General features: G+C 36.9%; 1 pseudogene; it reads left to right on the forward strand.

Annotated features, from left to right (window-relative positions):
* The first annotated feature begins 10307 nt into the window (after window positions 1–10307).
* LOC144375746 (serine/threonine-protein kinase PAK 2-like) lies at window positions 10308–50599 on the forward strand (annotated as a pseudogene).
* The last annotated feature ends 21490 nt before the right edge of the window (window positions 50600–72089 follow it).

Here is a 72089-nt window from a genome sequence, read left to right on the forward strand (position 1 = left end):
GTACAGTGAATGACATGGGGAAATGGCTGCCATTTTCATCGTGCAATGGATCATTTATAACCCTAACAGAACGTATGATTGGTATCACATAATTTAGCTTTTAATGGACAATTATAACCACATAGTCAATTGTCATCTCAAGTGTAGGTGCTTTAGATCATGACTCAGTATGATGTCATCTACTGTCAATGTCATTGTTTTAATCTAGAACCCAAACTGATCTCCTTCTTCAGTTTAAGTTTGCACAGCATTTTTTTCCCTCCCTATCACAAAAACCCGCTATACCATAGGGTTTGTAGCAGCAGGGCTCCATCTATTGCATTCAAGTCCTGCTTCACAACACAAAGCTATATCAGCCATTAATGTTCCTTGTGTTTTAGCTGAAGCAGTATAACTACAAGCAGGGAACTAAAACCTCAAAGAAGTCTAACAGATATGTATTTTTCTAATGATGGAAGGTGCAAGTGACAGTAATTATTTCTTCACTTTGCCTTTTCCAAAGACTACTAGACTTCTAAAATTTACACTCCTCTCCTTCATTCAGTAGGTTATAAAACTGAAAACTGGCTTAGTATCAGAAACTGGGCAAAGAATTATGGATTTCCTGGGAGTGGTTACACTCCTCAAAACTTAAAGACCATATATCTTTGATTACTTTGATTTTGGGTATCAAATAATGACCGTGCTGATTGTCTGGATTTCATGACCATGTGGTAGAATTATTATTCATCTTCATAGCTTGCTTGGGACTGAGTTTTTATGGTCATGGGTCCATAAATTTGTGAAGGTTCTTGGGTTCTAGTGTTTTTGAATGCATCATACTGGATGAACCCAATTGCAAAATCCATTTTTTCCCTATGAGGATCAATACCTTAACAACAAAATTGCCAGGATAGGGCATTCAAGTTTCCTTGAAAATCTAATAAATAAGTCCTGGGTTTGATGCTCAACTTTCTCAAGCACATGGCTACAGGAAGTGAATTTCAATATGCTCCCAATGTGCTGCTCTGACTTTCATACTTTGCTTTCAGTTAATTTATCAACAATATATATTTTTCTTTTATTTCTTTTTATTTGTTCTAATTAGTTATACATGACAGTAGAATATGTTTTGACATATGTATATGGAGTATAACTTCTCATTGTTCTGGTTGTACATGATGTAGAATCACATCAATTATGTAGTCATATACGTACATAGAGTAATAATATACAATTAATTCTACTATCCTTCCTACCCCTATACCTCCTCTCACCTCTGCTTAATCCAAAGCAACTCTATTCTTACCTAGGCCCACCCATTGTGAATTAGCATCAGTATATCAGAGAAAACATTTTGGACTTTGGTCTTTTGGGATCCATTTATTTCCCTGAGCATGATATTCTTCAACTCCATTCATTTACCTGTAAATGCCATGCTTTTATTCTTCTATAAAGCTGAGTAATTCAACTGTGTAAATATACCACATTTCTTTATCCATTCATCTGTTGAAAGGCACCTAGGTTGGTTCCATAGTTTAGCATTGTGAATTGAGCTGCAATAAACATTGATGTGGCTGTGTCACTGTAGTATACTGATTTTAAGTCCTTTGGGTATAAGTGGGGGAGTGGAATAGCTGGGCCAAATACATGTTTCATTCCAAATTTTCTGAGGAAACTCCATACTACTTTCCAATTTGCAGTCGCACCAGCAATGTATGCATGCACCTTTTTTCCCCACATTCTCGCCAACATTTATTGTTGCTTGTATTTTTGATAATTCCTGTTTTGACTGGAGTAAGGTATAATCTTACAGTAGTTTTGATTGCCATTTCTCTATCACTGGAGATGTTGAACAAATATATAAAAAATATATATTTTTTTCATATATTTGTTGATCAATTATTTTTCTTTTCCCATGAGTTGTCTGTTGAGTTCCTCAGCCTATTTATTGATTGGGTTATTTATTTGGTGTTAATGTTTTTTGAGTTCTTTATATATTCTGGAGATTAATGCTATATCTGAGTTGCATGTGGAAAAGATGTTCTGCCATTCTGTAGGCTCTCTCTTCAACTCATTGATTGTTTCTTTTGGTGAGAAGAAGCTTTTGAGTTTGAATCCATCTCATTTATAGATTTTTGATTTTACTTCTTATGTTTTAGGAGTCTTGTTAAGGAAGTGAATTACTAAGCTGACATGATGAGGTTTTAGCCCTACTTTTTCTTCTATTAGATGCAGGTTCTCTCTTCTAGTGCATATGTCTTTGAGTAAGAGATAGGGCTTTAATTTTATTGTGCTACATATGTCTTTCTAGTTTTCCCAGAACAAGTTATTGAAGAGGCTATCTTTTCTCCAATTAATGTTTTTGGTGCCTATGTTTAGTCTGAGATAACTAAATATAGTTATCTTATGTGTTTATGTGGGTTTGCCTCTATGTCTTCTATTGTTTACCATTGGTCTTCATATCTGATTTGGTGCCAATACCAGGCCTTTTTTTGTTACCATGGCTCTGAAGTATAGTTTATGGTCTGGTATTTTGATGACTTCTGCTTCACTCTTCTTGATAAGGATTGCTTTTTCTAGTTTTATGAAGAATGTAATTGTAATTTTAATATGAATTGCATTAAATGTGTATCATGCTTTTCAAAGCATGGCCATTTTTTCATTATTAATTCTGCCTATCCAAGAACACAAAAGCATCAAACTTTAGTTCGAAGAACATCGGCTTAGTGGGATGCTCTTGTAAACCTTATATTTAAAAGATTTGTATACTTAAAAGATATGAATACATTTAGTATAGCAAAAAGCATGTAACAGCACCACAATTACACTGATGTTATTAAGCAAGTTTAGCTTTTAAAGAAAAATTCAGAATCTCTAATGTAATGTAATCCTCTAAAATCACAGTTGTTTTTTTAACCAGAGTTGTACAAACCCTAATTCGTTAAGACTAATTTCTCTAAATAATAAAATTTAACAAACATAAAAAATATCTTGATATATAAGAGCAGATTAATGTTTTAAGAAATCTTTATTACTTCAACAAATAGAAAATTAAACTTTGGTTTAGTCAGTACATTAATACCAGACCTTAGGACAAGACTTAAATAACTTTAACTGATTGTGCTAATTGTATATAACCAACATACATGCAAGCATTTTGAAATTTACCTCCACAAACTGTCTGCAACTGGCTTAAACATTCTACAGATTTCTATCAAACAAAGATTTTTTAACAAGAAACATTTCTTTATCCTTCTACCTTCCATGCTAAAATATATTTCTATGCCTAGAACTTTCTTATATCTCTTTACTAGTTGTTGATCCCTTTTTCAAATTCATATTATAAAAAATTACTTATGAAATTTTTAAACTTAGACAAATAACCTTATGGAATTTAAGAAGTTAAGAGTACTTAACATTATATTTAGCAGTTGATTTTTAACATTATAACTTTGTAAATTAATCAGATGTCTCAGCTAAGATTCATATTTATGATCGATACCATTGACGTTAAAACTAATTTATTCATTTTTAATTGTAACCACCAAGATATCAGACAAGTGTGGTTAACAATATTAGCTTTCTCTTTCCTGTTAAGGAAAAATCCTAGAAGCAAAGCATATTACATACTAGACATTCTATAAAAACTAACACTCTGACCAACTAGGAAAACTGTGAGTTAGTAATTTTAAAGACATCTTTCCTCTCATATGTTTACCTAATTTAAATTGAACTTTTTAAAGTCATGTAAACTAAAAGTATCATTGCCTATGCGAGCTGAAAACCTATGCTGGGTTCACAATGTCTGACTATTGCAATAATTTAAGAAAACATCAAAGAAAGCTCACACACACACTGAAATATATTTTTAAAATTTGGGGATGTCTCTGTGACCTTAGGGGTCTGTGAAAAGACAGAGAGCCACTGGGATTTTTCATTTTTATATAGGGGACACACAAGGGGAACTTCCCTGGAACATTCTATTCCAAAAAGGGGAAAGGGGCAAGAATTACAAAGGAACAGGTGGGTACAATTCAACCCCACATGGTGATGTGCATTCCTGGAGCCATACCTTCTTTATTTTAGTGGAGATAGAGCCCAATGTATTGTGGGGTGCAATAACTGTTCAGTACCCCTTTACTAGGGACTTAAAGGTGTGCACATATTTCCTGTCCAGAGTAGATTCCAACATAAAACCTATTTGGATCCATTTTTCTTTTAACTTTTGATTTATGAGCACTGATTTATCTATGTTTCAATTTTGATACCATATACATGATATTTGGACACACACACACATAGACACAACAATACAATACACAACTGTGAACACCTACATGAAACAGAGATCTTGTAGCATTTTGTAGGAGATCTCCCCAGGTAGCAGATAATACTATAGATGCTTATCAAAGCTTCTATTAGATTTAACCTGTTTGAAATTAAAAGCCCATCAGACTTTTACATTATGAGTTCAATTTAGGACAGACCTGTACAGTTGAAAATTCCATTATAAAGGCTGAAAGCCATGATGGTCACTGAAATCAAGGGTTTAGGTGGCCATTTGTCCTCAATGCCTATCCGATTTATTCCCAACACCACCATGTCTATTCCCTTTTTAGGATTTTGTAGAGGAGATTTTCCAGTGTATTTGAGAGCCAATCCTTGAAAAATTGACATTTGAACAAAAACAGTTGAAAAATTCCTATAGTTAGAAAAATAAATTGATCAGAAAAAAATATATTAATTTAAGCATGCAGGATCAAATGTGACATTACCATAAAATCATGAGCTCAAAAATACAGGAGGAAAAAAAAAACAAGAATCCTAAAAAAAAAAAGATTCAGCCATAAGTGTTACTCAAGTAATGGCTCATGCAGAACATCTTTATCAGATCAGAATGCACTTTTGGCTAAGATTAGAGTCAGCCCACATATCTAAAGAATGTCAGAGTCCTGAAATCCTCAGGTAAAAATTCTCAAGGTAAAGAGGACTTGTATATATGAGATCATTTCATTTTTCCTTTCTGTGCTGTAGTGTTTAGAGAGAAACTTTTTAAGAAAGCAGGATAGTAGACTTTAAAAACAGACAAGATAGTCAAACATTTAGGTCCCATAGTGGTGATGCTTTTTTAAAAGTGATGCTTTTTTTTTTTTTTTCTTTTTGGTCTCAAACCAGTCCTCTGCAAGCCATGTAAATCTTAACAAGTGTTTCATACTCTGTAAGCCTTTGGCAGACAGAGATCTGGCAGAATCCAAGAAGTAAAGGAAGCTACTGTTCTGAGCTTGAGAGGAAAAATCTTATATATAGGGCATTTTAACATTTTTTTTTCTTTCATAAAATCAGTCTTTTAAGGTATGGTCCTTTAGTTTATGTTTTCTCCAGAGACAAGTTTTCATTCCCCTAGTTGGTAATCAGGCCAAGTTGGATGCAGAAAATTATGAGACATCTCCTTTTTCCAATTGTGATTAGGTCATTTCCCAGGCTTAGCAGCAGAAGAAAATGAGCCATTTTTTGAGCATCTAGATCCCAGAGCCTCTAAAAGCCAGCAGTTCACACTCTTCTTTTTTGAGGACAAGACTACCTTCTGAACAACAAGAAAAATCCCATATTTTTCTCAATATGTAGGCTAGTGGTAAATGTGGCATAAATTGAGAATGAAGCTCCCATCTGAGAAAAGAAAACAAAATTCAGGGTCCTGCTCTAGAGAAAAGTCCATTTTTTTTCTTTGAGAAATCTTCCTGTGAGCTTCTGATGAATAGCAAACCCTTTTCTTACCACATGGTTTCTGCCAAATCTATTTTGGCAACATTGGCAGAATGAACAAGGTGCCCTGCATTTTTTTTCTTCTTCATGCCAAAGAACCTGGAGTGTTCAGACTTGGAGGCATGACTGACTTCTGCCACTATAAACTTCCAAATGTAGTAACACATGGGGGAAAAAAGACCTATGTGTGGTGTGCTTATCTATACTGTGGGCCAAAGGAATCTCCAGAATGTAATGAAGGCATCTAATGGTTGTTAGACACTTAATGCCCTTTTCCAGAGGAGTTTTCAGAAGAGGTGAATTGAAAATGCCTCCCCTTTTGCAGCAAAAGAAACCCCTGGAGCACAGAAACAACAGGGAAGAGAATCCCTTTAGGCTTGTAAAGGCTTAATATGTGAATGAAGGGAACCCAGACATTTCTATAGAAACCACTCCATATAAAATGTTCCTCTCTCAATGACTAGAGTCCGTTGAGCTCATTGGGAAGTGTGTGTCACTGGGGATTTCTTTCAGACAGCATCTTTTCATTGACCAATCACCTCAAGATACCCCATAAGAGTAAGGGGAATGGCCCCATGCTGAGAGCCACAGCTGAGTCGGAATGGCCTCTGGCATTTTGCCAATAGTATTGATTGACAGGCGAGGCATTACTATCTGCCTCGGCTGCTACTTTGCACTTCTCACGCTACTTTGGAATTCTCCTAGGGATTCCCGGGGATTCCCAGAGAGTTCCCATTGGTTGGGGAAGTGCAGGAGGAGGGATTTCCGGAGGATATTTCTGGCTGCTGGTTCCTGGAGGAGCTGTGTGGCATTCAGGAGGAGTTCCTGGGAGCATGTGTGGAGCGTGCTGGTGGAATTCAGAAATAAAGTTTGTTCCTGTTTCAGTGGCTCCTGATTTGTGCCCAGCCAGACTGCGGCATTTGGCGGCCAGTACGGGGAATGCCTAAAGCTCAGGGGTTAGTGAAATTGCTTGCCCCTAAGGAAAGGCGAGAGAATGGGTGACCATTTCAAAAACTAATGTGTTCTTGTTTTGATTTGTTTTGTTTTTGTTTCCAGCTGCCTATCCCTAGAACTTTCTCAGGCAAACTGGGAAAAATGGTTGGCTCAAGGTTTGAAGTTGTTCGCCCCCGAGGAAGAGATAGAAATAGACCACAAGTGGACATGTCAAGTAAATAGGAAAATTGATACAACGATTTTTTGTTTCATTCTGTTTTGGTTTGGTTTTGTGTTATCTTATTGGGTTGCGTTATCTTTATAGTAGATTAGAAATTAGTAAAAAACAAACAGAAAGAGTGTTAAGTAAATTGTTAGAGGTTCAGACCATGGAGAAAGATATTTTAGATCAAGTAAAAGAGAAGATCTCTCGAGCTAGTCAGATAGAGGAAGAAAATTTAAAAGAAGAAAGCTTAAAGGAGAAACAGCTATTAGGGAAAAAGTTACAACAGGAGGCTGCTACTAACACCATTCTATCACCAGAGGGTCATAATTCAACCAACAGCTTCACCTATAGAGACAGCCGAGTGGCCCTCAACCCCCATAGTTGATAGATGGGATCCCGAGATAGGACCTCAAAGATTAACATGCCCTGTACTTGAGCAGGCAGGAGGGCAGTGAATTCACTGTGCTTTAGATTTCAAAACAGTGAAGCAGTTAAAGGACGCTGTAATAACCTATGGTCCTTAAGCACCCTTCACTGTAAGCATGGTCGAATCCATTACCAACTTGGACATGACGCCAGAAGATTGGGCTAGTATGTGTAAATCTGTGCTAAATGAAGGACAATATTTGTTATGGAAGGTTGCCAATGAGGAATTTTGCACGGAGACAGCTAGGCGAAATGCAACAGTCGGTTACCCTCAAAGAAATCTAGATATGTTCTTAGGAAAAGGACCTTATGAGGGTCAATGGCAACAAATTGAATATGATCCTGCTATATATGCACAAATTGCTGCAGACCCAGTTAGGGCATGGATTAATTAATACTCAAAGAAATAAAGGCAGCAAAAGGAATGTTTGGAATCTCTCCCAATAAAATTATTACTCCATATACTATGGATCAAATTGATGAGTTAGCTAATGTTTTAAATACTTGGGCAATAATCATGTGTAAATCTAATGTTTCATTTGATAATCACTTACCATCTAATCCTTTGTTATCTTTTTGGTCTTTGCATCCTGTAGTTTTTCCAAAAATGACAAGAAAAACACCTATCATGAATGCTCCAAATGTATTCACTGATGGGTCAAATAGTGGTACAGCAGCAGTAATTACCCCTGATCAAACTTTTACATTTTTTAGTACCCAAACAATCAGCTCAAAAGGTAGAGCTTAATGCAGTTTTACAAGCTTTTGTGATGTTTAAAGATTCTGTATTTAATTTATTTTCTGATAGTCAGTATATAGTTAATGCTATAGTATCCCTTGAAGATGCTGGTAGGATTTCCCCTTCCTCTACTGTTTTCTCTTTGTTTTCCAATATACAAAGTTTAATCTGGGACAGAAAAGATTCATTCTTTTTATAGGACATATCAGAGCACATACAAGATTGCCTGGAGCCCTTAGTTTGGGCAATGATTTAGCAGATAAAACTACATATGACATACATATTTTCTCTACACTAGAAGAAGCTACAAATTTTCATAAAAGGTTCCATGTCAATGCTAATACTTTACAAAAGCATTTTAAAATAACTAAGGAACAAGCTAGACAAATAATAAAACAATGTCAAAATCGTGTGATCTTTTTACCACAAGTTAATCTTGGAGTCAATCCTAGAGGACTGATACCTAACCATATTTGGCAGATGGACGTCACACACTTGCCAGAATTTGGAGAATTGAAATATTTGCATGTTACAGTTCATACTTCTTCCAGATTTTTGATGGGCTCCCTTCATGCCAGAGAAAAAAACTAAAGATGTTATAGCTCATTGCTTACAAAATTTTGCCACTGTGGGCGTTCCAAAGCAGTTAAAAACAGATAATGGTCCTGGCTATACCTCTACCTCTTTTAAACAATTTTGCTCATCATTTGGCATTACTCATATAACAGGAATTCCATACAATCCACAGGGACAAGGCATAGTTGAAAGAGCTCATCAAACTATTAAAATGTACTTATTAAAGCAAAAAGAGAGAATTGCAAAGGGGTATATATCCCCTAAAGATAAACTTAAAATAACCCTTTTTACTCTAAACTTTTAAAATTTGAATTCATCAGGGCTTAGTGCTGCAGAAAGGCATATATGTCCAAAAAATGTACACAAGCCTAAGGTACTTTGGAAGGATATTCTAACAGGACAATGGAAAGGTCCTGACCCAGTGATTGTCTGGAGTCAGGGTTCTGTTTTTGTATTTCCACAGGGAGAATAACAGCCAATTTGGATTCCAGAGAGACTAACCAATGCGATTTCTAAAGACCAAATAGAAGATTATTTGACTCAAATCCATAACAGCTGATATCCTGAACTCCAGCTTGGCTATTCTTACATCTGCGACAGTGATTAACCAGGATGCTTTTGTCAATATCTATTTTATTATTGCCTTTTCCCATATCACAAAGTTCTATTTTATTTCTTGAGCTCATACAGACCTAGGTTAATGTTTTTCTGATCAGTTTTATTTTTTGACTGTGGAGTTTTTAAACATTTCAATGGAGATTTCACCTTTGAAAAACTATAAGACCTTTACTATTATGCTATGTGTTGTATATATTATGTGTGCACACTTCTGTTTTGTGTTGTATGTCTGTATGTGCGTATGTTCATATATTCATATATGAAGAGCGCTCATGAAAAAATGGATCATAATTTTTTTATTCACGTGATTTAAATGATTTAATTTAAATTGGGTAAACAGTTGTTGAGGATTGTTTTAATATGTGAACAAATAAGGAGGTTTACAGATCTGTTTGTTTACTTTCACCTTTCCTTTTCATTATATTTAATAATTCTGTTCAGCATAATGTAAATTTTTCAGAAAATTGTTTTCTTAGTGCCTGTCTAGCCATCATTGCCAGAATTCCTATCTTCATTCTAGTGCCGGTGAAGACAAAGATAAAACCAAACTATAGCTTTTTTGATAGCTATCACAGTAAACTGTATAAACTGATGCATCAATGAATAATAACTCAACAAATAATGCTTAATCAAGGATTTGATTTACTTTGAGAGTAAATGGACATATTGATAGATTCCTCTGCTTTGAACTGCTTGCAGAACTTGCCTGGACTATTTATCACTTGTATATATTGTGAACTATCTGTTGGTGCAGCAAATTGCGGTAATACTGGAGAATCTTTGCTGATGGTGTCACTGGTGGTACAATTTTTCAAAGGAGCCGTCAATTGGCTTAGTGTCGAGGCATTTCTGTGTCCTCCTCCCTTCTGCTAGTGATGGTCTAAAATTTGGGGGTCAACAGAGGTGAAGCACAGAACCTCACCCCCCCACTGGCACCAAGGCCAAATTTGGGGGCCAACAGAGGTAAGGCAAAGAACCTCACCCCCCCACACACTGGTGCAAAGGCCTGTCCACAAGTATGGCTGTATGATGGACTGGTAGACAATGACGGGTATGATCCAATTGCAGTGGTACCAACCTAAGACAGGAGGCTGACACCTAGAGGTCAGCTCATACAAGGATGGGTAAGAACCATATATTGTATTGGACAACCTAACAGGCAAGGTCCCTAAGCCACATTGCTTGTTGTTTAATTAAACAGAAGGGGGGAGATGCTGAGAGCCACAGCTGAGTCTGAATGGCATTTTGCCAAAAGTATTGATTGACAGGCGAGGCATTACTATCCACCTCGGGTGCTACTTTGCAGTTCTCACGCTACTTTGGAGTTCTTGTGGGGATTCCCGGGGATTCCCAGAGAGTTCCCATTGGTTGGGGAAGTGCAGGAGGAGGATTTCCAGAGAATATTTCTGGCTTCTGTTTCCTGGAAGAGCCATGTGGTGTTTGGGAGGAGTTCCTGGGAGCGTGTGTGGAGCGTGCTGGTGGAGTTCAGAAATAAAGTTTGTTCCTGTTTCAGTGGCTCATGATTTGTGCCCAGCCAGACTGCGGCAGCCCCAGCCAGAATCTCAAAGTTTTTCAACCCTTTATCTGACTCCAAGCATCCAAAGACATACAGGACTAGGGACACTGGGTACTCATCCTAGGCATAGCTCTGAGCCTGGATGGGATAGTGACAAACAGCTTTGGCAGAACCCAACTTGCCTGGCCTGCAGGACAGGTGATTAGGAGTCACCTATGCCATGAATCCTGTTACCCAAGTCTTGTAGAAAGACAGATTGCATTTACTGCATTTAATTAGCTGATAGGTGTCCATTATTGTTCTCAGGAAAGAAAGAAAGGTGCACAGAAAACTGTGAGTTGCTGCTGCAGTCCGGCTGCAGCAAAATAACCGGGGGGTGACGAATAACTTGTGTACGTTGATACAGCAGGAGTAGGAGCCGTTTATTGTAGGACAACAGAGCTATTTATACATTCCACACAGCTTATCTTAATTGGCATAAACTAGATACACCAGTCAACCAATAAGGAATCTCCACACTTAATGGCTCGCTTTTGTTACTTCTCAAACCACTCCCTCTGGCATTTTGCCAGGCACCATCCAGACTTGTTTAGGAACTCTAACATTCCCCTGGCAAAATACCAGGTGTTATTTTGACTTGTTTACAGACTCTAACAAGTTGCTGAGGAGCTAATCCTGATGATCATTCCTGAAGAGTTTCCATCTGAAATTGGTCTTAAAATTCAGAATTGGGTCCCGTTTGCCCCATGTTAAAGATTAAACACCCAATAAATCTGGAGGCAAAAGCAAAATTTTTATTTAAAGGATAAAACAGAAAGAGTGTGAGAGAATCCTCCAGAGAACAGGGATCCCAGAGCAGGTGCCCAAGGGAGTAGGGGTGCTCTGCACCTTTTATAGATTTCAGGTTTCTTTGTTCTCATGTCTCTCTCTTTCTGTTTTGCAGATATGACCACATAGAGGGAGTCATCCGGGCATACCTCTCTCTATTTTCCATTTCTGCCCAGAAAGTCAGGAAGGGAGCCACCCAGGAGATGTTCATTAATAACTTTTTGCTAGGAGGAACAATTCCCTGGAGGCAGGAAAACTTGGCAACAGGTTGAAAGAGGGAAAAGTTCTCTGGAGATATTAGCGTTTTATTTCCATTTGCCCCAATCTCAATCCCACCAACCCTGATACATTTTTAATCAGTTTAATGTCCTTGGCTAGGCATGGGAGCACATGCTTATAGTCCTAGAAAATTGAGAAACTGAGACAAGAATATTGTAAGTTCAAAACCAGCCTCATCAACTTAGAGAGACCTGTCTGAAAAAGTGCCAGGAATGTAGTTCAGTGGCCCTGAGTTCAATCCCCAGTCCAAAAGATGGGGGGAGAACTACATATGGACACTGGACATCTGTGCAATTGCTGCATCTCAGCACAGACTTCTCAGTCTATGGTGGCAGTTCTAGAGGGAAAATTATGTCACCTGGATCACAGGCCTCTGTAGTCACTGCAAGAGAAACCACGAGTATTTGGCCATTTTCAGCTCTTGTTGGGATGGGAAAATGATTTCTGCCCCTCACTAAGACTTAATGTGGGAATAATCCACCAAACAGAGGGTTTTAGGTGCTCAATTGCCAATACAAGGACACATGTCAGTATAATAAAAACCCAGTTATTTTCTCATAATATGCAGCTCAGGGGTAGGCAGTTGAGGGACAGGACAAGGCACAACCATCTCACAAGTTGTATCTGAGTAACATGACATGTTGCCTAAAGGGTCCTAGGTGGTACCCCAGCCAGCAGGTCTAGTTTCGAAACAGAAAGAAGGGGGACAGAGCTCTGCCAACTGCATCATCTGCCCTTTTGTTGAAAAGGCAAAATCTGTTCTAGAAGTCCGTAATCGACATTTGCACATGTCTCTGGAAATGAGGGAAACTGGGAAGTTATTTAGTTTGGTAGAGAGCCACCTCCTTCCCCAAATTGGAACTCTGTTACCACAAAAAGGAAGAAGTGAGGATAGGATAAACAATGAGCTCTGTCTGCTTCAATTGGCTGGGTCTGAAAGGGTGATAATGATCACCAAACTTATCCCCATGCCATCTCCCCAGAAACCATACTGTACGGTCTCTATATTAGACAGCTTTCTCTTGCTTTAACAAAAAACCAAGAGTGGATACTTTATAAAGAGATGAGGTTCACTTAGAATAGAGTCATTGATTTGGCAGCCCCTGTGACTGAACTTTGGTGAGGTTCACCACAACATGGTGAATGCCATCATGGTGGGAAGACATGCATGGGGTAGATATTGCATGGCCAGGAACCTGGGGAGAGACCAGTATTGCTCTTTTTGTAACAACCCACTCTCACAGGAACAAATGAGGGCCCATTACTCCCTCCCAAGAGCCTCATCTCCACCGACTGAAATACCTCACACTAGGCCCCACCTCTTCTAGGTTCTACCACCTCAACACTGCCACACTGAGGACCAAGCCTTCAGCTTATGAAGCTTTGGGGGACAAACCACATCCAACAAAGCCAACATCATAAGAGCAGTTTGCCCCAGTCTATAATAAGTATGTATGTGGAGACAGGGGAAGATTGCTCATAGAAGTCACTGGAGGCAGCCAGAGCCACCATTCCAGAACCTCTCTGATGCCACACTTGTCATCATGGCAATCTGGGTGCCAACCCTGAAGAGCCATCTGGTGGCTCTCATTTGTTTGAGAGAAGGCAAATGAGCCATGTCGGCCTCAAATGGGTTTTTTGTCCCCACCCCAACCACCAGCCAGAAACTTCTGGATTTTATCAAGCCTTTTGGCTTGCTTTAGTGTAGCTGCCCTGGTCATGTTGAGCGGCATATTTTTTGCTTTCACATAAGTCTCCCATGCAAGCTTTCAGGTTTCTTACAAAGAGCTAGAAGGGAAAATAGACAGTGATACTAAGGAGGCATGGAAGTGGAGAGAAAGGGTCAGGAGGGGAAGAAGGATATATAGTTAGAAGTACAGAAATCTAGAGTGTCTGACACATTTAGAAAATTGTGGGTGGCATATAATGCTGGTGACATTTGGTGGAGTTCCTGTGGTCTGTCTGTAGCCTGGATGTTTAGAGCAAGAGTCCTATCTCAGGTGAGCCAGGCCTCATGGGGCACTCTGGGTTGCCCCAGAATAAAACTGAGTTTGGCTCTGGTTTCAGCTGCCAAGCCCTGGCCCAGAATGGAGACTGGCTCTTTCCAGGGGCCACGGGGCTTCTCTGTCTCCTCATGTTCTACAGCCTTATTTCCATGAATATATCGGACCCAGGCATCTTGCATGGAAGTAAGGCCTCAGAACCTGGGAGAAAAATGTGGCACTCCAAGGGCTGATGACTACAGGGATTATTTCTAACGTGCTCACCCCACCTAGGGCCTCAGTATCCTTTCCCTCCATGTCATCATTAATTAGTCCTTGGCACTTCATTTCCCAAACCACTGAGGTACAAAAAAACAGAATCCTGGAGGTTTTCCAGTTGCTTTAGGAGAGAAGACCAGGCAGGCTGGCAAGAGGCCAGCAGGTTCTTCCAAACCACGCAATTGATCCTAACTCCTTCCCATTTCACACATGTCTCCAAGCACTGATCACTATTCCAAAGGGTGGAGCTCCATAGAGAGCTCTTCTGGCTGGAAACCCCTTCTCTCTGACTGCAAGCCCATGTGATTGGTCAGCTTGCTCAACTGGGACTGGGATTCCTCTTCCCACCTCCTCCCCACCCTCCTGTTGCCCAGTGATTTTATGGGGCTGCCCCAAGCAGCAGATGATGGAAGGGCCTCCTTGCACTGCACAAATCTCTTCCCATGCCAGGCTCTGTAGAGCAGGACCTGGAGGCACCCTATATGGCACAGGTGAACAACTAATCTTTCCCAATGCCATGGTATACCAAATGTAATTTCCACCACCTGCCCCGAACCTTCCACTGTGAGAGTTGCAAGATCTGTGTGGAGGTGAGTACTCCTCCTCTCTCTCCGCTAACTAACCCATCCCCAGTCACCTGGCCAGGACTAGGAACCTCCATCATAAATGTGCTAGGGGTGGGTATGAGACCATCATTATGCACTTCTAAAAGTGGCTCTTAGCCACTGTTGGCCACTTACATATGTTATCACACCAGTCCTGAGAGGCTGGTGTTGCTTGCACAGGTGTTGATATGCAATGAGTATCCCATTTGTGCTGACTGGGTGGAATCAGGGGGAGGAAAGGCAATGACTGACCCACCACCTGGCTTGGTGATACTATATACCCAGACCTTTAGGCCAGCTGCTTCCCTGTTGTGGGGATCTTTGCCTGTCCCCCTCTGGGTGTCCCAGTTGGAGGGTTTCCTGGGTTCTGAGTGCTCTTCTCTTTTGTGCACACCCTGCCCTGGTTTACAAGTGCACAAGGCTGGCTGGGAAAGGGTGTTTCCTTCATCCTTATCCAGTATCTGAGAAAATAGAGGCCCAGAGTTATTCTACATCCTGCTCCAAGTGACACCAGGCAGGTCTTGTCTCTAAAGACCTCAGTCATGACAGGTGACCTGATGAGCCACGAAGTCCTAACTGTTCTCTAGCAATGGAAATGCCGTTTTCTCCCTGGAGATGGGAGCTCAAGTGTAGGCCCACAAGCAGGTGGCCTAGGGGGCTGGGTTATGGGAGGCCTCAGGATTTGGGGTTGCTGGAGGCCAGGCCAGATAGATCCTCAGTGCTGCCTCCTCTCCCCTAGGAATTCGACCAGGTGGGTAAACAACTGCGTGGGGCACCGCAACATCAGGCTCTACCTGCTGCTCCTCCTCTCATTGTGCTTCTACCTGGGTGCGGTGCTGGCTAGCTGTGTGGTATTCCTGGTACAGAAGAGGCACATGCCCTTCATGGACAGTGCCATGACATATCCACACAGTCCTAAGGGCCAAATTGGGACCAGCTCTGGTGGAGGGGAGAGAGAGGCGGACAGCCAAGGGGCTGGGTAACTGAGGGTGGGGCTGACTGGGCGGGGCTATAGGGAGAAGTGAGTTGGGAGGACCATTGGTGGACCTGTTGAAGGCCTGTGGAGTTGAGAATGTGGGGGGGGCACGGAGTGGGGGAATGAAGGTTGAACAAGGACAGGAGGGACCACAGTGTGGTGGGGTGAGGTTCGGCTTGGGTGTATTGGACTAATGGTCCAGTCCAAGGAGGAAGAGCAGGTGGGTGGGGCTAGCTGGGGTGTGACCAGGGAAGGGAGGAGTCTGTGGAAAGGCGGGGTTAGGGAGGAACTGTCCACTGGCTTGGCTTCTTAGCCTATGCACAGCATCATAGTGGCTGTATCCACACGGGCCTCCTGCTGCCACTCATCCTGCAGCTGCTCAAGGTCAGAGCTGTGAGCACCGCAAGGCGCCCCTATGAGACCCAGGTAAGGGGGACCAAGTGTATGTGCCCTGATACACAGCTGGGAGGCGACACCTTCCACCTCTGCCACTAGGCACTATCTGTGCTTTCTCCACTGCCCTTGGCCCTGATGGTGCCCCTGAGTCCTTCCCAACCTACCTCTTAAAATGAAGCTCAGATCTCTCCTCCCCCTAGAGCTGGTTGGCCATGCTCCCTCCTGGGTGCATTGCATTGAAAGCCTTGAAAGCCGACTGGGTTATTTGAAGAATGGGTATAGACATGAGTACGTTCATCTGCATTTGTTTTGATAAGCAACCTATAATCAGAATAATACTGGGAGACACCCAGAAGCACTCTTGAGAAGGAGTAGGTCCTGAGTGGTGTAGCAGATTGGAAGAAACTGGGAGTTTGGTGAGGCTGGAGTTGAAGAGTACTCGGTGTGTCCTAGGTGTGATTTTGGAGAGGCAGAGGCCAGGATGCATTGCCTGTGAGAGACAGACCTTTGTAAAAAGGCATGGAAACATGGAAGTAGGGTGTTAACAGAATGATGAGGAAATGAATTTAATTCAAGCACAGGGTGGCATGAACAATGAGGATGACCCCATAGAGTACCATTAGAAAGGCCCAGAAAGTCAAGCATTGAATTTCGTTTTAATGTAGTGAAAAAACATGGGAACCATGATAAAATTTCTAAAAAATATCGTTTATTGAGGAATAATTTACAAATAGTAAAAGTCACCCTTTTTAGACTTTAGTTAGGGTTTTTTGTACTCTCCACAATGATCAAAGTTAAATCAGTTTTATTGCCCCAGAGAATCCTTCCATCTCTTGTTGTCAATTTCTCTTCCTACATCCTTGTGGTTTTTCTCTTCCCACAATCATGTATAAATGGAGTTGTTGCCATTTTAGTTTGACTTCATTCATTTAGCACAATGCATTCATCTATGTTGTTGCTCATATCACTAGTTTATTTCCTTTTACTTCTGTGTAGTAGTGTATGGATGCCCCATATATTATTTTTACATTCACCCATTGAAGGATCTTTACATTGTATCTTGTTTTGGAGCAGCATTTATGTTTGTTGTTTGTTTGTTTGTTTGTTTTTGTACCAGGGATTGATCCCATGGGTGCTTAATCACTGAGCAACATCCTCAGCTCCCTTTATTTTTTTCTTTTTGATTTTTTTTTTAAATTTTGAGACAAGTTTCTCACTAAATTGCTTAAGGCCTGACTAAGTTACAGAGGCTTGCTTTGAACTTGAATTCTCCTGCCTCAGCCTCCCAAGCTGCTGAGATTATAGGCATGAGCCATTGGGCTCAACTAGTTTGGGGCAGTTACAAATAAAGCTGTTATTTACAAGAATCCATCCTGTGGTTCTTCCAGCCCCAGGTTAGGCCATATCCATCTTCCTCTGCTCAGAATAAGGCAGGATCTTCCAAGTCCAGGATCCCCAGTCTCAAGGGACTTAAATGTGGTCTGACTGTGGAATTCAACAGACATGGATCCTTTCCGTTATTTGCAGCACCCATTTCAGGCACTGGTTCCATGTTCCAACTGTCATTGCCTCCCTCTCCATTCCCTGACTGCAGCTCCTCCTAGAGTCATTTGCTTGGTGGTTGGAAGAACACATAAGTCTAAATCACACATCTAGAACTGACCAGCAGGGAGATCTTGGCTATGCTACTTAGCCCCCTGGTCACTCAGTTTCCCTATCTGTAAAACAGGGAAATGTGGGTTAATTCATGTGAGACACATAGACCAGTGGCTGGTACTAGAAAGTGCCCTACCTGCTGCTGTTACTGTTACTACCATTCCTTCTTGGGGTCATCTACGCATGTTTGTGTCTCATCTTAAAAGCCAAGCAATTCCCATCCTTAACGTCCCAGGTCTCCACTCCACTTGTTGTACCCTCTGTGCCTTATTCCCTGAAAGAGTTGACAGTGCTCACTAGCTCCGCCCTTCACTTCCTGGCCCATATCAGCCCAGACCCTGCCCTTGCTGTCATGATGATGTTCTCATCAAGGGGCAGAGCCAGTAGACATTCTTCAGACTACTCTTTCTGGACTAGTCACAGCTTCTAAAGCCAGAGGGAGCTGAAATAGCCCTCTTGCATGTCTTATTGTTTAATGCTCTGGGCTTCTCTGCATGTACTGGGTACTGTGAGCTGGGTTGCCTACATGTGTCCCATGATACCCTCTCTCTGCATTACCCTGGCCATAACCCATGGTGCTCAGGACCTCATATTACAGATGCCCTTACCATCCTGCAAGTAGGCTGGCTGTGCTGTTTACAGTGTGTTTTCAACCCACAGTAAAGTTATTAGACTTTATTTTTTTTTGCTACTGGATATTGAACCCAGGGGCACTTTACCACTTAGCTATATCCCCAGTTCGTTCCATTTTTTATTTTCAAACCAGGTCTCACTAAGTTTTTGAGGCTGGTCTCAAACTTGTGATTCTCCTGCCTCAGTGTCTTGGGTTTCTGGGATTACATGCCTGGTTTGACTGAGACATTTTTGATGCCCTGAAATATTTCTGGCTGGGGGTGTATCTGAGTGGTAGAGCGTGTGCTTAGCATGTGCAAGGCCCTGGGTTCTTCAATCCCCAGCACACAAAGAAAATAAATATGAACAAATGAGTAAACTAACAAAGGAAAGAATCAACCTTTGAGATAGAAGAAAAGAGATAAAGGTACTGAGAGAATCTTGATGCCCTGATCCCTCCAAGTTAAGGGAAAGAAGGAGAGGTAACAGGAAGTTGGGCAGAAGATGAGGCAATAAGAAGATGCCACTTGATTTTGGTCCTGTGGGTGTGAAGGGTATTTGAGACAAAGAATGAGAGCAGGAGCCCCAGCAATGGAGCCAGTATCAGAGGCTGGTCTGGGTGCTTTCAGAGCTGTTGGATTCTATTCATGTCTGATAGGGTTCCATGTGGGGAGAGGAAGGTATTCAACTTTAGTGCTCAGTTCTTAAAATTTTATTAATTATCATTCCTTTCAGCATTTTTCTATACCTTATATACAATCCACATTTTTTATACTTATCTAATCAAACATTCTTTCTCTAAATTTAAAAATTCTGTAATTTTTTTTAATACTTTGCCATTATTATGTTTTTTTCTCGTAGTAGGGATTAAACCCAGAGGTACTTTCCACTGAAGCTACATCCCCAATCCTTGCTATATTTCATTTTGAGATAAGGTCTCACTAAGTTGCTGAGAGCCTTGCTAAGTTGTTGAGCTTGGCCTTGAACTTGTGATCCTCCTGCCTCAGCCTCCCAAATCACTGGGATTACAAGTGGGCGCCACTGCACCTGGCAGAATGCTAGTTTCTTCAGTGCTGCAAACAACTTAAGGGAGGCAGAACCTGATAGAGCACAATGGTTTATGTTGTTTTTTGGGCATATTCAAGAGCTGTTCTGATGTGGAATCCTCTTTCCTTCTAGTGAAAAATACTGTTGAGTATCAGAGTCTTCATGTGTGGGCAATGGGAGAGTTGGGGATAGACAAAGGTGCTACTGGGACACTTGCCATTCTTCCAGAATATTTGCTGGCTAAAGCTCTTGAAGCTGGAGTGAGACTCAACCTTGTCTGGGAGTAGGAGGGGGGCAAAGCTGATGGATGAAGTCAGCAGGAGGAGAGAGTAGGACAAGGGGGAGTAGAAGCCAGTCAGTGTCCAGGGTAAATAAATAAAGACATACAGCCTAGGTCTCCAGCTCAGGTCTCCCCAAGGAGTGGATTAGGTGGTGTGCATTGAAACAAGGCTGTCTGTGGGATGCACATGTATTGGGAGAAGGCCCTCAGGTTGGACTGGCTCTGACGCTGAAGCACTTGGAGCATAAGGAGGGGTATTATGGACCTGGAGAGTGAAGGGTCCAGGTCACAGGGCTTCACAGCACACTGAAGTGTCCCTGGATAGATAAAAAGAAAAGACTGAACCACTAACTTTGTGGTTGGCCTTGGACCAGTCTCTTTCCTCTCTGGGTTCCAGTTTCCTCAGCTTATTAAGAATTGAGACTAGTCCAGTAGTTTATGTTTTAAAGAACATTTTTTTTTAATGAAAAATTTTACTTGACATACCACATGAAACATTTGGAATGGAGCATAAGGAGTGCAATGGGGTTGGTAACTCACAATTCCCCCGCATTCATGGTGCCAGCCCTCTCCTTTGTCCTGACTCCAGTCACCCAGGGACTTGACTGTGAGTTTCAGGGTTGGGGTTAGGGAGGGTCCCCTGGTACTGACTCTATGTTTAGCTTCCCATTATCCCAGTGCTGTAGTGGGAGGTTCCCAAGGGAGGCTTTGCCTACCATTCACCTTTCACACCCAGAAATGCCAGGATCTGCCCCAGAAGTTCATCCCCTGAGCCCCATGTGAGGGCCTCTTGTGCCTGAACCCTCACTGACTCCCCTGTTGAGAGTTACAAGACTCCATGCCTGTTATATTTTTTGCTGTTTCCTAGGACTACTCTGCCTGTCTGTTTTAGGTTCAGAGAAGCATGTTTCCTTGCGGGGAAGGGAAGGCTCTGAGAGGCTGGAACCCCTCCCTCCTGGAAGGGAAGAGCATTGCTCTCTGGAGACCCAAGCTCGGGAGCCAATATAGTCTGGCTCTTTGACCTTGGGCAAGACATTTAGTATTTCTCTCATCCTTAAAATGTGGCAACAGTAAAAATTGCAGTGACTGACCTGATCGGCTTCATGGCAAGGGCTGGAGATGAGAGGAGAGAAAATCCACCAGCCTGGATAATACAAACTGCATCTGAAACTATTCCATAAAATAGAAAGGAAACTTATTTATTGTTAGTTCTATTAGGCTAGTATATTAGTCAGGAATTACAAAGTTTTCAGTTAAACATGAGTGAATTTTGAAGATATAACGATCAGCATGGTAGCTGCAGTTAATTTACTGCCTATTTGAAAACTGATAATAGAATTTGGTGCAGCTACTCAGGAGGCTGAGTCAGGAGGATCATAAATTGAGGATCAGTAACTTAAAGAGAATTGTTTTGTGTCTCAAAAAATAAAAACAACCCCATATATAGGTCAATGGTAAAGCACCCCTGGATTCAATCCTCAGCAGTGGAAAAGAAAAGGAAATTGACAGTTTTGTGTTTGTTTGAGATGGAGTCCCACTATGTTGGCCAGACCAGTCTTGAACTCCTGAGCTCAAGCAATCCTCCTATATCAATGCCCTGAGGGCTGGAAGGCAGGTGTGTGCTACTGTACTTATCTAGAAAATAGATTTTAAACCAGGTTGGCAGCATATGACTGATTCCGCAGCTCAGGAATCTGAGGCAGGAGGATCTCAAGTTTTAGGCTAGCCTCAGAAATTTAGCAAGACTTTATCTCAAAATAAAAAGGGCTGATAGCTCAGCAGTAAATGTCCTTGGGCTCAACCCCCAAGTACTGCAATATATGATATATGTGCGTATATGTGTGTGTGTGTGTGTGTGTGTGTGTGTGTGTGTGTGTATTCATTCCATTATATAGATGTATTTGGATGTTTTTAGATTTCTGCTTTGGGGCTAATATGAATAGGGATAAAAACTTATGGTTTTGAACATGCTAGGCAAGAGCTCTAGCATTGACCCACACCAGCAGCCCTACATTTAAATTTGGGTTATTTCTTACTATTAGTTATTGGAACACACCAATTTTATCTTTTTCTTTTCTTTTCTTTTCTCTGGGGGTGTGGTGGGTATTCCTCTGATATTCATACTGGTCTCATATTTGTGGGCTCAATTGGTTCTCCTGCTTCTCCCTTCTGAGCAGGTTGGAACTATAGGTTTATGCCATCGCACTTGGCTATATAATCTTATATTGATAAGACATTTTACAGATGATAGGAAACCTAGGATACAAATAAATAAATACAGCAATTTAAGATGACTGAGCATAAGGGCATATGGCTATAACTCCAACAGCTCAGGAAGATCATAAGTTTGAGACTAGCATGTGCAGTTTAGCAATACCTTATCTCAAAATAAAAAGGGCAGGCAATGTAGCTCAGTAGTATAATCTCCATGTTTTCAATCCCCAATACTTCCAAAAATAAAAAAAATTTAAAAATAAAAGCTGGGTTTCATGGCATATGCCTGTAGTTTCAACTACAAACTAAAGCACAAGGATCACTTGAGTCCATGAGTTTGAGACAAGCCTGGGTAAAATGGTGAGACCTTAAGTCTCAAAAAAATAAATAAATAAAACTAATAGTAATGATAATAATTGTTGAGAGCCACAGCCAAAGGGGCCCCAGCAAACTTCCAGCTGCCAGCAAACTTCCAGCTACCAGCTGATGATTGGCTCACAGCGGCCCCTGCAACATCTAGCTGATTGGCTCCTCTGTGGTGATGCTCATTGGGCTGTTTCCCTGCCCTTCAGACTGCCAGCTGATGATTGGCTTACAGCGGCCCCAGCAACATCCAGCTGATTGGCTCCTCCATGGAGCTGCTCATTGGGGGACTTCTTTGGCTCCGCCCATGCAACCCAGCCAATTGGCCTCAAGAGTAGGAGGATTGTGGGGGGTGGAGAGGTTGGTGTGAGTGAGAGGCTTGTGGGAAGCTGGTGGTGGCAGTTGGGCTCTGAGGGTTTTTTCCTGAGGAGCTGTTTTGTTTGGCATTTGTAGTTCTAAAAATAAAGTTAGTTTCTTTTGACAAGTGGCTCCTGAATTGTGCCCAGCCAGACTGCGGCATCTAAAGCCTGTTTTACTGCAGCTGCCATGACTTGCTCTTGTTCATTAATGTCTCTACATAATTTAATATATGTGTTTAAGTCTTCCTGTTTCCATGGTCTAATGATATCTCTGCACCAACGATTCGCTTGGTCATAAGCCAGTTGTTTTTATTAATGGCATTGATTGTTCTGTATTCCCAAAAATTCTGGTAGCTGTTTTAATAAGCCTATCTACAAATTCAGTGTAAGATTCATTAGCTCCTTGTATTACCTTAGATAATTGACCTTGTAAACCTCCATGTCCTTGTAAAGTCTTCCATGCTCTAATCGCCTCTGCAGCAATTTGTGAGTATACACCAGGATCATATGCAATTTGTTGCTGCTGATCCTCATAATGTCCCTTTCCTAACAACATATCTAGATTTCTCTGAGGATAACCAGCTGCTGCATTTCGCCTAGCCGTCTCCTTGCAAAATTCCTCATTGGCAACCTTCCATAACAGGTATTGACCTCCATTTAGCACAGCTTTACACATTTTAGCCCAATCTGCTGGCGTCATGTTCAAATTGTTAATGGATTCGACCAAGCTTACAGTGAAGGGTGCTTGAGGACCATAAGTTGTTACAGCCTCTTTTAGCTCCTTCACTGTTTTGAAAATTAAACTCTGGTAAATTTGCTTCCCTCCTACCTCAAATACAGGGCATGTTAATACTTGAGATCCTGTCTCAGGATCCCAACTATTAACTGCGGGTCTTGGGGGCCTCCTAGCATATGGAGGTGGCCTTGTTGGTTGGACCCTTACATCCTCTAGTGATAGAAAGGTGTTAGTAGCAGTCTCCTTTTGTAACTTTCCCCCTGATGGCTTTTTCTGCTCTAAACTTCCTTCCTCTGTCTGACTAGTTCGAGAAACCTTCTCTTTTACTTGAATCTTTTTCTCTGTCTGACTAGTTCGAGAGACCTTCTCTTTTACTTGAATCTTTTCCTCTGTCTGATTAGCTCGAGAGACCTTCTCTTTTACTTGAATCTTTTCCTCTGTCTGACTAGCTCGAGAGATCTTCTCTTTTACTTGAATCTTTTCCTCTGTCTGACTAGCTTGAGAGACCTTCTCTTTTACTTGAATCTTTTCCTCTGTCTGATTATCTTGAGAGACCTTCTCTTTTACTTGAGTCAATAAGTTTTCTCCTTCCTCTACCATTGTCTGAACTGAAGGCTTTGGACTAAGCAAAAAAGATACAAACGTCCACAATAGCAATGTGCCAACTGGCAGAGTCCCTGGGCTTTTTTTTTTTTTTATTCTTTTTAAATCTTCACCATGCGGCATCTGGTGGCCCGTACGGGGAATGAACCTACGACCTTGGTGTTATCAGCACCAACAGATAGTTCACAATGCATACAAGTGAGTTCACAATGCATACAAGTGATACATAGTCTAGGCTAGTTCTACAAGCAGTTCAGTGATGGCTATTGCAGAAGCTGTAGATTAGTTTTATCTTTGTCTTCACTGGCACTAGGATGAAGATAGGAATTCTGGCAATAATGGCTAAAGAAAAAATTGTGTAACATTCCAGAAGGCACTAAAAGAAAACAATTTTCTTAACATTTACATTGTCTTCACCAGATGCCGCAGTCTGGCTGGGCACAATTCAGGAGCCACTTGTCAAAAGAAACTAACTTTATTTTTGAACTACAAACGCCAAACAAAACAGCTCCTCAGGAAAAAACCCTCAGAGCCCAACTGCCACCACCAGCTTCCCACAAGCCTCTCACTCACACCAACCTCTCCACCCCCCACAATCCTCCTACTCTTGAGGCCAATTGGCTGGGTTGCATGGGCGGAGCCAAGGAAGTCCCCCAATGAGCAGCTCCATGGAGGAGCCAATCAGCTAGATGTTGCAGGGGCCTCTGTGAGCCAATCATCAGCTGGCAGCTGGAAGTTTGCTGGGGCCCTTTTGGCTGTGGCTCTCAACAAATAATAATTTCCAAAACCAGGCACTGTGGCTCACACTTATAATCCCAGAGACTTTGGAGGTTGAGGTAGGAGAATGACAGGTTTGATGCAGGCATTGGGATCTTAGCAAGGCGCCTGTCTCCAAATTTACCAAAGAGCGAGGGGGCTGTGGATGGAGTTCAGTGGTAAAGCATCCCTGGATTCAATCCGCATTACAGGGGATGGAAGAGGAACAAAACAATTTCACTACATAACATTAAAATCTTGGTATTGGAGGCATAACTTGTGGTGGTGCTTAGCATGTGCTTAGTATGCTTGAGACCCTGGGTCCAATCTCAAACACCAAAAATAGAATAAAAACCTATGTTTTTTTAAAAAAATCTTTATGTATGTATCCCAACTCACAAATTAAAATCTTAGTTTAGCTTATATAACTTTTGACCCAGAAATGTAATTTTTAGCAAGCATGTAGAACAGCATAGATTAAGGGTTTTGCCTCATTTACATAGCAAAAACTAGCAAAAAATCAACTTAAATGTCATTAGTAGTAAATTGGTTAAAATATGGCATTACCATGTTTTGGACTACTAGGTAATTGTGATAAGTTTTCTTTTGTGAATTGTTAACATTCTTTTTCTTTCATATTTAAAGACGGATGTCTTCTCTTCTGGAACACCATCAGCAAGTTAATAATTTATTTCTTATGATTCTTGTTATAATTTAGGTTACCGAAAACAAATCTGTTTTTATTTTGCTATCTAAAAGAAATTCAGCCACCAGAGGTAGATAATATTGAATATATTTCTAAAATAGTACTCAAGAATACTTTCCATATACATTTATTTCATATATTTACTTTTCCATGTTTCATAAAATCACCTTTACTTCTCAATCACATTGGAACAAGTGATGTTTAATCATTTAAAAATTAGCTATTGAAAAAATAAGTTCTTAAAGTATGTTTAAAAAAGAGCTGGTCACATTTTAAACTTTTAATTTTGCTGGCTTGTCTTCTTTTGCTTGTGTGATAAATGCAGCTGAATATGAAAGGGTCAGAAACATTAGCAATAATAACAGAGGAAGATGATGGGGAGGAAGAGGCCATACTTCCTGCCATTGCCCCAGGACCAGATCATACAAAATCAGTGAGTGATTGGCTAATGACAATCACTAGGTGTGTGCATCTGTGCACATGTGTTTCTGAAAACAGCTGTTTGCGTTTGACTTTCAGTGATAATTTCAAAAAGCCTTCAAGTTTAAAACATTTTAGTATGAGAAAATTAATTTAAGATTAGATTAAGATTTTTACCTATAGTACTCATCAAAAACAACTTTTTTGAAAAATAAAAATCTAATGGCTTCTTTAAAAGTTAGAGTACTTGACTCACTGGGTTTTTTTGCTTTCTATATTTTGCCCACTTTTCCAGAGAAGTCATCTATTTCTCTGTTTTTTTGGTTGTTTGTTTCATAATGTGGATAACTATTATATCTAAAACTTGGATCTTTCCTCTTTCCCAGATTACATATTTTATTTCTCATTTTAACATTTTTCTCAAAGCTTTGATGTCAATTCAAATGGACAGTCCAGAGTAAAGTTCCTCACCAACTAAGGGAGAGTTTCAATAGTAATGGCTTCAAATGGAGCCAATAAGAGAGAACTACTAAGGGGAATTGCAGGGGACTGTAACATGGTGGTACACAGTGGAGTATACAGGCAGAGCTCTGAGAACTGCCATTGGATCCTGATCTCATGATAGATGGCTATGTTGTCTTTATTCCTTACAATTGGCTCTTCGAAGTGAAAGGGAGGGTAGGCATTATATTTGTGCAAAATATTTTGTGGAAATTAGTAATAGTTATTTCAACACCAAAATTTCTAGTCTTTTGCATTTTATCTTTTTTTTTTAAAGAAAACCATCATTTTTCTTTTCTTTTTTTTATTGATTGTTCAAAACATTACAGAGCTCATGGTATATCATTTTTCATACATTTGACTCAATTGAGTTTTGAACTCCCATTTTTACCCCAAATACAGATTGCAGAATCACATCTGTTACATACTCACATTTTTACATAGTGGCATATTAGTGACTGTTGTATTCTGCTACCTTTCCTATCCCCTACTATACCCCCTCCCCTCCCCTCCCATCTTCCCTCTCTACCTCTCTGCTGTTGTTCAATTCTCTCCCCTTTCTTTTCCCTCCCCCTTGCCCCTCATAACCTCTTATAATTTTGTGTATCAGTGAAGGTCTCCTACCATTTCCATATGCTTTCCCTTCTCTCTCCTTTTCTCTCCCCCCATTCGTCTTTGTTTAGTGTTAATCTTTTCCTCATGCTCTTCCTCCCTGTTCTGTTCTTAGTTGCTCTCTTTATATCAAAGAAGACATTTGGCATTTGTTTTTTAGGGCTTGGCTAGTTAGCATAATCTGCTCTAATGCCATCCATTTCCCTGCAAATTCTATGATTTTGTCATTTCTTAGTGCTGCATAATACTCCATTGTGTATAGATGCCACATTTTTTTTTATCCATTCATCTATTGAAGGGCATCTAGGTTGGTTCCACAGTCTAGCTATTGTGAATTGTGCCGCTATAATCATTGATGTGGCCGTATCCCTATAGTGCGCTCTTTTAAGGTCCTCAGGGATACTTCTCAGAGGAGGACATACAATCAATCAACAAGTACATGAAAAAATGCTCACCATCTCTAGCAATCAGTGAAATGCAAATCAAAACCACCCTAAGATATCATCTCACTCCAGTAAGATTGGCAGCCATTATGAAATCAAACAACAATAAGTGTTGGCAAGGATGTGGGGAAAAGGGTACACTTGCACACTGCTGGTGGGACTGCAAAATGATGAGGCCAATTTGGAAAACAGTATGGAGATTCCTGGGAAATATGGGAATGGATCCACCATTTGATCCAGAAAACCATCATTTTCAAAGTGTGCTGCTTTTTTTGCCACATTGTTTACTACTTTATTTTCTTTAAAAAATATTTTTAGTTGTAGATGGACACAGTACCTTTTATTTATTTATTTTTTTTTCCAGTGGTACTGAGGATCAAGCCCAGTACCTCACACATGCTAGGCAAGCACTCTACCACGGAGCTGCACCCCAGCCCTTAGTATACTATTTTAGATCTGGGCATACATAAATTTTATTCATAAATCTGCTATTTTATTAGTTATGCTTTTGGGGGGTTTTGTTTTGGCATTTAACCACTGAGCCACATTCCTAGCCCATCTTTTTAGATTTTTTTTTTTTTTTAATTTTGAGACAGGGTCTCGCTAACTTGCTTGGGGTCTCACTAAGTTGCTGAGGCTGGCTTTACATTTGGAATCCTCCTGTCTCAGCCTCTCAAGCTACTGGAATTACAGGCATGTACCACTGCACCTGGTTTGTAGTTGCATTTTTAAATACATTCATGTTATGGCAAAGAAAAATGTTCCACATTTTTTCAATACTTTTTTTTTTTTTTTAGTCTGAAAGAATTGCATTCTTTAGAACAATAAGAGAGATAACTTAGTTTTGGTTAAAAATTAAGGAACTGAATAGTGAGCCAGTAAGAATATCTGAAAATATTTTTTCTTGAAATCTCAGTAATGAACTATATTTCTGCAGATTTCCACAAGTCTGTAACTGACCCGATTTCTGCACCTGTTGGTGATTCAAATGTCCACAATGGTGCCCAGTCATCAAACAAAGAAGACAAATTTGACAGATGAAGAAATTATGGACAAATTAAATATATTACATACACTTCACATTATTCATGAATTAACATTTCTTAAAGCATTTGACACAAGGGTGGGAGGTATACTTCAGTAGTAGAGCACTTGCCAAGTGTGTGCAAGACCCTAGGTTCTATCCCCAGCACTGCAAACAAAACAAAACAACAACAATACAAAACAGATGTAATATATGCCTTTTATTTTTACCTTAAAGCAGAAAGAAAAATTGTTCTCTTATAAAAGTAACAGCTTCCATTAAAATGTAGTGAGCTCTGGGTATGGTGGCACATGGTTATAATCCCAGCAATTTAGGAGATTGAGGCAGAGGATTTCAAGTTCAAGGTCAGTTTAGGTAACTTAGTAAGACTTTGTCTCAAAATTAAAAAGCAAAAGGGCTGGAAATGTATCTCAGGGGTAAAGTGCTCCTGAATTCAACCCCCAGTACCACCCAATAAAAGTGAAGGCAAAGTAATATTCATTTTGTTTGTTGCCACATTTGAGATGTATTAGGTATTGATAGTGAGGTCAGTCCCTTTGGGAGTAACACTTTTTTTCTATGAGCCAAATTTAAAGGATATTAACCTGGACTAGTTGGAAATCTTATCAAAGGAGGTTTATAGGTATTTTTCCAAATCTACAGCTTTTCAAAATAGAAACATGTAGTCATAAAATATATTTCAAGGAAAAACATGTTTTCCTTGTCTCTTTTAATTCATTTCCTACCAGTGGCCCAAATCAATCATTATAAATAATGTAAACAGTCCCAAGAAGGGGTAACAATAAGGTCTGATTACAAGGCTCCAATAACTATAGTTATAAAGAACAATGTGACCTACAAGGCTCAAGGAAAAGTACTTTATAGATGGGTTGTTATAAGCACTTACATGTTCAACATTTATTTGTTCTTCATTCCTCAGAAATTTCCAATATAATACCTCTTTGACTGTGGAATCCTATAGATATTTTATGTATTAGTCCTTATCTTAGGAGGGCTGCTGCTTTAAAAAAATAAACTAGAATAGTAGTTGTGACTATTCATTTGTGACTTTTAGTTATCACATCCCCTGTCTTTATGCCCTTATGTTCTTGGCTTAAACCTTAGTAGCTAACTTGAGTTTGAGTACTCACATAAGATTATATGAGAGTTTCCTTGATATATCCCTGTCTTCTTTTATCCTGAGTAAGTAAAAATTTCTTATAGTTTTATTTACTGGTCATAAGAATTTACATGATTTACATGATTTTATATCCAATCTCCTCCATTTCTTGGTCATGATGTTGAACATTCCTAAAATAGATATATGATTATTTCATATTAGAGTAATCTCTATAGTAGTAGGTGGTTTCTTAAATATATTGAAACAAGATATACTGGAATAGTTAGAAAAGACAGGGTTATTCAGTTGGCTAGCATTTATTTATTATTACTTATAGTAGTTTCATAACTTATCATTAGTGCATGATACACGCTCTGGGGAAGAAAAGTAGTATGAGGAATTTCCCATGAATTGCCAAGTTTATGTTTATTGTTTGTACTGGGGATTGAACCCTGGGGCTGCTTTACAACTGAGCTATACCCAGCCCTTTTTATTTTTTGTTTTGAGACAGGATCTCACTGAGTTTCCAAGACTGGTCTCTAGATTGTGATTCTTTTGCCTTAGCTCCTGAAGTGGAATTACAGGCATGTGCCACTACATCCTGTTGGAATTGCCATTTGGAATGTTGTACATCCTGAGAATTGCCTTAATTCTCAGGCAGACTAGAACAATTGGTTATTCGAAAATATCATAATTTTTTTAGAAAGTGATTATTTAGGAGTTCTAACCTAATGGAGACTATGTGTCTTCTTATTTCCCATACCTTTTTGCTCTTATTAAGTTTCTTCATTGTTTTGTTTGAAACAAATTATTGTTGAAACTTGATGTGTTTGAAAACCACTGTTTTAACATCAGTAGAGTTTATTAAATGGAATAATGATACCAAAATTAATTTGTGATTAAAATGCTTGACTGAGCTTTCATTGTTATTTTATTTAAAATAGGAACTATTGTGAGCATTGGTGACCCTATAACAAAATATACACAATTTGAAAAAATTGGACAAGGGTAAGTGCTTATAAATATATTGTTATAATGTTCACTACTTACTGGGTATTCAGCATGAGCTCTCTTTTCCCACTGACATTGAGCAATCACTGTATTTTTATGAGTTGTACTTTAGGGGATATGTGAAAATACATAATGCAATTGTCAAAAACCCTACATGTTAGCAATGACTTTACATCATTTTTTTCTTCTCGAATGTTACTTCTCACAGATGGCAAGGGATTATTAGATAGAAAAATTACCCATGAAATATTTAAAAGACAATTTTTTCGCAGGATTATAGGCCATAAATTGATTATGTAGGCCCATTGATTTGGGGCTGGGTATGTAGTTCAGTGTGGAGTACTTGCCTAGGATACATGAGGTCCTGGGTCCCATCCCTGGCATTGCAAAAACAAAAGCAAAACAAACAAAAACCCATGCATTTAGCTGGGTATGGGGGTACACACTGATAATCCCAGCAACTCAGGAGGCTGAGTTAGGAGGATTGCAAGTTTTCAGCCAGCCTCAGCAATTTAGTTAGATCCAAAGATAAAAAGGGCTAGGAGTTAGCTTACTGGTAAGGTGCCCCTGGGTTCAAGCCTCAGTACTAAATAAATAAATACATAAAATGTTTTTGAATCCTATTATTGAGTATTGATCTTTGAGTCTGCCACTCTGATTTTGCTCAGTAATTTGTTTTTAAACTATACTGAGCTCCTTCTTCTATTGCTTGAGAGCAAAAAATCTTTAAATTTTTAATATTACTAACCTCTAGAAAATGTTCTGTGAATTTAGAAAAAATTAGTAGAATGTAGAATGAGAATTTTTGGAAACTTCCTTATGAACTTCTTTTTAACAACTAAATTCAGTTCAGCACTGATTTTAATAAAACTAAGAAAATGAAAATCACTTTAATATTTTGAACATGATAATGTTATATATTGAATAATTAAAAATGAATGAATAAAATAATACCTATGTATATGGATGAGTATCAGAAATCCAGGTGAAAATATTTATTTATTTGTTTGTTTGTTTTTGGAACTAGGGATTGAACTCAGAGGCAATTTTAATGCTGAGCTACTTTCCCAGGCCTTTCACTGGCATGTGCCAACACACTCAGCCAGATGAATTTTAAAAAGCAAATTGCAGAGAAATACATAAATATCAACTTCATAGTTAAAATTATAGAAAAGTGCATGAAAATGATGCACATCATATACAGAATAAACAATAAATACAGGTTGTCCTTGGGTGAAGGGAGAATGCCATATAAAAGGGCATACCAGGAATCTTCAAGTTTTTTAGCAGTACTTTGTTTCTTAAGCAGGGAACTTTATTCATGAATGCATGTTATTTGTTCTTTTATCTTTTTTTCCTTGTATTTTTGTAGGTCTAAATATTTCAAATAAAAGTTTTTCTATAAGGATTACCTCCTCTTTTTCCTTTCCTGTTTTGTTTCTTAAGATTCTAAATCTTAAGTGTTCTTTGATACTTTTTCAATTGTGAGAAGGGCAAAGTCTTTGGATATTATGAATGGCAGTGATTTAGAAGTCTTACGTCTTATTGTGTTTTTTCCTCCTAGCCCTTGTATTACACTCTTTGCTGCTATTGATGTGGCTCTAGGACAAGAGGTAGCAACTTTTTCATATTTATAGATGTTATATCAGCTTTTTGTTTAGGAGAAAGAAAAAGATAAAACTAAGCATAATCAATAGGAACATACTTTTTAAGTTAGATATGTTTTAAGTATTAATCTAAATTTTATAGCCATTCTCACATTAGGGGGAACAAATAAGTAATTATGTCATGAATAATCAAATATTTTAAAAAATCTTTTCTCACGTTGGAGTGAAAAGAAGATTAATTCTTGGCACTGGACTGACCTTACATTGGTTAATTAACTTCAAGATAAATATGAACATATTTAGGGTCTGGGTAGTATAAAACTCTGTGCAAGTAAAAATACTACTTAAATGTCGGGTATAATCTTCACTATATAATATCATGTGTTACTATAAATTAGTAACTGTTTGGTGTGTGTTACTTTCTAAGAGAATTAGAAAAAACATCGATTTTTTTCCCAATTCTGTTTCCATTATAGGTTGCTATTAAAAAGATTAATTTACAGAAACACCCACTGAAGAAACTGATCATAACTGAGCTTTTGGTGATGAAAGAATTAAAGAATCCCAACATAATTCACTTCTTAGGTAAGTATGTTTGAGGTTCTTTAAAATATTTGGACAAAATATGGAAATTTGTAATCTAGTGGTTCAATGGAGGCTAGCCACTTTGAAGTGTCAATACTGAGCAGGAAACATAAAAGAGAAAGAGGAGAGGTGAAAATAGCATATTCCAAGTTAGAAAGTCCTTTTGCTACGAAGATATTACTTCCCTAGTGAGAGAAGACAGCTAAATGAATGACATTGCTTATCCCGTGTATATTCATCCAAATGATCAGAAGTAGAAACATGAGGAATGGACACCTAGAATTCATGAGGTAACCGACAGAGGTGACTAGCACAGAATTCTTAAATGTTTAGATCAGTTTTTATTTAAAATGCTGTCCTTCATGGGCAAATTATATGTTTATCAAAAGCTCTAGTGCAGTGGCGCACACTTGTACTCTCCCAGAGACTGAGGGGAATCATTAGTTCAAAGCCAACCTCCGCAATTTAGCAAGAGCCTAAGCAAATAAGTGAAACTGTGTCTTTAAATAAAATACAAAAAGGACTCCGGATGTGGCTTAGTGGTTGAGTGCTCCTGAATACAATCCTGGTTCTCCCTGCCCCACCATCCCTGCAAAAATAAAAAATAGCTCCTGAAGCTTAGAAATTGACATTTAAAAAGAAACAAACAGAGACAAAATGGAAAATTAAGTATACTATTTATTTTTTTGAAGTGATAACATATATGAATTATAGACGACTAGTAAAAAATGATACTAGTGGTTGTACTACAGGGTTACACGTGATTTTCTTCCATATATATAAATTTTATAATATATATATATATGGGAAATGGTAATAAATTTTGAAACTTTAGCCCTAATTATGGGGTCTGCATTCATGGAAATAAATTTTCAGGTACATGTCTCTGCTTTTCAAAATAATATTTCTAGTCAGCATGGAAGATAAGCCATAGGTTTTAGATTCATGAGAACTTGACTTCAGATGCTGATTCTGTCACTTACTATGTGATCTTAGATGAGTTACTTAACCTCTCCAAGCCTCTTATTTGCCAAACAAGACAAATAATTCCTGTGTTATAGAGTTATTTTGGTTGGAAAACTCCAAAATACAGACATAGACTACTATTATGGGCAAACTATGACTTAAAAATCATAATGAATATCATAATGATCTTCTGATTTTTTGTGCTGTTACATAGTAACTTTCCAATTTTCTGTTTATCTCTCAAACTATAAGCTCAGTAGTTTTATTAATATGGGGCTTAACATTGGAACTCTTGAACATAGAGTGTCATATGCTTAAAATAAAATAAATGTTTTGTATGTTCTATCTTTAGTTACCTGGTAGGAGACGACCTGTTTGTAGTAATGGAGTACCTTGCTGGTGGGCCACTGACTGATGTTGTTACAGCAACCTGCATGGATGAGGCGCAGATTGCTGCTTTGTGCAAAGAGGTGAGTTTGCTTTTTTTTGGGATAAAGCAGGGTGATGTGTGGTTAGCAAGAGATGTATAAAAGGAAAGTTTTTCTGCACAGAAATTTTTTATTATACTCATTCTCTAAGTTATCCCATATTGTTTCATCTTGGATGAGAGTTTCAGCTCTTCAAATGTAAGATACCTTGGGAATGAGTGTAGGCCGTTTTTTAAATTTTTGTTTGTTTGTGGTATTTGTGTTTGAATTCAGGGGCTACAATTTATATATGGAAGAAAAGCACCTATAATCCTGTCATACAGCCACTAGTATCATTTTTTACTAATTGTCTATCATTCATATATGTGATTACTTTTTTTTAAAAAAAGTTGAATAATATACTTAATTTTTCATTCTTTCTTTGTTGTTTGTTTGTTATCATCAATTTTACAATTGTAACACTGACTTATATCCCAAGTCTTTTTTATTTTATTTTGTTTATTTTGAGACAATCTTAAAAGTTGCCTAGGCTGGCCTGGAACTTGTTATCTTCCCACTTCTGCCTCTGGTATAACTGAGGTTACATGCGTGCCCAGTTAAGGCCTTTGAAGAAGTAAATTCATCAGCAAATCTACTTATGGTCCTCACACTAGTTTGTCATCCAGATAGGGCACTTCTGAGAAGAATGGGGGTGTTATTAAAAATATGCCATTCAGCAAGGTGTTGTGGTACAGGACTGTAATCCCCATGACTCAGGAGGCTGAGGGCAGAGGATTGCAAGTTCAAGGCTGGCCTCAGCAAGGCTCTAAGCAACTTAGTGAGAACTTGTTTCAAAATTAAAAATAAAAAGGGCTGGAGACGTACATCACTGGAAAGTTTCTCTGTGCAAAATCCCCAGTATCCCTCCTCTTGCACCCTCCCCACCCCCTGCAAAACTGGGAACTAGAACTATCACAGACAAAGCAAGACACGTGTTTACCTTTTTTTTTTTTAAGAGAGTTTTTAAAATATTTATTTTTCAGTTTCGGTGGACACAATCTCTTTATTTTATTGTTATGTGGTGCTGAGGATGGGACCCAGCGCCCTGCATATACAGGCCACATCCCCAACCCCATGTTTACCTTTAATATCAGTAAGTATCCTTCTGGCTTCATTTAGCTCACTGAAGGTAAAGGAATTTGTCATTTCCTTATATTTGTAATGATTTTCCAGATGTTCTGTTTGCTTAAGCAAGTAGAATTTTCCAAATTGCTTAAGTCTAAGCCAAAAACAAGCGTTTTATCTGTCCATCTGTAACTTTTTCTATAGAGGACACTAAGGCTAATGGTTTGCTTATTTTCATTGAAACTGATACTACTTGTCACAGGGATCTTTATCATAAAATACAATGTCATAAAAGTTTATGAGAGACTATTGTATAATACATAGTGAATTATTTTTATAAAGGTAACATTGTTGAAAATGTAATTTTGAGTTGTATTCCACCTAAAAAGGAAGGAAATAAGACCTGTTTCATAGTTCTGAATATTATATCCCTTAACAAAGTATGTTTGGACACTTAAAGTATAATACTTTATATCTATTTATGTTTCATTTGTTTTTCTCAATTTTTTTCATAGTTCATATAAAATCAGTTTCAGGATTCACTGGGTTATCTTTTATGTGCTTAAATATTTAAATTGTAACAATTTCTACTTATTTGTGCAAATATTTTTTCTGTGGTTTTATTCTTTTCAAGAGTCTGATTAAATGCCTGGTAAATATGATAAAACCATTTATATTTGTTTTTTCTTTGTAAAATAGTAGAGAATTTGTAATTTTAATAGTTACAAATTATGTGCAGACTTTGTTGCTCTACTTTGATGAGAATAAGAATAAAAATACAACTTTTCCCAAGTGCATAAAATTATATAATATATACTTTCAATTTATATTCAAAAATCATTAGGCAAAGAAATTATTTAAATCTCATCTTATTCTTGTATTTAAGGAAAAGAGGAATTTATCCTTATATTTTAAATATTTTTATATTTTTAATATTTTTAATACTTTTAGTTGTAAATAGACACAATAACTTTATTTTATTTATTTATTTTAATTGTGGTTGTTTTATTGTTTGCTTGTTTTGTTTGTTTTACTTCTGGGGATCAGACCTAGGGCCTCACACATGCTAGGCAAGTGCTCTACCACTGAACTCCCATAGCCAATATTCTTTCATAGTTGATGTCAGGTTGTTGATAGAGCTTGACATAAAATCTACCAGAGAAGAAATGAAGAAGATGTAGTACATTTGTTGATAAACCTCTGATTGCAACCAGACCACCCTCAATAATCAGACTTCTGAGTACCTGAGGTTTCAAGTGCAAATAACCACAAGTTTATTCTCTATTTTTGAAATAATTTCTAAAGAACTTATATTTATTTACCATTACTTGTGTCATTAGGCATTTAAACCTGAAAAGGCCTAGAAGTTATATGGACTCATCCATCATTTTATAAGAGAGACCATTGAAGACTTAAATTTTAAAAATCTGTGGCAGAAACTGGGGATGTAACTCAGTGGTCTGTTTGCTTATCCTACACAGTGTCCAGGGTTTGATACCCAGGACTGCAAAACCAATAAATAAATTGATGGTGGATGAGCTAGGAATGTGGCAGATGTCTGCAGGCTTAGCAGCCCAGGAAGCTGAGGCAGTCGGATAATTTGAGGCCAGTGTGGGCAACATAGAAAGGCCTTGTCTAAAAAAAAAAAAAAAAAAAAAAGATCATTGGGAAAGAAAGGACTTAATAAGATATTATTTAATGATGTCTATAGATGAATCAGACTGTGGCAGGGGATCTTCTTACTAATTAAGGTATTACATTTTCTGAATTTTGCATATGATAGAATTTTTTTTTAAATAAATGTTACGTATTGCAGGGTCTTTGGCTGAATACTACAGGCAGTGCTCAGGCCACAACTACTACTATAATGATTCTGCGTGAACTACTGCATGGGACTTTCTGGGACCATTTAATTGATACCTATTTTCTTGTGTTTAGTGTTTATAGGCATTGGAGTTTTTATATGACAATCATGTGATTCACTGGGACATAAAAAGTGACAGTGTGCTCTTGGGAATGGAAGAAGTTAAACTTAGTGAGTAACAAGTAAAGAAAAAACATTCATTATTTATTTTTTATTATACTTCCCTCCCTTTTTAATTAAAAAAAAATCCCTCACTGTTAATATTTTTGAAAATAATATATGGAAGGGGAAAGAATCTCGTGGTAAAAAACTATGAACTGAGAACTGGACTGTGCCTAGGACTGTCATAGTGTTGATGCTATATTAAAGATTTCAAGTTGAATTTGTTTCTTCCATCTGTTACACTGTTTTTTCTCTTCAGCATTCTCTGTTTTGTACAGTACAGCCTAATCTGGAGATGGCTGAAATCCTGCCATGTCCTCTGGAGGATGTAAGCAGAGCTATTAAACTATATCCTCTAAAGTTTACTCAATCAGGTCATCAAAATATAAAATTCTATTTTTAAATTATCTTAGTGATCAAATTAGAAATAGATAATCATATACATTTTGGTGGAGACATATGAACATGGAATTAGACTTTTTTGGATAAAATTTTATGATTGCCACTTACTAGATGCATGATCTTAGGTGAATTAACTAAATATATATATGCCTTGGTTACCCTATTTGTAAATGAGAATAATTTCAATAGTAAGCATAGATGGGGCTGGGCTTAGTGGGGCATGCCTGTAATACAAGTGGTTTGGAAGACTGAAGCAGGAGAATCACAAGTTCAAAGCCAGCCTTAGCAACTTAGTGAGGCCATGCGCAATTTATTGAGACCTTATCTGAAAATCAAAAATTAAAAGGGATGCCGATGTGGCTCAGTGGTTAGACAATCCTAAATTCAATCCTTGTTTATCCCCCCACAAAAAAATTAAAAACATACTTGGGACAGGGGTTATAGGTCATGGTACAGCACTCACCTAGTATGCAGATGATCCTCAGTTTAATTTCCCAGCACCACAAAAACTAAATAAATAAATTTTAAAATAAATTAACCAAGCCAGGCTCAGTGGTGCACATCTGTATCTCAGTAGTTCTGGAGGCTAAGGCAGGAGGATTGAAAGTTCAAAGGCAGCCTCAGCAACTGAGCAAGGTCCTAAATCAACTTAGTAAGATCCTGTCTCTATATAAAATATTTAAAAAGCCTGGGGATGTGACTTGGTGGTTAAGCATCAGTATCAAAAAAAAAAAAAAAAGATAAATTACCCAGTTTTTAAAAATTACCTCTCATGGGGTTATCATGAGGATTGGATAGTTTCACAACGTACTTGGGATAGTACCTGGCTTTTATAAACACTCATTTTCATTATAAATATTATTTTACCTAACAGTTTTCAGTATTCGCTCCTATAGAATTACTATAAAGATATGCACCTCAATTAGTAAAAAGATATTCTCTGCAATATAGTAAAGACATTTAAAACTAATCTTAAATGTCAAACAGTAAAGGAATGGTAATTTGATGTTTATACTCTACAATATATGATAGTTTTTAAAATGAGGCATATAAATCTTCTAATATCGAAGGATCTCTTAAATAAACAGTTTACAAAATATCCTAGTTAGGTAAAACAAACGAAGCAGTTCATAAGTTTTATTCATTCTTATGTAAATACAAAACAGTCTAAAGCTTACAGACCTGATACTAGTAGTTACATAAGTAGTTGAATGGCTTTAACAATAGAAGGGAAGAAAAGATTGTAAATTCTGATCCTGACTTTTCTACAAAATTAACATCAAGTGCTAAAGTAGGTTTTTATTTCTCAGTTATACTACAGATAGTTGGGGTAGATTCATGCTAATGAGTATTTTATCAGTACTACTGCACTCAACTGTGTTCTTTTTCTAAGCTCTCTGCTATATTGTATGCTTAGGGATTCTAGCTTCTTTTTGTTTTATTCTAAGCACTCTTCACTTTTGTCTGAGTCACTGCATTTAGGTTTGGTGTCTAACTTTGATCATTTCCCTCACTTTTTGGATTTCTTTAACTTAAATTTTTTAGAGTAAAATGTGTTAAGAATAAAAACCCTCCCACTAATTTGTACTCCATTAGAGGAAGAAAAAGCAAAAAGTGGCAGTATATAACATTATAAAAATATTTTAATCCCTGTCTTGATTACTTTATTATTAATTTCTTTTTTTAAAAAAAGGAGCCTGAATAGTGCAAATGTAATTATTGCATCTGAGATGAACTCTTTTGTAAAACCATCTCCAGAAGCTATTAATTCTAGATGTTTTGTTTTTGTTCCTTAGCCAACTTCACATTTGTGCTCAGATCACCCCTGAACAGAATAAACATACTACCATGGTTGGAACACCTTATTGGATGGCACCAGAAATGGTTACACAGAAAGCTTATGGCCCTAAAGTTGACATTTGGTCCCTAGGTATCATGGCTATTGAGATGCTTGAAGGAGAACCTCCATACATGAGGGAAGATCCTTCATGGGTAAGAACAGTTTAACACCAGCTTTACTGTAAAAAAAAATAAAATACTTTTCCTTAAAGCATAGTTAGAACTTCCTTGTGTTGTTCATTGGCCAAGACTTTAGAATCAAAACTGGATAAAACCTAACCTCTGTCCTTACTTTGTATCTACAATTACACTGCTTCTGAGTTATTGAGCTGATAGTGTTAACTGATGAGTGTAGATTTTTATTAGTCAGCTGTATGGTCTCTTGTTTGGGGTATAAGTAAGAATATACTCAGCTTTCTACACCTGTAATTCCAGGGACTTGGGAGGTTGAGGTAGGATGATTGCAAGTTCGAGGTCAGTCTGGGCAACTTCACAAAACTCCATCTCAAATTTAAAAGGCTGTGGAGGAAGCTTAGAGGTAGAACACCCCTGAGTTCAATTCTTAGTATTACAAAAATTAAAATGAAAAAAAGATTGGAATCCTCATACATTGCACGTTGCACTGCTTTAGAAACAATTTTGACGGTTCCTCAGAAAGTTAATATTGCGTTACCATGTGATCTAGCAATTCCACTACTAGGTATATGTCAAGAAAATTAAAAGCATGTGTCTATGGAGTGGGAGACGGAGCTCAATGGTCGAGTTCCTGGCATGCACAAGGCCCTGGCTTCAGTCCCCAGAACTGCCAAAAGGAAACAGGCATAAAAGGAACATGCCCAAACAAAACACGCACAGAGTGTTGATAGCATTATTATTTACAGTAGCAAAAAATGGAAACAACCCAATTATCTGTTCACCTGATGAACAGTGGAATATTGTTTGGCCATAAAAGGGAAGGAAGTAATGATACATGTACAACATTGACTCTTGAAAATCTTATACTAAGGAAAAAATCTAGACTACAGAGGGATAATTCTTTGGATATTCTTTGCTGAATGTTTTGTATTATGTTGCCAAAGATTCCAGTTCAAGTAAGCAGTTAAAATAATTTAAATAAGTAATTAAATTAGAAATCTTTTCAGAACAATTTTCAAAACCCTCTACTTTAATATATCTATTTAGCCAGTATTGAGTTTAGCACCTGCCTCGTGCTAGGCAGTGTTTAAGTCGCTGCCTAGAGAACCAACAAAAATTCCTGCTCTTGTAGAACCTACATTCTTGTGGAACGAGAGAAAGAATAAGGTGAATCAGAATAATACATTAAGCAATGGATCCTTGAAATGCTGGACTGGCAAGGAAAGAGGGAGGCAGGGGAGTCAGGGGTTTGTTTTTAAAAGGGTGCTTTTGGAAGGCTTCACTGCAGTGACATTTGGACACAGGATGTAAGATCCTGATGCTTGTTTATTTAGGGAAAGGGCATGCCAAGCACAAGAAACAGCGATTACAAAAGCCCTTAAGCAAGAATGTTCCTGGTGCATTCAAAGATCTTGAAGGAATTTAGCAGAGTCAGAGTGCATTGAGCAAACAATAGGCAATAAGGTGGTCAGTGAAATGAGGCCCTGTGTAGTGCTGTGTGGGGATTCTGACTTTTTATCTAAGATGGGGATTCTGGCTTGTGTTCTAAAATGGGGAAACCATTGGAAAGTTTTGAACAGAGGCATAAAATAGTCTTACTTAAATTTTAATAGGCTCACTCTGGTCACTTTGTGAAGAGGAGATTTTCAAGGAAGGCAAAGGCAAAAGCAGAAAGGCCAATTAGGAAGCTGTTGCAATAATTCAGGCAAGAAATGACAGCATTGTAGACCAGGATGTTATCAGTGGAGGTGATAAAACAAATAGCTAGATCCTGGATTTATTTTGAAAGGAGAGTCTATGTAAAAGAAGAGTTGAGGATAGTTCCAAGAGTTTAGCCTAAGCAAAGGGAAAGATGAAATTGAAGTTTACCTTAGTTGAGAGAGGAAAGACTGCAGAAAGAGGAGAGGAGTTGGGATTGTAGGTGGGAGTTCAGTTGACAACAGTTTAACATGTTTGAGGCATGTTAAGGTTAAGATACCTAGTAAGATATTCAAGTGGATATGTTGATGAGGCTGCTGGGTATGCCAGTCTGGAACCCAGGTGAAAGATATAAAACTGAGGCTCCTTGGCTACAGATATTTTCTAAAGCTACAAGGCAGGATGAGGTCAAGTAGGTATAGACAGACAAAATTTTAGCTGGCACACTGACACAGTCCATAACTAAGTGTTGATGAGGCAGACCAGCAAGGAGACTAATAAGAAATGACTGGAAATGTAGATAAAACTAGATAAAGATATGCCCTGAAATCTGTATGCAAAAACTAAGGGAGAGATCAGCTTGGCAGAAACTATAATTATGTCAATATAGATAAAGACTGAGACTTGGTCAATTTAGATGTAATGTTGGTGAAAACTTGATGAATGGGGACATCTGCTTTCTGTCAAAATAAAATAACAGATTAACCCTTTTTGGCTGAAACAACTCCCCAAAACTAGATTATATAAAACAGTGGTTTTCAAGACACTGCATCACACAAGGAAGGAAGGACAGACAATGATGTATGAAAGTGAGTAACAACTGAAGTGAACCCCATGACTGGCCCAATTTCCAGTCCATGTGCAGAGAGGGATGACCCTGATGGGACATTGTTGGAAAAGTTGTGAAAGGAGGAAAGATGGACTCTCAAGATCTGTGCAGGGCCCCTCCCCCCTTAAGCATTCAACAGAGATTGGTGTGAAGAGCCAATGTAAGGACTAAGATACAATTATTTGACAAGATTGGAAAGAACCAGGTAGACGTATAGTTCAGTGGTGTAGTGCTTGTCTAACACATGCGCAAGGCCCGCGATTCAATCTCCATCACTAGAACAAACACTGGGGCTGGGTGTGATGGTGCACACCTATAGTCCCAGCTATTTGGAAGGCTGAGGACCACTTGAGCTCAAGTCTGGGCAACATATTGAGATCCCCAGCTCAGAAATATAAGATTGAATAGAGTAATGCCTACCCCATGTGTAAGCTTGGGAATAGTGCCTGTTTCTCTCAGCCACCATGGAAAAATCCTTAATCATTCACAAGATATTGAGTAGAAGACTCATCATAAGTGTCTTGTCTCAATGATGGAAAATAATTACCATTAAATTAAATGTTACTAAAGATAGCAGATTACAACAGTCACTAATATGCCATTAGGTAAAAATGTTAGTATATAACAGATGTGATTCTGCTATCTGTATTTGGGATAGAAATGGGAGTTCAAAACCCAATGGAGTCAAATGTATGAAAGATGATTTATCAAGAGCTCTGTAATATTTGGAACAATCAATAAAAAAAAATTAAATGTTACTTCAGTTCCACGTAACACATCTTACAAATAAGACCCAAATAGCTTAAAACTTCATCCAAGAACAAAGCTCAAGAATATTTATAGGGCCACAACATAACCATGGTTATACTCAGGCCTCAGAAGAGGCTTGTCTTCAGCATCCTCTGCTGTGGATCTGATTGGACCCAGTGAAACCAGTTAAATACCATATGTCGTCAACCATCAGTAGATCCAGAAGCTAATCAAAGATGGTATGTTCATCCACTAGTTTGTGACTTTCCATTCCCAGGATCAATCTGGAAAAACACCTTGGCCTTCAGGAAGGGGAGTTATATAGGTTAGAAAAGGTAATCTGAAAGAGAGGGTGTGAATTGTGCACCAGCTGCTCACAAGATACCATGAATCTAAGGAGCTTGCCACTTGTACCAGATCCTGTACCTGAAGATAAATCAACATGGCCAAAACCAAAGCAGATTCTCATGGAACATATCCACAAACTGAAGGCAGACAAAACCTGTGAGAATCTTGACTGACGTGGCTGAGGCCCACAGGTCGGAAACCAGGGAAGCCAACAAGCTCTGTGAAGAGCACCTCCAGGTCAAGAAAGGAGGGGAAAATCATCAAGACTGTTCAAAGATGAAGAGACCCAGAAATAAAGCTTTAGCTCCTGTGTGATCTCCATAGTTACACACATTGGCCATTCAAATAAAAGAAGCCTTGATCCACCTGGAAAAAAGTAAGAGAATATTTATAGGAATCCAGAAGTGGCCAGGACCCAACAGGCACTGAGACATACATTCAAAGTTTTAACAGAAAGACAAGGGGTAGAAAAACATAGTCCATCATGAAGTATAGAACTGGCACAGATAAAAGAATTAGCACACAAGGTCATTAAAATATTTTTTTATAATTATGTTCCAGGTATTAAAAAGTCAGACATTTGGAAGGCATATTTTTAAAAGACCCAAATTAACCTCAATCATGTGTTGTGGTTTGGATATGAAGTGTCCCTGAAAAGCTCCAGTGTTAATGCAGGAATATTTGTAAGTGAAATGACAGGATTGTGACAGTCCTAACCCTATCAGGCTATCCTAGTTGGAATGGATGAGTGGAAACTGTAGGAGTGTGGCTGGAGGAGATGGGTCACTGGAGGCTGCCCTCAAAGCATTTGTTTTCCCTGTGCCCTTTTTCCCTTTCTCCCTCTCTGGGCTTTCTGGCCACCTTGAGCAGAGCAGCACTCCTCTATCATGCCCTTCCGCCATGATGTTCTGCTTCACCTTGAGCCCAGAGCAATGCCATCAGTGTACCATGGACTAAACCGCTGACACAGTGAGTCCAAATACCTGTCCCTCTAAGGTTTTCTTATCAGGTATTTTGGTCACAGTAACACAAAACTGATTAACACATTATGGAAACTATAATATCTGATGTTGGATTAATGGTAAATTATTATAGAAATAAATTCTAGTCACAGTGAAACGTAAAAATAGAAGTGAAAAAAGTTTAAGTGAAGTAGAATCAGTGAGCTGTGAGACAGTCTCCAGTCTTTTAGTAATGTGTAATAAAGTTCTGAAAGAAAAGGTCAACCCAAAAATCTATCTTTCAAAAGCTAACTAACAGTTTTCTCAAACACATTACAGTTGGAAGTACTTAACTATATGATTAAATATATAATTTTTGTTACATAAGTAGCTTTAAAAGATAAAACTGTTTAAATAAAAATAATAACAGTGGAGGTAGGAGATAATGCATATGTAAAATGACAACAGAAGAATCAGGGCCAAGGAGAAAGAACACTAAGATTCTTGTCCTGTGTAACATGGTGCATCACTTGATGGTAGAGTGTGTTCATTGAAAGATGAAAACATTGAATAATAAAAGACAAAGTTGTACTTAATAAGCAAGGAAGATGTAGCAGTGGTAGAGCTAGTGTGTTAGTGTGTGTAAGGCTCTGAGTTCAATCCCTAGGGTCACAAAAATAAATAATTAAATGAAAAAGCCATCCAACAATGTGTATAAATACCAAAACATCACGTGGTACCCTGTAAATACATAAAATTACTAATAGTCAACTAAAAGTATACATTTAATTTTTTGACAAGAAGGCCACATTGAGCGAGATATATCATAGGGGACAACTAAAAGAGCTCCTCCTAATAACCAAAGCTGGAACAATTGGAACAGCAAAACAAAGCAGTAAGGAATTGTAACTTGAAAGTTAAAATAAGTATCTATGAGTCCATGCTGATATAAAATATTGAATAAATAACTGGGAGAAGAGACAGGTCAATCACCTATACAGAAGAATTCTAAAAGTTTATATGGATGCTCCATCCTGCAGGAAGTAGAGCGTAACTCAAGTATGGAATTCACATAGTGAGTTCCAGAGAATAGAGTATGGGGAAGGAAAAGGAACTGCACAGTGGGAAAATTTAACAAGCCTTTGGCCAGGTGATTAGGTCAACATCGGCAGTCATAAATCATGTTGCTAATAGGTACCTTTAATATGATGTAATGAAAACAGTACTGATGCCAGGCATGGTGGACCAGCTATTTGGGGGGCTGAGGCAAGAGGAGGGTCACAAGTTGTAGGCCAGCCTCAGCAACTTAGTAAGGTCCTATCTCAAAATTAAAAATAAAAAGGGCTTGGGCTATAACTCAGTGGTAGAGAACTTCTGGGTTCACTCCCCAATACTGCAAAAGAAGAAAAAGAAAGAAAAGTCTGTGATCTTCCTCATAAAAACCCATTTGATATAACCTTGAAAAAAACATGTCAGACACAGAGGGCAATCCTACAAAGTATGATATAGTACCTGACCAGAACTCCTCAGAACTGTCTAGAGTCATCAGAAACAGGGAAAGTCTGAGAAATTGTCAGCCAAGAGACATCTAAGGAGACATGACAACTAGATACATATCTTAGAACAGGAAGGATAGTGGGAGAGTAAATGGAATAGGGAAATCCAGTATGCTGCTGAAAGCACTAAGAGCCCATATGAGGTTAATGGATATCAATCTCGAGTGGTGCCAGTCATTGTAGATGAGTGGGGTGTATCCCTCTACATTCAGCTGCATGGATACATGAAGGAATGCAGTTTTAACTACATTTAGCTGAATAAATGCTGTAAAGCGAGTGGGAGAAGGACATGGAAGTGATACGTGAAAGGAATGATGGACACTAAAAGACCCATGGGATTTTAGGTCTCAGTGGAGTCATGGGATTGCTGACTCTGTAGTGCTAGGAGTACAAAAGCCAGGAGGTAGAGCACAACAAAAATTTAAGAGTTGCAGTTGCTGGTGTCTGTCCTGGCAGAGGGTAGGACACAGTGTATATGGTGAGAAAGGCTAGTGCATAAGCGTATCAGAGAAGAAGACAAGGAAATCTAACACGCATCTCTGTAGCTATTGAAATAATGTGAATTATTTCAGGAGTAATAGTAGGGATAACAGTGCAAAGAGATATGATCTTGAAGGAGTTGGTCTGGTCAGGGGGTGGCCTGGGGTTTAGTAGATATTTAAAACAAGGAAAGGTAGATTTGTAGTCAAAAGTCTGCATTATAGAGGAAAAGACTTCAAAGAGCAATGGAAAAACCAAAAGACACTTGCTTCATCTCTAGACCGAAGTTGTGGGAGAAAAAAAGCCACCGCTAGAAAGCACCACTGGTGAAAGTAAGGAGAATGTTCAGAGCCACTTGGGCATTAGTTGGAGAAACTGGGGGGATGACTAGGAGTCTTGGCTACTTATGATCGTTAAAATAAATGAAGGTAAAGAGAGTATAAGTGAGATGAATCTCAAGTGGAGAGAAGACTGTGAGCAGGGGTAGGGGGATTGTTGATGGTGGGGGTGGTTAATACTTAGCTTCATTATTTTCTGAACTTCCATCTTTACCCTTTTGATGGAGATATAGATGCTTCCAATCATCTTGTGATTTTAACCTGAAATTAATTGCTTTCTCAGGCATGATGTCTTAGAGTAAAATTAATTCAGGAGAAAATTTTGGTGACCTTGGGTTTGGCAGTGTTTTTAGGTACAATAGTAAAAGCACCATCCATGAAATAATAAATTGGACTTCCTTAAAATTCTAATCTTCTTAGGGCTGGGGTTGTATAGAATGCTTTCCTGGCATAGGTAAGGCACTGGGTTTGATCCTCAGCACCACATTAAAAATAAATAAGATCTTCTGGGCTGGTGATGTAGCTTAGTGGTGGAGCTTCTGCCTAGCATATATGAGGGTCTGGATTCCTAAGCCCTGAAAAAAAGGAGGGAGGGGCAAAAATATCTAAATAAACTACTCACTAAAGAAGATACATAGGTGGCAAATTAGCCCATGGACGGAACTAAACATGCATGAGTGAGGGGATTGCTAAATTAACATAACAATGAGATACCACTGCATACCTGTTAGAATGCTCAAGTTCAAAAAATCTGAGGGAGGATGTGAAGCAACAGGAACACTCATTTATTGCTACTGAGATGCTCCACTCCAGAAACAACTTTTCTGTTTCTTACAAAACTAAACATGTCCTTACCACATAACCCAGCAATGTTTTCCTAGGTATTTACCCAAATGCATTAAAACATGCACAAAAACCTATGCACAAATGCTTATAGCATCTTTATTCACAATTGCCAAATCTGGAACCAAAATATCATTCAAAAAGTGAATGTAAGGGCTGTGTGTATCAGTGGTAAAGCACATGTAGTATGCTTAGGCTCTGGTATCCATTCCCAGCACCACAAAATAAATGAAAGAAAATAAAATGTACATGATACATCCATACAACAAAATATTTTCATTGATAAAAACTGAGCTATCAGAACATACACAAAAAAATGAAGAAATTTATCTTATTTACTTATTTATTTATTAAAGGGTAAAAGCATGGAAAATTTGTTACATGCCTATGGCATGGGCATATTAGCTCTGAATGATCTTTAAAAGCTTATTGCTTAGTGAAGAAAATCATTCTAAAAAGGATAGATGCTGTACAATTTCAAGTATAGAGCATTGGCTGGAAGTGTTCATCAGTTGTAGTGTGCTTGCCTAGCATGACTGATAACCCTGAGTTCTATCCATAGCACCACAAAAAAAATCAAAATGTAAATAAGTTTAGGACATCTGAAGTATGAAGAGATTTAAAAAAAATCAGTGATTACAGGGATTCAGGAGTGTGGAGAGAATGAATAGTAGGTTTTTAGGGCAGTGAATTTATTCAGTATGATATAATGGTAGACACATGACAAAATTCATTTTTTCACAACCCACAGCATTATAGAATACAATACAAAGAATTAACTCTAAACTGTGAACTTTTGATTAATAGAAGTATATCCATATTTGTTTATTTGTGGTAGAGTATTTGCCTAGCATGCACAACTCCCCAAGGTTCAAGCACCAGCACCACAACACACACACACACACACAAAGTATTTATATATAGATATATATACATGTATATATCATTTGTAGTAAGTATACTATATTGTAGTGAAAGATATTAATAATAAGAAAATGAAGTGCTAATATAAAAACATTTTAGGATCCACATTTTGAGATCAAGTATGCGTTTGGAAAATACACGTGAAAGGCTATATAGTTGTCTTTTCAGTGTTAAAGAAGGTCAGTGAGATCCAGGGTTGTGGCTCAGTGGTAGAGTGCTTGCCTAGCATTCGTGAGGCACTGGGTTCAATCCCTAGCACCATGTACAAAATAAATGAATAAAATAAAGTTATTGTGTCCATCAATAACTTATTTTTTTTTAAAAAGATGGTCAGTGAGAGCCATTAAATTTTTCCTCTTGTCTCACAAGGCAACTCAGCTGTGGCCTGTATTGTCTGCTTAATTTCAAAACCTAAAACTTCTACTAAAATCATAAATTAAAAATAATTTAATTTAGGGTAATAATAAACAATGAAAGAATATAAAGATTTATTTAAAGGGGATTGGTTAAATTATGAAAACACCCATGTGATAAGGCACTGTTCAATTTAGCCATTAGAATAATTTTACCATCAGTTAATAGGATGAAGCTGGCATATAGCTAGTTAAGAAAAAGAGTTTCAGTAAATTCAAATTGTTTTGAAATGTGACTTTTTAAAAGCTGCAGATATTTAACAGGGTAGACACACATTGATAGTATGATTGTCATCAATTTTCTTTATACTTTTATGTACTATAGGTGGGGTTTTTGTTATTATTGTTATTTTGTTTTCTTTAAGAAAGATGTGTTGCATTTATAGTTCAACACAGAAAAGATAAAGATGCCAGGCCTAGTGGCACACACCTGAAATCTCAGCTTTGGAGAGACGGAGGCAGGAAGATCCCAAGTTTGAGGCCTGTCTGGGCAACTTAGAGATACAGTCTCAAAATAAAATGAAAAGTAGGCTGGGGTATAGCTCAGTGGTAGAGCACTCACTTGCCTAAAATATGCCTGGGTTCAATTCCTATACTACACCACACCATCCCCCCAACCAAAAAAAAAAAAAAAAGAGAGAGAGAGAGAAAGAGAGAGAGAGAGAAAAGAATAAGTAAAGGAAGGAAAAATATCTGTAAGAATAAATCCAAACAGGTACAGATAATGATAACTTCACTTTACTCACTTTAGTATTCATGGTGATTATCTTTGAAGAATTACAAGGAACTGGAGATATTTTTCAGTGGTAGATATTTCCCAGAATGCACAAGGCCCTGAGTTTGATGCCACTATCACAAAGGGGAAAAAAAAGTGTTCTGTAAAATACATTCTAACTTTGTTAAGCTACCTTAAGAAGGTGGTGAATGTCTTATCCAATGGTTGCACACGTGTAATCCCAGTGACTCTGGAGGCTAAAGAGGATCACACGTTTGAGGCCAGCCTGGACAATTTGGTGAGACCTTGTCTCAAAGATAAAAAATAATAATAAAAAGAATGGGTTATGCATGTAGCTCACTGGTAAAACAATACTGGCTTCAACCCTCAGTAGCCCACTCCCCACCGCCGCAAAATAGAATGTCACAGATGCTGTTCTATTTTCAGGCCCTATATCTGATTGCCACACATGGAAAGCCGGAACTGCCAAACCCAGAAAAAGTTTCACCTGTGTTTCAAGATTTCTTAAATCAATGCTTGGAAATCAATGTAAAGAAAAGGGGTTAAGCCAAGGAATTATTACAGGTAAATTTGGAAATGATGCCATTTTGGGGAAATGCTGACTCTTTTTGAATATACAAGAAAAAGTTTTCATTTCACTATTCATTGATCACTACCAGTAAGGCAGCTGCTACAGTTTAGGGTTTCATCTGCCAGGAATAAGTTTAATATCGTGATAGTAAGTTTTTGTATGTTATTAAATACCATATATATTCAATGCTGGTGTAAGTGTATTTATGGGCTGTTTGTAGATTTTTGGAAAGTAGAAAAACTAAATCAACTCTGTTTTCAACTATGAAAATTATGGAAAATTATGGCAGATATTAAAATATGTATTTTAAGTAAATTGTATTCATAAGTAGTCTTCAGAGTTTAGTTGAAAGAAAATGTTTTGCTTATAAATTGTGCACTTGTTTGTCCCCTCTTTTTGGCAGCACCCATTCCTGACTTTGGTGAAACCGTTGTCTGGTTTGACACCTCAAATCTTTGCCGCTCTAGAAGTAATGAAGAGAGAAAAATGTTAATGTCATTGAGAAGAATTAATATTCTTTTTCCACTTCCTAAAAAGAAAATTTTAAACAAATGTAATAAAGTGTTTATTGTTTTAAAAGATGTGTAACTTAAAAGTTGCCATTTTAGCCATGTTAAGTGGACAACTCAGTGGTATTAATTACACTCACAATGTTGTATGACCTTCTGTTTCTAGAACAGTTGTGTCATGCCAAATAGAAGCTCTGCCACCATTAAGTCATAATTCTCATTCCTCTTCTTCCAGACCCTGGACACCACCATTCTTGTGTTTTTTTTTTCTTTTCTTCTCCTTGTTCTAATTATTCATGACAGTAGAATGCACTTTTGACACATCACACATAAATGGAGTGTAACATCTCATTTTTTGGATTGGACATGATGTAGAAACATATTGGTCATGTATTCATGTACTATGCACATAGGGTAATAATGTACAATTCATTCTACTCTCCTTTTTACCCTCATACCCTCTCCCCTCCCTTCACTCCCCTCTATCTAATCCAAAGTATCTCTGTTCTTCCCTAGCCATCCACTAATTGTAAATTAGTGTCCACATATCAGGGAAAACATTTGGCCTTTGGTTTTCTGGGATTAAATTATTTTGCTTAGCATGATATTCTACAGGTCCATCCATTTACCTACAAATACCATCATTTTATTCTTCTTTAATGCTGAGTAATATTTCATGTGTAGATAAATCACATTATCTTTATCCAGTCATCTGTTGAAAGACGCCTAGGTTGGTTACATGGTTTAACTATTGTGAGCTGAGATGCTGTAAATATTGATATGGCTACGTCACTGTACTATGCTGATTTTAAGGGTTTTTTTTTTGTTGTTTGTTTGTTTGTTTGTTTTTGAATAGACAGGGGAATGGGATAATTGGGTCAAATGGTGGTTCCTTTCTAAATTTTCTTTGGAATCTCCATACTGCTTTCCATAATGGTTGCACCAATTTGCAGTCCCACCAACAATTTATGAGTGTCCCTTTTCCCCCACATCCTTGCCAACACTTATTGTTCCTTGTATTCTTCATAATTGAGATGCTAACAGAAATGATGAAACCTTAAAGTAGTTTTGATTTTTTATTTCTCTAATTGCTAGAGATTAGAGATGTTGAACATTTTTTCGTATATTTGTTGATAAATTGTATTTGTATTTGTTCTTCCAAGAAGTGTCTGTTCAGTTACTTAGGCCATTTATTCATTGGGTTATTTGGTGAGATTTTTTTTTCTTTAGTTCTTTATATATCCTAGAAATAAATGCTCTGAGAGCACATGGCAAAGATTTTTCTCTCATTCTGTAGGCTCTCTCTTCACATGATTGTTTCATTTGCTGAGAAGAAACTTTTTAGTTTGAACCCATCCCATGTATTGATTCTTGATTTTAACTTAAGATTCAGGGTTTTGTTAGAAAGTCATATCCTCAGCCAACATGGTGAAGAATTTGGCCTCATTTTTCTTCTGTTAGGTGCAGGGTCTCTGTTCTAGTGCCTGAGTCTTTGATCCACTTTGAGTTCAGTTTTGTGCTGGGAGATGGAATATGGGTTTAATTTCACTTAGTTTAATATATAGATTTCCAATTTTCCCAGCACCATTTGTTGAATAGGCTATCTTTTCTCCAGTGAATGTTTTTGGTGATTTTATCTGAGATAATGTATTTATGTGGGGTTTTTTCTATCTTCTATTCTGTACCATTGGTTTGTGTCTTGTTTTAGTGCCAATATCTTGCCATTTTTTTTCACTAGAGCTCTGTTGTATAGTTTAAGTCTGGTATTGTGATGCTTCCTTCCTCATTCTTCTTGCTAAGGATTGTTTGGTGTATTCTGGGTCTTTTATTTTTTTTCAAATAAATTTCATGTTTGCTTTTTCTAGTCCTATGAAAAGAATTTTGTTGGGATTTTAATAGGAATTGCATTAAGTGTCTGTAGTGCTTTTGATAGTATGGTAATTTTGACAATATCAATTTTACCTCTTCAGGAGCATGGGAGATCTTTCCATCTTCTAAGTTCTTATTCATTTTATTTAGTGTTCTGTAGTTTTTATTGTAGAGGATTTTCACCTCTTTTGTTAAATTAATTCCCAAGGTTGTTTAGTTGTTGTTGTTGTTGTTTTGAGGTTATTGGGAATGGGGTAGCTTTTTCCTAATTTCTCTTTCAGTAGATTCATCACTGATATATAGGAATGTGTTTGATCTATGGGTGTTGATTTTATATCCTGCTACTTTCCTAAATTCATCTATTAACTCTAGAAGTTTTCTGATAGAATTTTTTTGATTTTCTTAATAAAGAATCATATTATTGGTAAATAATGATAGTTTGAGTTTTTCTTTTCCTATTCAAGAACAACATTGAATAGAAGTGATGAAAGACGGCATACTTGTCTAATTCTAGTTCTTAGAGGGAATGCTTTCAATTTTTATCCATTCAGAATGATGTTGGCCTTTGGTTTAACATAGATTGCCCTTAAAATGTGAGGTATATTTATACATAGTTTTTCTAGTGTTTTGAGCATGAAGTGGTGCTGTATTGTGTCAAATCCTTTTTGTGCATCCATTGAGATAATCAATGATTCATGTTTTGAACTCTATTGATGTGATGAATTATATTTATTGATTTCTGTATGTTGAGTCAACATTTGCATCCCTGGGATGAACCCCACATGATTATGGTGCACTATCTTTTTTTTTTTTTTTTAAGAGAGAGTGAGAGAGGAGAGAGAGAGAGAGACAGAGAGAGAGAGAGAGAGAGAGAGAGAGAGAGAGAGAGAGAGAGAGAGAGAGAATTTTTAATATTTATTTTTATTTTTTAGTTCTCGGCAGACACAACATCTTTGTTTGTATGTGGTGCTGAGGATCGAACCCGGGCCGCACGCATACCAGGCGAGCGCGCTACCGCTTGAGCCACATCCCCAGCCCGGTGCACTATCTTTTTACTACGTTTTCATATGCAGTTTTCCAGGATTTTATTGAGAATTTTTACATATATGTTAATCAGGGATATTGGTCTGAAATTTTCTTTCCTTGATATGTCTTTGGTTTTGGAGTCAGGGTGATATATGCCTCATAGAATGAGTTTGGAAGGTTCATTCCTTTTGTATTTCCTGGAGTAATTTGAGGAGTACTGGTGTTAATTCTTCTTTGAAGGTCTTGTAGAACTCATTTGATAATCCATCTGTTCCTGGGATTTTCTTGATTGGTAGGCTTTTGATGGTGACTTCTATTCATTGCTTGAAATTGATCTGTTTAAATCATATATGTCTTCCTGATTTAGTTAGGGTAGATCAAATATCTATAAATTTGTTGATGTCTTCAAGGTTTTCTATTTTATTGTAGTATAAATTTTCAACATTGTTTCTGATTACTTTCTGTATTTCAGTTGTATTCATGGAGATATTTACTTTTTCATTACATATTTTAATATTTTGAATTTCTCTCTTACTCTTCATTAACAGTCTTCATTGACTGTTTATCAATTGGATTTATTTTTTCAAAGAACCAACTTTTCATTTTGTCAGTTTTTTTAATTATTTCTTTTGTTTCAATTTCATATCTGATTTTAATTAATTCTTTTCTTACTCTGCTTTGGTATTGATTTAGTCTTCTTTTTCTAGGGCTTTTAGATGTAGTGTTAGGACTTTTATTCATTGACTTTTTAGTTTTAATGAATGAGCTCAATGCAATGAACTTTCTTCTTAGTACTGCCTTCATAGTGTCTCAGATATTTTGACATGTTGTATTTCTGTTCTCATTTACCTCTAAGTATTTTTTAAATTTCATCATTGATTTATTCTTTTTTATTCGTCATTAAATTGTGTATTATTTAGTTTCCAGGTGTTAAGTTAGCTTCTATTTTTTATTTTATCATTAATTTCTAATTTCATTCCATTGTGATCTGATAGAATGCAAGGTATTATCTCCATTTTTTTTTTTTGTATTTACTATGAGTTGCTTTGTGTCATAAGATAATGGTCTATTTTAGAGAAGGATCTGAGAAGAAAGTGTATTTGCTCATTGATGGATGAAATATTCTATTTATATCTATTAAGTCTAAATTATTGATTGTATTATTTAGTTCTGTCATTTCTTAGTTTTTGTTTGAAAGATATGTCCAGTAGTGACAGGAGTGTGCTAAAATTAACCAGTGTTATTGTTTGTGGTTTTTTTGATTCTTGAAATTGAGAAAGATCTGATGTACCATGGATGCTCCATTGTTTGGGGCAGAAATATTCATGATTGATTGTTTTGATGTTATATAATTCCCTTAAGCAGCATGTAATTTTTTTCTTTGTCCTGATTAACTTTTGCTTAACATTAACTTTATCTGATATAAAGAATGGAAACCCCTGCTTGTTGAGGTGATTCCATTCAGTGACATGTTTTTTCTCATCCCTTCTACAATATGTGGATGCCTTTGCCTATATGGTGAGTTTCTTGGAGACAGCATATTCTTTGATCCTGTTTTTTCATCTTATCTGTCAGTCTGTGTCTTTTGATTGTTGAATTTATGTCACTAACATTCAAGATTTTATTGAGATATAATTTGTATTCCCATTTGTTTTGGTTTCTTTTTTTCTTTTTTCATCCTCATGAAATATTTGTTGAGAATATTCTGTAGTGCAGACTTTCTAGTTGTGAATTCTTTTAACTTTTGTTTATCATGGAAGGCTTTTATTTCATTTTCAAATCTAAAGCTTACTTTGCTGGATATAAAATTCTTGCTTGGAATCCATTTTCTTTCAGAACTTGGTATATGTTTTCCCAGTACCTCCTAGCTTTGAGAATCTAAGTTGAGAAATCAGCTGAGAACCAAATTGGTTTCCCTTTATATGTAATCTGACAGTTTTCTTTTGTGGCCTTTAAAATTCCTTATTCTGTATGCTAGGCATTTTCATAATAATGTCACTTGTTGTGGTTCTGTTGTCATTTTGTACATTTGGTGTCCTGTATGCCTCTTGTATTTGATTTTCCATTTCATTCTTTGGGTTTGAAAATTTTTCTGATATTATTTCATTGAACAGATTTTGCATTCCTTTTGTTTCTTCATGCATTCCTCTATCCTGATAAATCTTAAATTTGGTCTTTTCATGTTATACCTTAATTCTGAAAAGTTCTGTTCATTATTTTTATTACCATCATCTCTGTATGCTCAATTTTATTTTCACAATTTTATATATTTTGTCTTCATTGCCTGAGGTTCTGTTTTCCAAGTGGTCTAGTCTGTTGGTAATATGTTCCATTGTATTTTTAATTTGGTTTACTGATTCCATTATTTTGAGGATTTCTGCTTGATTTTCTTTTTATAAGTGTCCCTTTATTGAAGTGATCTTTCACCTCTTGAAATTTTTATCTAATTTCACTTTTTACATCATCCTTTATGTCATGGATCAGTTTATACATTCTGAACTCCTCCTCTGACATTTCTTCTACTGTATTGTCAATGGATTCTATTATTGGAGTATGTTGGTTTGTTTGGGGTTCTTGGTTTTCTTATTTTTTCATGTTGTTCAGTGTGTCTTCTCCTCTAGCAGTGTGAATTTGAGGTATTACAGTTTCTACCCTGTAGATTTATATTGTCACTGGAGGTTTCCAGTGCCTCACTTTTAAGGGAGAGATCAATTTTTTTTTAGCACCCAATGCAATTATTGAACACCTCAAATAGCTCCTATTAAGACATTTATAGTTTGTCACAATAAATATAAATGAGGTGTTCAATAATTGTCTGCAATATAAGCAGTAGGTTTGCAAAAGTATAATTTTTGATGGTAGACAAAGAGCAGGAGTGGTATGAGATGTGATGTTTATGAGGAAGAAGGAGAGGAGACAGAAGTATAAGGTTTTAGAAAGAGGAATCAAGAAGTTGGCTGTTAGCAGGAGAAAAGGGAGATGGGGTATCCAGAGAAACAGATACATGAGAAGAAAATATATATAAAGTAAAAATAAATAAATAAAACATTTAAAAATAAGAAAAAATGAAATAGAAAAAAGTAAAAATAAAAAGAATACACAACAATACTGAAATATACTCTTCATACATCCCAGTCCTCAATAACCTGATGCATTAAAAAAATACTTGATTCAAAAATGATAATTATGTGAGAGCAGAAAAAGAAATAAAAAATCTTCAAGGAAAATTGAATAATTGTTGAGTTCAAAAGCTTCTCAGCCAATAGGTGGGATTGTCTGCAGTTTGCTGGTAGACCCACCTTCAGGATGGTGAGGGTTGCTAAGGTGGGTATAGCAATTGCTGGTCCATGTTGGAAGATTGCACCCTCAGAATCTCCTTTGGGAGATGATGTAAGAGTGATGTAAGAGCCTGATCTTAGCTTACGGTCACTGTGGTCACCTGCGGACCCCATAATTGCTGGTTGGTGATTAAGTTTCCAAAGTCAATGTCTCCAGCCCCCACCCTTTTGAATTCCTGATTAGGCGTCTCTCTTCCCATTGGTCCTGAGGGCTGAGAACCAGGACCTGTGTGCCTGTCATGGAGAGCTGTTGTGTATTGAGTACATCAGGACCAGGTGGTGAGAGCTCTGGCTAGCCACATAGCTGCAAGCATTGGGCTGGGTTTGTAGACTCACCGGGGTTGAGAGATGGTGATTGGAAAGCTATAGGGCCCTATTAATTGCCAAACTTAGCAGAACCAGGGGATCAGTGGATGATGAACTTGGAAGAAAATTGGGGACCCTGCTGGTGTCATGTCCCAGCTGAGGGAATCCAGTGAGGGACCAGTTGGGTAGGCAAGCCAAGGGCAAGATGCCCTCATAGCCTCTTCCAACTTTACGAACTTCTGAAGCCAGTCCTGTCAATCCCCATGCAATTCAGGACTTGTAGAGCTGGAGAGACCACAGTTTTTTCCAGCCTCTGCAGCAAGATGGTGGCCATTGGCACACCTAGCAGAACAACTTCAAGTGTAACCAAACCTGTAGGTACCTTGATGATGGAGGTCCAGACTCTGAGTACTGTCCCTAGATGATAGTGGCTGTGTCCTGTGATGGTGGCAGTGGTGGCAAAACTTCAGGTACCTTGATATTTGACTTCCAGGTCTTGGTATCCTAATCTTGAGGTTTCTGCATCTCTAGATGGCAGTGCAGCAGCAGAGATGTCTCAAGGTGGAGATAGCCATGTTCCAAGATAAGGTAGCAGTGGAGAGCGCCACAGTGATGGTAGGCAGTCTCATTAGGAGATTGGGCGCTGTGCGGCAGGTTGCACTTCAACAACATAATTTTTAAAGAGTCTTTTCCAGGATACCAAAGTCACTCAAAAGGATGACCAAATTCCTATGACTTTAAAAATTAATTATTATGCATCCTTTTAAAAACCTGACCTATTGTACTTGCCAATATATTCCTGCCCCAGTTTACTGGTAATGAAAACTTGGACATTTCACTCCTATAGAATTCCAAGAATAATTTCTGCTCCACTTATATTACTGACAGCATCTTTATTTATTTAGCTAGTGTGAAAATCCTATTTCAGTTTCTGCTTTCTTAATCTACTCCTGGCATCAAGTTCTTGGTTTGCATTTGGCATAAAACAGACTCTGAGGTGGGGATTTTTGTGCAAAAAGATCGCCAGAAGAGTCCTTTGGAGAATGAGGGGTCTGAATTTTGGCAAGGGGAAAGTTGCAATGCAAAGGCATTAACCACACTTCACTCAAATTCCCTGGAAGCTCTAGACCTATGATGGTCCTTCTTGGTTATTTCCTTTGAAACAAAGGATTCAGGATTTTATCTACTCACAGCAGCTAATCATTGAGATAGGCTAGGATTTATAAACAGACTAAGGTAGCTGTTTGCTAGTCCAAATTTTAAAGCAATTATCACTTATATTTAGATATCAGAAAATTTTAAAAAATTGCTTTGAATTTTGAGTCTCTACATTTTTTCCCGTTTATTGTCTCAACTCATACTTATTGATTACTTTAACATGTTCTAAGCATTATAAAACACCTCAAGACAAATGATTTCTTTTAATGGAATCTATATTTCAGCCTTCTCATTTTATTAAGGAAAACACCTAGCACTTTACTGTTTTTTCCCTTTTCTACAGTCTGACATGAAAAAACAAGAAAATTGACCTTATACCATTGGAGCTTCCACTAACCATTATAATAATAATCCCTTGCTTTTGAATGGCTACAATTTGTTCTATAGAGGGTAGGAATGATAATTTTAGTAATAGTCACTCCCACCTATGTTTTTAGAGCTTTCATTGTATTTTAGATTGAATAAAGACTAGAAATAGGAATAACAACCATTAAAATAGACAATGAGATATTTAAATTAGACATTTCCATTGTAATCTTCAGTCACAGTTTGTACCAATAGAAGTCTCTAAGCAATATGTTCTGAGAAAGGAAACTTCTTTTTGTAACCCTTATTCTATGAGTGACAACTAAACTTTTTTGGATATTTATAATCAAATCAGTTGTGGATGTTAGTTCACCTGTGTCTGTTGCATAGAACTCTGTCACATCGTTGTCCAAATTGACAACAGGCAATTAATTATATGATGACTTTCATCCAACACCACCTTGGTGTTTCTGACTGATTTATCTCCCAAACTACCTAGATTGAAAAGATGTGCACTGTCCAGCTCTTCAATGTAAGAATTGTTTAATATTTTTTTTTTAACAACACTGTTTGTTGCTTCAGTGAAGAGCTAACATACTGGCTCTTTCTCATAGATTTTTATTAGAGTAAATTTAGTTAGAAATAAGCAAGACCATGATTATCTCAATATATCTCTTAACCAAATTTCTCTATCCTTCTGAAACATGTTAAAAGAAAAATTATCACTTTTACTCACTGAAATATGAAATTGAATTAAGAACATACTTTAGGTGACACCAATGTGGAAAGCAAAACAGGTGGCCTTTGACCAAGGGGTCCTATGTTTGTGTTGAAAGAGCCACGTGAGGAAGCAGAATGTGTTCCCAGAGTGGGAGATCTATAGATACTCCATTTGTGAAATAAGACTTAAGAATTTATTGGTTTATGAATAATTAAATGACTAAATTTCAAAATTGTCTTTCTTACAACTTAGACCTCTAGATTATTTCTTCATAACTTTCATTATTGACCTTGTCCTGAATTTGTAAATACAAAAGTTAAAATTTGTGCTTTATTCAATAATTTTAGTTATTATGGTGATTCTGGGAATCTGTATGGCATTTGAGGATGAAAAAATGAAAATTTTGTTAAGATTGCTGCTTTGGAGAAGACTGGAGTTGCATTTGATCTACATAAATAAAAAATACAACTAAAACCCAATAAAACACAAGTTTATTCCATTTGTCTCTATTATTTCTAGTTTACTGTCCCTTCCTGCTTTATTTTGTTTTATTTTTAATCTAAATTTGGCAATAGAAAGAGCCCTACTATGAACATTTAATCTATGTTTTCTCTTTTTACCTATGTAAATTATTAATCCAGATGAGTGATTTTCCAATTTTAATGAGCATGAGCCTCAGGTAGGGTTCTTGCTAAAATATAGCTTGCAGGTTAGTGCATCTGGAACTAAGAATGGTCATTTTTCACAAATTTCCTATGATGCCAATACTGCTAATTCATGGAAATTGGTTTTGGTGGAAAGGTCTACTTGCTGTGATCTCCCACTGAAAAATTATAATATGGAAATCTTAAGAACTGGGAATGTAGCTCAGTGGTAGAATGCACAACTAACAGATGTGAAGCTTTGGGTTCAATCCCCTGTACCATTGGCAGGCAGGTGAGGGTAGACATCTAAATAAAGTGCTGTTAGGAAATTAAGCCATTGGTGAAACATCATATTTAAGCTTAGTAAACAAAAAAAAAAAGTAGGAAAATTGTCCCAAAAGACTGGGTAAATTATATGTTTGAGTAAATGTGTAAATTAGAAGGACATATTGAAGATTAACAAAAGTTCTAGCCAAGCTCTCTCACATGAGGTCAGTCTTGACACTGATTTCAGTTCTTAAAAATGGCAAGCATGGGGCATGGACATCTTTGCTGGTGTCACTCTGACATTCTTTTGAATGTTCTTAATGATAGCTGGAAGTTCATAATGGAAACATGGTGTTAAACAGGGGGAGTTAGAACAAAACTACCTCTTCTAAGTCTAGAGAGAAATACCAATGTTCAGACAAATCTAAGTGTATTTATTGTTCAAAAGCTGCTATAAGTTACCCTTCTCTGGGGAAATCACTTTGTATCTGTGAGTATCATTTTTCTAATTTGAAATATGGAAGTAATATATTAGATATTCTCAAAAATCCTTTTCAACTAAAATGGCTTATGATATTATGATTCATGTATAGACAGTATTCCTGGACAAGTTGAACAGTCCGCTGGCTGAACTTATAATTTCATTCCTTAGCTGTAAAAAATGGTGCCAGCCTATACCTACAAATGGCAAACTATCATTAGATTCTTTTATTTCCAATTTTCTTTTAGATTCCAAAGATATATTTTCATTAACCAGGAAAAAAATCAAAAAACAAAACTGATTCTCTTTTCTCCATCATTTTCCTTTCATCACTTACCAGATGAGTCTCAAATTGCTTTTAGCATTAGCAAGATGTTAATATTTAAGATCAATCTCACTTGAAACATCAAATTCATTTCTGAGCTTCTAGTGATAGTAACGAAACACAGGTCATCTCTTAGGGCTTTTTTAGAATAAAAATTAATATCATGAATATTTTAGTTTACTAACGAATATATCAAAGATAGGAATAATAATAATCTTACATAAATTAAAATATAGATAAAATTAAAATGTCCTAATTGCCATAACTACAACAAAAATTAAGAAACCTTTTAAATTGATGGTTCGATTCACACTCATACATACATATGTTACTTTCTGTTTAGTGATTTAAAACTATAAAACTCATATATTTAAAATACAAGTAAATCTTTTTAAGAGAGAAGAGAGAGAGAAAGAGAATTTTTTAATATTTATTTTTTCAGTTTTCAGTGGACATAACATCTTTATTTTATTTTTATGTGGTGCTGAGGATCTAACCCAGCGCCCTGCGCATGCCAGGTGAACGCGCTACTGTTTGAGCCACATCCCCAGCCCACAAGTAAATCTTAAAAGACTAATTTATACATGTATCTATCAGTTTTCCATTGCTATGACAAAACAACTTGAAAACAGGTCAGATTTATTTTGGTTCACAGTTTCAGAGGTTTTAGTCCATGGTCACTTGGCACCATTGTTTTGGGGCTTGTAGTGAGGCAGAATATCATGCTGAGAAGCATATGATAGAACAAAGATTATTCATGCAGGGCAGCTGGGAAGCAAGTAAAAGGAAGGGCTGGAGCTTGTATATCACCTTCTAGACAGTATCCCAACTGAGCTAACTTCTTTCCACTAGGCTCCACCTTATAAATTTTCTACCACCTCTCAATAGCTCCATCAACTACACATGATCCTTTAAGGAACATTTAGGATCCAAATCATACCAATACTTGGAAGTTTCAGAAATATCATTATATAGAGTAAAGCAATGTTTGTATAATGAAGAGAGATGTTCTGCCTGAGTAGAATAGATAAATGATAGAAACTCTCACATTAATGCAAGATACAAACAAGGAAGTGGGTTTCGAAATGGCAACTAGGGATTAAACCAGCAGGCATGACCTTGTTGCTAATATCATGTCACAATTAAATTTTTATTCTAACTTCAATTTTGAGAAAGATCTAAAGATTTTACTAATATTGAATGTGCTGTAATGGGAATATAATAAACATTCTATAATAATGACTTATACATATGTAATAATATAGAATATAATCTAAAGTTGCCCCAAACCATGATATTAAATCATAACTGACAGAACCAATGCCACACTGAGAATTATTTCCATGCTCATAGTAAATTTCAGTATTTATACTTTGTAAAAATTTTTATATTCCAGAAGGATTTGAACTTTCTTTCTAAAAAAAGCATGTAAATAACCACAACAAAAGAAGTTATACTCCATGTACAGAATATGTTAAAATGCATTTTACTGTCGTGTATAACTGAAAATAACAAATAAAAAACTTTTAAAAAGCATTTAAATTATTTTAAAATAAAGGTGAAACTTAAGACATTCAAGTCATTAAAGGAAAAGGTGATACTAAATAGTGATTTTAAAAATGAAATATCCTAGTGGGTAATCCTGTGGGGCCCAAGCTTACTGGTAAAGAAAAGCACAAGTAAGAACAAATAGGTTGGAACACGTGTGCTTCAACTGTACTAAAGTAGACATTTTTATGACACCAAAATTATATAAATTTAACATGCAGTTCTCTTTATGAATAAATAGAAGAATAGCATTATAGCATATTATTTAAATTCTTTCCATCAAAAATTATTGGTTTCCGATTCCAATTTTAGTTAGAGCTAACTAGAACTCAAATTGAGTTTGAGCTCTTTGATGAGTGCTAATTTATCCACATTATTTCCTTACTTGGAAATATCTGCAAACCCCATTCTTTGGCAAGACCATGCATTGGCAGCAGCACTCAAGAAACCGTACGTGGAGACATTGACAGTCTTTCACACAAAGTGCCATACACAGTCTTTCCGCAGACCTAGGTATGGTGACTCAAAGAACAAAAATGTCAAATTATTGCTTTAAAACCTTAAGGATTGAGATATTTTGGAATTGCTTACTTTTAAAGTTACAGGCCTAGAGAATGTGAAAAAAAAAACTGCAGTCACAGTGAGGCAATGAATAAACACTGAATGCACATGAAGGACAGGAAGTCCTCAGTCATTAATACTTTGCTCTAAGCCCTTGCGTCCATGGCTGGTGGGGAACAGATACACAGTTATCTACCCCAAATACCTTTACTTGATTCCTGGAAGACATCCAATGTCAGAATCCCTGAGGCTTGTCCAAGTATGGAAAAACATCCCATCCCTACTTTGCAAGCTATCTTAGAGTTCTCCTGTCCCTTGGGATAGAATGCAGACCTTGGTGGTCTGAAAGCTGATAGTTTAAAGATCAAGAGATGGTTTTATTCTACTAGATAAGCCAGAATGCTCACAGCAGTCCTAGAAAGTAGAGCAAGGAGAATATGTCAGAAAGTGACTGAGTTTTAAATCTGAGTGGGCTAACCAAGAATCACTAACTTAATAGAGTTTTCTATAAGCATTCTTCTTTTTATCATCAGACAGAATGGAGGCTCAAAATTTTTCAAAAGGAAATAAAGTTAAATTTCAACATATTTCAAATGTGTGGCCCATTAAATGCTATACCCTACAAGGACACAAAGTGAAGTCAGTAACAATGCAGGTAGAGCTAGTTGTTTGCCTGTTACTGGGTTTGTTTGACGTCCTGTGGCATTAGTTCAAAAAGCAGACCTAATGGAAATATGGCCAACCATCAGATAATTTCCAGGCTAAAGATAAATTATACTGGTCTTGTCCAATTGGAGCTTCTCTGCTACATTAACGCCAGAAGAGGGATAACATTACATCTGTTTGTATGGCACAGAAGGCAGTTGGACATTTGATGTGCAGAATGTTATAGTTGGAGATATTAAGGCAAAGAACTGCTAAAGGACCTTGTCCTAGACCCTAAATATGTAACCTAAAGCTCCTAAAACTAACAGAACACTATGTTTTATATTTGATCACCTTCTAATTAAAATGAGTGTGTTTTCCAAAGATTTGTAGAAAAATTTTATACCCTATATTCAATGAACAGGGCTAGTTCTAAATAGGGTATTGAGACAAAGAAACTTATCTTTGGTAAGTTTTTGCATCTACCTAAGATTACAAAATAATACATAACTTTAATTGAAATAACTTTTAAAAGTATTTAGGAAAGATTTTGTTTAAAAAGTTTTCTCTAGGTTTAGGAAAATTTGTCATCTAATTCCATGGCCATGTATTGAACAAAAGCATTGTTTAATATTTTTTTTTGTAGAAAAGAAAACAATACTTTGCTGAGAATATTTTAGTCTACATTTCTGAATAATAAATACATTGATTTTGCTGAACAATTAATTAGGTTTTAGTATAAATTACATCCTACAAATAGAACAAAGAATTGAACTTCTTTCAGTTTTTCATCCTTCTATACCAATGACTGAAGCTTTTAATATGACAAGGCTAAAAGGGATATCTCATCACCCATATTGAATAGAAGAAATCTTTGCTGGATTATTTTTAGTGTCTGAAATTAATGGCTTTCTATACATCAATGTTTATACCAATTATAGATATAATGGCATTTTCATTATATAACTGTTCAAAAGTCACCCTCGAGTGCAGTTGTATTTTATAATTCTAATTCTGATTATTGCTACTTGTTAGGTATTAAACTATCATCGTTGGAGATCTGCTCTCTTTCAATGATGTTTTCCAAGAGATTCTTGGTATAATTGCTCTTGGTATCAGGAAGGGAGGCTGTATGTCAGTCTTGTGCCCTCAGACCTCTTTATGGTCTGTCTCATTACCTTCTGCATCAAATATGTGGTTGGTTTTTGCTTCCATCATGGGCATCACTAACCACCCTGCTGAGTTATGCTAAAGCTAAAATTTGAATAATTCCTGGTACTTTCTTTAACCCTCCCCAATATAATTTATATGAATCTTGTTTTTCTAATTCCTAAATATTTCCTCATCCTAACTCTTGTTTGCTGTCTCCTGCCCTAATTCATTTACCCATCATTGCTCAGCTGGATTTTTGCAATATCATTGTGATTATTCTGAGTGTTACCAGAGTGACTTTTTCAATAAGCAAATCTGATAATATAACCACCCTTGTCTTTATACATTTTTGCTGACATGAAAATAACCGAGATTTGGTAAACTATAAAGAACAGATAGTTACTCTACCTGGTCCTTTTATTATTTGTTCTTTTTTAGTTGTATATGACAGTAGAATCTCTTCTGATATATTTATACAAGCATGGAGTATATCATATTCTAATTAGGAATTAGAATCTCACATAATGGTGAGATTCACTGTGAAATAATCATAAATGTACATAGAAACATATGTCAGATTCATTCCACTGTCTGTCCTATTCTTTTCCACCATCCCTTCCATTCATTCCCCTTTGTCTAATCCACTGTCAGATGTGTCCTCTGATGAAGGACTGTTCCTCATAGATGATACCATCTAGGTGTCCTCACATAACAAAAGGAGAGGAAAAGATAAAGGGTGTGAAAATTGTGTCTTTACAAGGTGAAAAGGAGAAAGAACAAACCTATTTCCTCAAATATCTTCATAAAGGTCCTGTGTTTGCCAGTGTTTCGTTACTGTGACCAAAATACCTGACAAGAACAACTTAGAAGAGGAAAAGTTTGTTTGGGGCTCATGGTTTCAGAGGTTCAGTCCATGGTCAGCAGACTTCTTTGCTCTGTGCCCAAGGCAAGGAAGGGCATAGTAGTGGAAGGGCATGGAAAGTAAGTGCTGCCTCATTCATGATGACAAGGGAAGATGTACCTTTTCAGAGCACCTTCCCAGTGATCTATGTCCTCCAGCCATGTCCTACCTGCCTACAGTCACAATGCAATTAATCCATTCAAACTAGAATGGACAAATTAAGTCATAGTTCTCATAATCTAATTATGTCACCTCTGCGTGTTCCACATTAACAAGACCTTTTGAGGAATACCTCCTATCTAAACCAGAATAGGCCCTAATCCATTTATGAGAGTAATCTTGATTCATTCACCTGCCAGAAGATCCCATCCAGTGAGGATTAAGTTTTCACATGAATTTTGGAGGGAATGCACATTTAACCCATAGCACCTCTGCTCTGAACAGTATGTACTTTCCCATTGTGTTGTGACCTTTTTGCCCTTTAGACTCCAGTCATCCTAAATTCTCTGATGACCCCATGCCCTCTTATACTATTTTTTTGACTTTGCATGATGTTTTCATTGTGAAATTCAAACTTTAATTCCTATACATGATTTAAATCTTAATTTACTTCTTCTATGAAATTTTCTCCAAATCCCTTAGCTAAACTGTTTCTTTTTCTATGTCACCATTACTATTTCTGTCCAACAATTATTATGTTTGTTATAGATTTGTTTCCTTTATTACCTCCCAACATCTCCAATTTATATGTGGAAAAAAAATGACAACTGGCGAAATTATACAACTTGCTAAGGCCACCTAGCTTGGCAGTCGTAGATTAAAAACTGGAATCCAGATGACCTGACTTTAAAGAATCAGGGGGCTGACTCACTGGTAATGCTAAAGCACTGTCATTCAAAATGGCAATGATTGTCACCAAATGCCATCTGATCTGCTTTCTAAAGGGCAGGTAGACTAAATCTTTTTCTAATTTTGTCAATAAGAAAAGAGATTAGGGGTTGAAAAGGGCTTTTTACTGAAAGCCAAACACATGTATCTGTTTAAAGACATTTCCCAAGTGTTCCCTAAAAACTTTTCTTCCTCAAAAAAAAAAAAACTCTTGGGCTTTATTATTATTATTATTATTATTATTATTATTATTATTATTGAACATCTTTTATACTAACCATCATAAAGCTCTCCTCTGTCCTATAGTTTCCTTTTCTATTCCTCTAACTCAAGGACTGTTCTGAACATCATTTCCATCAATCTTACTCAAATTGTTCCGAAAATTAATTGTGAAAAAGATGTGACCTAAAGTGTCAGTTGTCTAGAATTTGCATGATAATAAGAAACCCTTGAAAATAAAAATAAATAAATAAATAAACTTGGAAGTTTAAAAATTTTAAGTGTCTTCAGGAATGAGAGGTTGTGGATTTTGAAAGGAACTTACTGTCCATAATTTGTCGAAAATCATAATTAGATAAAATCCTTCCTAAATTAAACTGGTCTTGCTTAAAAAAATAATTTTTAATCCTGAAAAATTTACTACTAGTGTATACAAGTAAAAACATAAGATGCTTTTCCAATATTTTATCATGCTAAAGATCATTTGTGTTTGAAAGGTTCCTATTCTAAAGATTCCTAGGAATTCACTTCTACTTCTTCAGAGTCAAGAGGAAATAAAAATAAACTGACTTACTGTGATCCAAAGAGGTTCAAATGCTCTTCACAAGACTTTTCACTCGATTTTATTTCATTGATTTGTCTACTAGGATCTCATCTTCCATTAAATTCACACAACTAATAGAGAATTAGTCATATCTTGTCTTCTTGCATTTTCTACTAATTTTTACATCATGTATAATCTATTAGTAATTAACAACAACAAAAAAATGTTCTTGGTGTTTTGACAAACAAGTTTCACTTCATTTGCCCATTAAACAGATTGAAGATAGTAATGCAAAAAGAGCAAAAAGTGAATATTTTCTTTTTGCAATACTAAGAAATTTAGGACTATAAAAAGTGACATATAACAGGCCTTTTTCCCAAATCTTGAAGGACGTTTAAGAATGTGTGAAAAGAATTAAATATTTTCAAACTATAAAATGTTCTTTATACATTATAATTTGAAAGAGCACTCTTTAATGGCAATGACAATAATAACCTAATAATTTTTTTAAACAGAGAGAGAGAGAGAGAGAGAAAGAGAGAGAGAATTTTTTAATATTTATTTTTCAGTTTTTGGCGGACACAGCATCTTTGTTTGTATGTGGTGCTGAGGATCGAACCCGGGCCGCACGCAAGCCAGGCAAGCGCGCTACGCTTGAGGCACATTCCCAGCCCCATAATCTAATAATTTTAATAGTTCACTTGAGAAATATATTTTGAATAATATGATTTGATGATGTGAATTATAAAATATAAACAAAATTGTTGTGCAACACAGAATTTAGAATCATTGTTTTGTTTGATTTTTTTAAGATACAGGACTGAAAAAATAAAGATGAGTGGAAAAGATACAGAGAGAAACAGAACAGGAATGTAATTATAAAATCTAGCCCCTTCTCCCAGGGGCTACTTGATATTGGCTGAAAATTTCCATGCAAATCTTCACTCTCCATTAAATTGAAACACTAAACTCTCTCTGGGAGATCAGGAGATGGAGACAAAGTGGCCATATTTCATGATGCATACATTGATCTGGGAGAGGAGCTGTCATATGAGAGAATGGCATTTTCCTTCAAGAGGATGGTAAGATGGAAAAATCAGAATAGTATTAGTGGCATCAGAGGTCTCCTTACTACTACTTTATTAGCATCCAACTACTCATTGTTAATCAAATAAATGCCAAATTGCACATTCTGTTTATAACTGCTTTTTTCCTTTAAGATAAGATACTTTTTGTCATCTTCATGAATTAATCTTATAATAAGCCTTCAAAACTCTGCTTAAAAACCACATCTGCAAAGATTTATACTAGCACTATTTTTGCATATTATCTCTTTTACATAATGTAGTGTAGGTTTTTGAGGGTGATGGCTGTTGTTTTATTCCATCTTTGTGCCTGAAGAATGTGCTCTATAAAAATATTTATGGAATGCATACATCCTAAGAACTACAATGTATTTTTGTTTCACTGAAAATTAGTTTTACCATTTCCACAAAATGCTCAATGAGTTACCTGTGTGTGACTTTGACCCAAGTAACCTGAACAAGTTCTCTTGAAACAAATATTACATATTTCATTGAAATGCTGCTTACTCTAAAATGGTATTTTCTATTTTTTTTTCTTTATTTTGAGTTTAAAAAGCTGCTCTAATTAAACAACTTGTCAAATACTTTATATAATGTTATTAGAAGTGGATCTTTTGTTTTCCCTTGGATCACTCCTGAAATTAAAATGATGCAGAACTAGTATTTTTTTGCACTAACATGAAGGTGGGTGTTTTCCTTTTATTGCTGTTATTCTTACTTTTTGTCATTATGAAAGCTAAACTTCTTTTTATTCTGCGGTTTGCAAGCTATACTGTTGAGGTTTATCCATACTTCTATTTGCATAAGTAAAGCAATTTCTGTTATTCAATAAACATCTCTTTAAATTGACTCTTTTTGTTGGGTGATTGTAGAATGCCACTAATGAAGTTTCTAATGAGAGACTAATGGAGACTGAGAGAGAGGGGAGGGATAACAATGATATATGCATAAACTTCTTTCTCAGTCTTCATATGTCTTCTTGATTTGGTTGACTATTGAATAAAAAAACCCAATCCTAATTAGATGCTGCTAGAAAATATGCTCACTAAATTAAGAACCTAACATTCTGAAATAGTTTGATGCCCACAAAGTGTTAGTGATTTTAAACCAACGTAAAATGAGGCACATTACCTTTTTTATCCATTATGAAGAACATTTATTATATGTCTAGCTGGACAATATGACATAGTAATCTACCTTTGTCAGGCATTAATCTTACATGCTCAGCCTCCCTCAGAGCTCACCCATCTAGAGTCTGAATGGAGAGCTGAACTATATAATAATCACGACATTAACTTCAACAGAGTGAGATGGCTTTAAGATTATGGATTTTCTGGTTTGAGGGATCACTTTAGTTTTTGATTGCTCAGCTGATTGATAACCTGAGCAGTCAATGCTATGTGAATGAAAGCATATAGAGGTTAAAGGTTTCACATGGGAAATTCTTAGGTGCTGGTGTGACAGAATCATAGGTTCTGTAAAGGTAGGAGCTATAGTCTTCTTTATTCAGTATAGCATTCTAACATTTAGTCTATATGGACAAATATGAAAAACATAAAGATGGGAAAATTAATTATTGTAATCTGTTTTTTTAATTGGACAATTTCTATTCACCATGAAGTTTTAATATTATGTAATTTAATTCCTGAAACAATCACATAGGTTAAACTTTATTATTCTTATAAACAGAGGAATATAATTGCTGTATAGAGATTTAACAATTGTCTATTGTCACATGGATAACATTTTCATGACCATTTCTGTTTTATTACAAAGGTGTGAACTTTAAACCAGTTTGCTCTGTATCCTCTTTCAATGTTTTCCCACTAACTCTGGAATTTGGCCAAAGGCAACGAGCTTTCTCTTTTTCTTTCTTTCCCACTGTCTCTTCCCTTTTTCACTCAACTTTATGTTGATGCTTTGTTCATTTTACCATGTCTATGGGATTCCACTATTGGTCCTATTATAGTTTTCTTTTAGTCTCCTGCTGATGAATATTTATAATTGTTCACATTTTATTTCACTAAAAAAATTAATGCCTTGTAAAGTAATCTTATGCACATTTTCTTGTGCATTAGGTGAGAGATCACAAGGATATAAACTTGATTGTGTATATGGACAACTGCTAGTCTTTATGCTCTACGGGGCTGGAACAATTTATATTTCAACAAGCGGTACATGAGAATTTGCATGTTTCCATTCTTCATCAATATTTGAAATTGTCAGATGTAGCTATTTTGCCAAACTGATGAGTGTCTAGTGGTGTGAATTTATATATCTATAATGCTGCCCATGCTTTTGTGTGTTTATTGGTTATTAGAGTTTTTCCTTTATTGAAGTGGGAATATGCCCTTTTTTCTTATTTTTAATTTTTATGTTTTTGATATTAATTCTTTCTTTGTTATATATTGTTAAGTGTTATATATTGTTAAGCATTTTCTTCTAATCTCACAATTCCACTTTTGTGTATTTTATATCATTGAACTTTAAAAATCTCCTTTTACCTTGAGGTCCCAAGTAATGGTCATATTTTGTTTTAAGGTTTTTTGTTGTTGTTGTTGTTTCTTTGTTTGCTTTCACTTTTGAGACATTGATACAAATATAATTTATTATTGCATTTGCAATGAGGTACAGAAATAATATCTTATAGTGGCAGCTGAACTAGAAAAGCTTTATTATTTTCTCTTCTAAAGTCTTGGTGTATCAAAATTAAATGTCTGAAGTTTTGCTCTCTTTTATCAACATTTAGTGGAAATTTGCCAAAACTACATACATATGATTTCAGAAACTCTTTAGAAGTGAGTTATTATATCAAATCCTCAAATCCCCCCACCATTCTTCTGGGATATTTCTCCCTGGACAGCAGCAAAGTCATTAATAGCCATGGCTGGAACAAAATCACCTGGAAAGCTTTCTAAATTTTCTACTGCCTGGGCTCCACCAACCAAGGTAAAACAAACTATACAGTGAGGGATTGTTAGTGACGTAAGTTTGGGAATTATTATTTTTTAAATCTAACCACCTAATTAGGATGCCCAGTTGTGGGGTGAGGACTGAAAAGCACTGATTTACAAAGCACTGCTTCTTTTTGTTTTTTAATGTGCTCTATTTCAGATTCTTGAAAAATTAGATAATATAAATATGCTGGCTAATCTGTAGCACCAATCTTTCTTTTTTCCTCAGAGTATTCACAGTGTCTCATATTTGGTTCAAAAACTACCCTTGTTTCTGCATTTACAGTATAAATTCTATGTTTCTGATCTTACTGGTTGTTCCTTGTTTTCCTGTTGAACCAAGAAAGCGGTTTCTCCTGATTTTCTTTTTAAAGAGACTTAATGATTTATATACTTTTAAATCACTACAAAAATTTTTTTGAATACTATCATGCCTGTCACTAACATCCCTCTGGGTCATACCTTTGAAATACCAC

The sequence above is a fragment of the Ictidomys tridecemlineatus genome, chromosome 3 (genome assembly GCF_052094955.1).
Source record: "Ictidomys tridecemlineatus isolate mIctTri1 chromosome 3, mIctTri1.hap1, whole genome shotgun sequence".
Lineage (NCBI taxonomy): Eukaryota > Metazoa > Chordata > Mammalia > Rodentia > Sciuridae > Ictidomys > Ictidomys tridecemlineatus.